Source organism: Spermophilus citellus, assembly GCF_964194105.1.
Source record: "Spermophilus citellus genome assembly, chromosome: 2".
NCBI classification, from domain to species: domain Eukaryota; kingdom Metazoa; phylum Chordata; class Mammalia; order Rodentia; family Sciuridae; genus Spermophilus; species Spermophilus citellus.
The window spans coordinates 216,978,899-217,050,987 of NC_138183.1; positions in this window are offsets into that span (position 1 = coordinate 216,978,899).

Sequence of the window (72,089 nt, forward strand, 5' to 3'; positions counted from 1 at the left end):
ATTTTATGACCTTGATCAAGTTGTGTAACTTCTCTGAGTTTCTGATTTCCCACCTGCAGGATAATAATACTTGACACCTGCTCATGGTGCTGTGAAGATGCATGTAGCAACATTCCCAAGCAGGCTGTACTGTGAAGGAAGACAAGTGCCACTTGCAATAAAAGTAACAGCAAGGATAACCTTCAAACATATCCATGTCTCATGTACTCCCTATCGTGACTTATGCATCTGCTGTCCAGGATTTATTGGCCTTTAATGAAAAAAAAAATTCTTCCCATATTCATTAAATTTTATTTTAGCAAATTGTTATTATCCTGTAATATTCCTATTGAGTCCCTTGCAGATTAACAAAGATATCTTGGAAAAAAAAATACTGAGCCATGCTGGCACATTTTGTCTATAGTTATCAATCAGCTGACAGCATTCCTCGCATATTTTAGCCGTTTTCATTGGAAGAGTTTGACAGGAAATGAGATTGCACTCTGACAGCAATATGTACCAAATATTTGTGGTTCCATAAATCTCTTAGTGTTACATTTGAACAGAATAACTATTGTCTTGTCTCTTAATAATATCTGTGAGATCTATTTATATTTGAGATTTTGATTTTTTTTTCTCATTCCTGTAGGAAGAGTACTGTTAACATTAAAATTCTTTAAATGTGATTTAAGATCGAGGAACAAATGTGCACAAAAGCACATTATGTGCTATTAAAGCAGTCAGCATGTTTTATATGTCTTGAGCAATTAAATGTCTCAGTTACCATTGTCTAGAGGTGACTTTCTGTCCATGGTTGCCAAATTATACCTGGAAGTCTTTCCCAAGGCCAGATTTGATGCCTGAACTTGTTCTACTGAATGATAAATGATTCAATAAGACCCATTTAAAGCACAGTCTGTGTATTCAGATAGTCTACTAGGAATAAACTGAGTGTCATTCTTTGCATCAAAAAAAGAAAGCATAATATAAGTCACCTTCCAAATATGTTGGTGGTCAAGTTATTATATAGTATATAAGAGAGAAATATTTCTTTTAAAAGTCAGAAACAAATAATAACAGGAGTAAAATAGAAAATCAGAGAAAAGTCTTTCAGAAAAATTCTTTTTGCTTTTAAGAATAGAATGCATTGAAGATATGTATCAGTAACACATAAAATCTGAACAATGCCAGTTCTTCAGTGTCTGGTGATTCAAATAGACTTTTAACATTATTTCCCCTAAAAAAAAATGAATGTGATTTTAAAATGGAATGACTCACCAATGAGTCTGCTTTTCTTTAGTAAGAAAACTAAAGAAAGAGATATCAGAATATAGATGCTTCTGTTTATAGTGCTGAGCATGTTCAGAATTTTAAAGGGTAGTTTGTACTCAGTCTCAGGAAGAGTCTCTGAGTGAGAATATTTTATTCAATTATGACTCCCATCTGTACTTCACAGAAATATTAGACTAGTCTTTATGAAAGCATACTAACTCCTACTTAATTTCCAAATAAATGAATTCATGACTTTGCATGATCTCATCCCCAAATTATCGTATAACCTCTTCTCATGGTTCCTTTCCATTTGGTCAGCTTTCTAGCTTAAATAACCTATTGTTTGAAATGATCCTGTAGTCTCTCACTTCCACTCTTTAAATCATGTTTCACATGCTATCTGTAATGTGACTTTGCTAATCCCTTTCTGACCTCTGTGTAAAAGTGTGTTATTTTTCCTTTAAATATTATTTTCTTCCTTCTGCCCTTTATCCATAATTAGTTTTGCTCTCCTCAGATTTTTATGTGTTATTTTCTCAAATTATCTGCTGCAGATTATATCATCTATGTGATCACTTATATCCACCATTGGTCCTGTTATTTTTCTCCATAATTTACATCATCTCCCTGAGAACATCATTCAGTCTGTCCATCTACCTCTGAGAGTACACTGACTTTAAAGACTACTATATGACTCATTGAATACTTATATTAGAATAACTATCTCAGGTTCATTAGTTCTCCCATTGACTCAATTGCATATTTTCTTTTGCTTCCATTTTCTCTACTTTTTTTGGCTGAAATTAACAAAGTTGATTCAGGGTCTAGAAAAAGGAGGTAAAATAGAAGGTATAGTAGAGAAATCATGGGTGTCTAGAAAGGCGAACTTCAGAACCATCAGGATCCAAATATTAGCAGATAGGGATCAAAACAATGGTTTTAGAACAGAAACACTCCTATTAAGATACCTCTGTACAGAAGAAATGAAAAACCAAACCATTTTCAATTGATCTTTGAAATATAGAGAAAGGAACATATAATTATATTATTTGTTCATGCCAGTCTTCTATTTGGGAAGTTGTGTTTACTTAAGAATTATCCACATGATTTCCACAGAGTGACCTTATTCAAAATATTCCTAGTTATGGGATAACATCATTTATTTTTCTATAATCAGATTTCTAGACCCATGTGTACACAAAGGTACCAGATTTTCATATTATGGGTATAATTTGAGGTGGTGTGGGTTCAAATATATTTGAACATAGACAGTTTTAAATAGGAAAGCAGTAACAGACTCAAAAAGAGGATGAGATATAATGTACCTCTGAAGAGGAGATGTTGCATCTATTGACGGAAAGTACATATAATCAGAACAACAGCCTCTGCATGAGCTCTAGGACTAGTTCAGTTTTATGGCAAGGAAATCCTGTGTGTCATAAAGCAAAATGAGAGAATTTTTATTGTTGTATCCCTTGGAATAGCTGTCCCCACTGCCTTCACATTAAGGAGAAGTTTAGGCTGTAAAAAAACAATATCGAACCATCCATTATTTGGCTAGTAAACATTCACCAAGTGCCTATTCTTTGTCTTGTAGGCACAGCAGTATTGGGCCAGATTATGAAAACATAATGAGAAAGACACAATTTCTGGTCTCCCAGCAGAATTCTTGTTTTCTTATAGGAGATAAACTCATTTCAATGATTATAGAATGAACCTATTATTTCCATTTTTGATTTTGAGAAGTCAGATGAAGCCTCCCAGAGAGTCAAGCAGGAGGTGAAGTGGACATATGAGTAATATATGTAAGCCCATTTTGGAATAATCCAAAAGAAAAGATATGTCAGCAACTAAAATTAGTAATGGGAAAGACTGAATAGACAGTATAGATATACATTCCCTATGTGTTGATATAATGAAAAATATACTCTATATTTCCCATGAAAAAGAACTAAATTAGTTTTTTGATTGAAGATAGTGGTGGGAAGGGAGTGAGCAGCTCCGTGCTGCGTGCCACCGCGCCCGCCGTGTGTGTTGCTGAGTCTTAAAAGAAAAAGTAAAGATCATTAAAGGAGATCTGTCCACAAAGACTAAGTACCCTGTCAAGAAAGGGGCCTAGGTAGAGTGAATCCGTCACGACTCCAGCCAAGGTGGAGTGAGTCCGTCACAACTCCAGCGTGAGCAGTAAGGCTGCAGCCCCTGAGCTGCCCGGCTCTCTCGGCCCCTTTCCCTTTTCCTCTCCGCCTTTCCGCTTTGCTTCTCCCCCGCCGTCTATCCTCCCACGCTCACTCCCTAAATCTGGACCTCAATTTCTTTCCCCCGCCCTGCCCACTCTCTCGTGTGCCCAGTCAACTGGCCCGCACGGGCCTGCGGCGCTGCCTTCCCTCCCCCAGGCTGCACCCCCTCCCCGGGCGTCCCAACTGCCGCAGCTGGGCCGCTGCCGCAGCTGCCGCTTCCTGCAGAGCACCTTAGAGCAGACTCTTCACCGCGCGAGTGAGACGCCGACCCACTGAGTAAAATGGAACAGCTGATAAGATGAGTGACAATTTAAAACCTAAGTGATCCAACATGGCGGCGGACACGGAGAGATCAAGTCTCTAACCCCTTCAGCTGCACGGGCATAGGGAGAAGTAAACTATCAAAATGCTGTTTGCTCAGGACCACTAGGCAATGTTGAGCTGAAGTAGATCCGGGGCAAATAGTCTGGCCTTCTCAGAACACACAGAGCCCGGATCGGCTACATTCTAGCTCCAGTTCGCATGCTTCTCGGGACTCAGCACTGACGATCCCGCTGAAATAACTAGTCAGCCCGCCTGAACTCACAGAGGTAAAAGCCAACCGAGCACGGTAGCCAGACCGAGGGAATCAGGTGTGACGCGGGACTAGCGGTGCAGAACTCCCGGCTACCGCTCCCACCAGTGCTGACAACTGAGGTCCCTTGCACCAGCTACCAGGGGAGTTGCTACCGGAGGGCAAACAAATTCGCTGGGGGTTCTCAGCCCCAAGCTCTACAAACTTAGGGTATGAGGGAGGCAAACAGGGAGAGTGTGCCCAGGCATCCATGAAAACAGGGCTCCCAGGAGCAGCAGACCTGGCGTGTAGCCAGTATTGTGGTGACTGTCACAGGTAAGCGGGGCCTGGCTTGAGGAAACACAAGAGAAGGCACTAGGCACTCAGGATTGGAGACCCGCACAGTCTGGGAGGAAGAGAGGCTACACAGTGATTGGATCCCACCTATAGAGAAGAGAAGCTTGGCCCAGTGGGCACAGCTCCACCTACTGGAAGAGAAGTTAATCGAGCTCTATGACTGCATTTATTACTATTTTTTATGATTATTACCATTTTTTTATTTTGTTTTTTTTTGTTGTTGATGTTGTTGTTGTTATTTAACTTTTTTATTAATGGTTTCAATGTTTTTAATTCTTTTTATTTTATTATTATTACTATTATTTTTTAAACTTTAATTTCCATTTTTTTAATATCATTATAATTTTTTTTTTGTTTTCAATTTTTGTTTCTTTGTTTTCTCTTTCTTTCTTTATTTTCACTTTTTTCTTTTGTCTTTTCATTTCTTTTCAATTTTCTTATTCCCCCTTCCTTGAATTCTACATGCCTACACTCATTCCCTTTAGTGACTTCTTCCCTTCCCTTCTAATATCTTTCCTCCCAAGCATCAAATGAATTTATAAGAGTAAACAGTAACTCAGCAGTCAAATAGAAAAAGAAGTATCATGAGCACAAAAAAGCAAGGAAGAAAAGGAGTACAAACAATGAAGGACAGCCTACATATTCAGGAGGACCTGGAGTCATCAGAAAAATGGCCATATAAAGAACTCAAGGAACACCTTAGACAGATGGAAAGGAATCTTAAGGATCACATTGAAAATGAATTACATAAACAGATAAAAGAAGAAGTTAAGCATCTTTGTCAGGAGATAGAGATTATAAAAAAAATTAAACAATAATTCTAGAAATGAAGTAAACGATAAACCAAATTAAAAACTCAATCGAGAGTATCACTAACAGAGTGGAGCAAGTAGAAGCCAGAACGTCAGATAATGAAGACAAAATTTATCATCTTGAAAAGAGTCTAGCCAACTCAGATAGGCTGGTAAAAAAAATCACGAGAAAAACATCCAAGAGATTTGGGATAACATAAAAAAACCAAACTTCCGAGTCATTGGGATAGAGGAAGGTACAGAGCTTCATACCAAGGGAATGAGTAACCTGCTGAATAAAATAATTACAGAAAACTTTCCAGAAATAAAAAAGGAAACAGATATACAAATTGAAGATGCATACAGGACACCGAGCACACAAAATCACAGTAGACCAACGCCAAGACATATTGTTATGAAGATATCCAATATACAAAACAAAGAGAAAATATAAAAAGCTACAAGAGAAAAGAGGCAGATTACATTTAGGGGTAAACCAATAAGGTTAACAACGGATTTTTCATCACAGACGCTGAAAGAGAGAAGATCCTGGAACAATGTATTTCAAACACTGAAAGACAATGGATGCCAACCAAGAATTCTGTATCCAGCAAAAGTAAGCTTCAGGTACGACAATGAAATAAAAATCTTTCATGACAAACAAAAGCTAAAAGAATTTGTAGCCAGAAAACCCGCATTGCAAAGCATCTTGAGCAAAACACTACACGAGCAAGAAATGAAAAACAATAACCAAAACCATCAGCGGGAAGTGCCTCGGTAGACAGAGGACGGGGGGAAATCTAATCATGGAGAAACAAACTAAATTAGGAAAAAAAAAGATAAATAATCAAACATGGCAGGAAGTACAAACCATATATCAATAGTAACTCTAAAAGTTAATGGCTTAAACTCTCCAATAAAGCGACATAGGCTGGTAACATGGATTAAAAAAACAAATCCAACAATATGCTGCCTCCAGGAGACACATCTGATTGGAAAAGACATACACAGGCTCAAGGTAAAAGGTTGGGAAAAAATATACCATGCACATGGTCCTCGTAAGCAAGCAGGGGTGGCCATTCTCATATCGAATAAAATCGACTTCAAGACTAAGTTAATCAAAAGGAATAAGGAAGGATATTATATACTGTTAAAAGGAACCATTCACCAACAAGACATAACAATTATCAATATTTATGCACCAAATAATGGCGCTGCGACGTTCATAAAACAAACTCTCCTCAAGTTCAAGAATCAAATAGACCACAACACAATAATCATGGGTGACTTCAACACACCTCTCTCACCATTGGACAGATCCTCCAAACAAAAGTTAAATAAAGAAACTATTGACCTCAATATCACAATCAGTAACCTAGACTTAACTGACATATATAGAATATATCAACCATCATCAAGTGGATATACTTTTTTTCTCCGCAGGACATGGATCCTTCTCAAAAATAGACCATATATTATGCCATAGGGCAACCCTCAGTAAATATAAAGGGGTGGAGATAATACCATGCATTTTATCTGATCATAATGGAATGAAACTGGAAATCAATGATAAAAGAAGGAAGGAAAAATCCTACATCACATGGAAAATGAACAATATGTTACTGAATGATCAATGGGTTACAGAAGACATAAAGGAGGAAAACAAAAAATTCTTGGAGATAAATGAAAATACAGACACAACATATCGGAATCTCTGGGACACAATGAAAGCAGTTTTAAGAGGGAACTTCATCGCCTGGAGGTCATTCCTCAAAAAAGGGAAAAACCAACAAATAAATGAGCTCACACTCCATCTCAAAGGCCTAGAAAAGGAAGAGCAAAACAACAACAAATGTAGCAGAAGGCAAGAAATAATTAAAATCAGAGCAGAAATCAACGAAATTGAAACAAAAGAAACTATTGAAAAAATTAACAAAACTAAAAGTTGGTTCTTTGAAAAAATAAATAAGATCGACAGACCCTTAGCCATGCAAGTTGGTTCTTTGAAAAAATAAATAAGATCGACAGACCCTTAGCCATGCTTAACGAAGAGAAGAAGAGAGAGAACTCAAATTACTAACATACGGGATGAAAAAGGAAATATCACAACAGATGCTACAGAAATACAGAAGAAAATTAGAAATTATTTTGAAAACCTATATTCCAATAAAATAGAAGATAGTGAAGACATTGATAAATTTCTTAGGTCATATGATTTGCCCAGACTAACTCAGGAGGATTCACACAATTTAAACAGACCAATATCAATGGATGAAATAGAAGAAGCAATCAAAAGACTACCAACCAAGAAAAGCCCAGGACCGGATGGGAATACAGCGGAGTTTTACAAAACCTTCAAAGAAGAATTAATACCAATACTTTTCAAGTTATTTCAGGAAATAGAAAAAGAGGGAGCTCTGCCAAATTCATTCTATGAGGCCAACATCACCCTGATTCCGAAACCAGAAAAAGAAACCTCAAAGAAAGAAAACTACAGACCAATATCTCTGATGAACCTAGATGCAAAAATCCTCAATAAAATTCTGGCGAATCGGATACAAAGGCACATCAAAAAAATTCTGCACCATGGTCAAGTAGGATTCATCCCTGGTATGCAAGGATGGTTCAATATACAAAAATCAATAAATGTTATTCACCACATCAATAGACTTAAAGATAAGAACCATATGATCATCTTGATAGACGCAGAAAAAGCATTTGACAAAGTACAGCATCCCTTTATGTTCAAAACATTAGAAAAACTAGGGATAACAGGAACTTACCTCAACATTGTAAAAGCTATCTATGCTAAGCCTCAGGCTAGCATCATTATGAATGGAGAAAAACTGAAGGCATTCCCTCTAAAATCTGGAACAAGACAGGGATGCCCCCTATCACCATTTCTATTCAATATAGTTCTCGAAACACTGGCCAGAGCAATTAGACAGATGAAAGAAATTAAAGGCATAAAAATACGAAAAGAAGAACTTAAATTATCACTATTTGTAGCTGACATGATTCTATACCTAGAAGTCCCAAAAGGGTCTACAAATAAAACTACTAGAAATAATAAATGAATTCAGCAAAGTGGCAGGATATAAAATCAACACGCATAAACCAAAGGCATTTCTGTATATTAGCGACAAAACTTCTGAAACGGAAATGAGGAAAAACGCTCCATTCACAATATCCTCAAAAAAAAAAAATACTTGGGAATCAACCTAACAAAAGAGGTGAAAGACTTATACAATGAAAACTACAGAACCCTAAAGAGTGGAATAGGAGAAGATCTTAGAAGATGGAAAAATATACCCTGTTCATGGATAGGCAGAACTAACATTATCAAAATGGCGATATTACCAAAAGTTCTCTATAGGTTTAATGCAATGCCAATCAAAATCCCAATGGCATTTCTTGTAGAAATAGTTAAAGCAATCATGAAATTCATATGGAAAAATAAAAGACCCAGAATAGCAAAAACAATTCTAAGCAGGAAGTGTGAATCAGGTGGTATAGCAATACCAGATTTCCAACTATATTACAGAGCAATAGTAACAAAAACAGCATGGTACTGGTACCAAAACAGGTGGGTGGACCAATGGTACAGAATAGAGGACACAGAGACTAATCCACAAAGCTACAACTATCTTATATTTGATAAAGGAGCTAAAAGCATGCAATGGAGGAATGATAGCATCTTCAACAAATGGTGTTGGGAAAACTGGAAATCCATATGCAACAAAATGAAACTGAATCCCCTCCTCTCGCCATGCACAAAAGTCAACTCAAATTGGATCAAGGAGCTAGATATCAAATCAGAGACTCTGCGTCTGATAGAAGAAAAAGTTGGCTCCGATCTATATATTGTGGGGTCGGGCTCCAAATTCCTTAATACGACACCCATAGCACAAGAGTTAATAAGAAGAATCAACAAATGGGACTTCCTTAAACTGAAAAGATTTTTCTCAGCAAGAGAAACAATAAGAGAGGTAAATAGGGAGCCTACATCCTGGGAACAAATTTTTACTCCTCACACTTCAGATAGAGCCCTAATATCCAGAGTATACAAAGAACTCAAAAAATTAGACAATAAGATAACAAATAACCCAATCAACAAATGGGCCAAGGACATGAACAAACACTTCACAGAGGAGGACATACAAACAATTAACTAGTACATGAAAAAATGCTCACCATCTCTAGCAGTCAAGGAAATGCAAATCAAAACCACCCTAAGATACCATCTCACCCCAGTAAGATTGGCAGCCATTATGAAGTCAAATAACAACGAGTGCTGGCGAGGATGTGGGGAAAAGGGTACTCTTGTACATTGCTGGTGGGACTGCAAATTGGTGCAGCCAATTTGGAAAGCAGTATGGAGATTCCTGGGAAAGCTGGGAATGGAACCACCAATTGACCCTGCTATTGCCCTTCTCGGACTATTCCCTGAAGACCTTAAAAGAGCGCACTACAGGGATACTGCCACATCGATGTTCATAGCAGCACAATTCACAATTGCTAGACTGTGGAATCAACTCAGATGCCCTTCAATAAATGAATGGATAAAAAAATGTGGCATTTATACACCATGGAGTATTACGCAGCACTAAAAAATGACAAAATCATGGAATTTGCAGGGAAATGGATGGCATTAGAGCAGATTATGCTTGGTGAAGCTAGTCAATCCCTAAAAAACAAATACCAAATGTCTTCTTTGATATAATGATAGAAACTAAGAACAGAGCAGGGAGGAAGAGCAGGAAGAAAAGATTAACTTTAAACAGAGACATGAGGTGGGAGGGAAAGGGAGAAAAAAGGGAAATAGCATGGAAATGGAGGGAGACCCTCATTGTTATACAAAATTACATATAAGAGGTTGTGAGGGGAATGGGATAATAAACAAGGAGGGAAATGAATTACAGTAGATGGGGTAGAGAGAGATGATGGGAGGGGAGAGGAGGGGGGATAGTAGGGGATAGGAAAGGTAGCAGAATACAACAGTCACTAATATGGCAGTATGTAAAAATGTGGATGTGTAACCGACGTGATTCTGCAATCTGTATTTGAGGTAAAAATGGGAGTTCATAACCCACTTGATTCTAATGTATGAAATATGATATGTCAAGAGCTTTGTAGTGTTGTGAACAACCAATAAAAAAAATTTTAAAAAAAGAACTAAATTAGATACAACTAAAGAGAATATCTTTTAGAAAGGTAACTCTCAGGTAGATTATATGATCTTTAGAAAACAAGCTTTGCAAAATGAAATAAGGAATCTGGTTTGTGCGTTACTAAAATAGTTTTATGGGGTATTAAAAATTACAGCTGTTGAAAGCACACTGGGATATATCAGCTTCTAGAGAACAATCTCAAAACACAGACATGTTGCCAATATAAGAAATCCCTGTGTATTTCAATGGCCAAATTGTTGTTTTCTATTCTTTCAATTCATACAGTGCTCTTTAGATATTTCTTTTCAATTAGTTATGTAGGTGGATAGCCTATTGCAAGATTTTTTTTTTTTTGGTGTAGTTTATCAACTAAGAATTCTCATCTCCCATGTCAGATTTTTTTTTTCTCCACCAGTGAAAAAATAAGAAAAAAAATGAGAATAAGAGAGTCACTTCATTGGCTTTGATATAATTACAAAGAAAAGTGCTCACACAGACAGCAAAGGAGTTGGAAGAAATATTAGTATTATTAATCCACATTTGATATCAATATCATAACCTCAACTCTAAATTATCAGTGGATTCATTACAGACTTTCACTACCAAGCAGTCGGACCTCTCTTTGATTGGCAGTTTTCCTCATAGAAAATAGCCCATTTCATCTTTGGGCCACTTTTATTGCTAGGAAATCCTTTCATATTTTGCTTCAAATTATCCTTTATTAAGCTTACCTTGTAATATTCTGTCCATTGTCTAAATTATCGTTTTGTTTTCAGACTTTTCCAAAGCTTGCAAGAAGCAAATATGTTCCATAATTTTTTTCCCATGCAGTTTAAACAACTCCCAATCCCTTCCAATGTTTGTCATGTGTCTTCATGTATGAAATCCTCATCTTCCTCAAAATATGCTTGTATTTCCTCTAACTTGTTAAAATGGAAACAAAATCTGAGAATCTTACTCATTGATGTAGATATCGATAACCTGTTTAGTAATTTAGAGAACATCTTAAATTTGGTAAGTGATGAAGGTTTGATGGTGTTTTAAAATTTGTTTTGCTTTCTGGTTTACTTGTAATATGCATATATTTAGTCAGATTTTCATTGCTGTTATAATATACCTGAGAAAAACATGTTAAAGGAGTAAAAATTATTTTGGCTCACTTTTTAAGGTCATGTTCTACAGGCACCATTGCTTAGGGCCTGAGATGAGGCAGAACATGATGATGAAAGAGTGTGACATAGCAAAGCTGTTCAGTTTATGGCAGTGAGGAAGCAGAGAGAAAGAGAGAGTTATGGTGTAGGGATGAGAAATATTTTCACAGGGCATACTCCCAGTGACCTACTTCCTCCAACCATGCCTCTCTGCCAATATTTTCCATCACCACCCAGTTACCCTGTCAGCTATTAATGGATTAATCCACTGATGATGTCAGTGCCCTGATGATTCAATCCCTGTCCAAAAGCCCCACCTCTAAATATTGCTTCATTTGGAACCAAGCCTCCAACACATGAGACTTTCGGGAACGTTCCAGATCCCAACCCAGGCATGACAACAATCTAAATCTTTTCCCAGTCATTTGCACAAACATGGGTTGCATTTGCTGATGGGGAGGGGATTCTCAATTTTATTGTTCTAATTTCCTTGTATTAAAATATAATGAAAATTCATATTCATGTTTGGGAGTTGGTATAATGTAGTAGAAACCTCAGTTCTTAGATCTAAGTGAAAACCCTATTGTGCCATATTGTACTTCTGTGACCTTCAGCTGAATATTAATTTGGTTATATTTATGGAATAAAATCTACTTTTAAGGATTTATGCTAAGATTAAATAAAATTGTGCATGTAAAATATTGAGAATAGATATAGTTGCTTGTTCACAGGAATTTTGAATATAAGCAATGTTGCAAGGACAACTTATTTGCATATAACTAAACGATAAAGACACATTTTCAAGATATAATAAGCAATATAATCTTCAAAACCAATATGTCTTACCCAAAGTAACTCAACTACTTAAAATAAGAAACAAACTGGTAACTTTAATCTTCTTTGTTACCACTATAGATTAAATCCATGTCATTACTGTTAAAAACACATTTATATCTAAGAAAGTAATTATTGAAAAGAAGGACATATGTGCTATCTTGCCAAATATTCTATTTGACTTGTTTCAAAATATCTCTGCATAATAAAAAGCTAAGATCCTCATATCTTATAAGTGTAAATAGGATTTAAAGGATTAATATTAGTAGAATGCTAAAATAGAGCTAAATTTTCTGTTAATAAATAGAGTTAAAGAGAGTCATAGAAATCATAATGCTTTCCCTACATCTTTGTCATTCATGCCAGTTTCAATTATGATGGTAATGCTAGCACATGAATATAAATACATAAAAACCCAGATAAATATGTGACTATACCCTACAAAAAAAGGAAATGTAGGTGCTATGAGCCATTCCATATTCGAACATTCAGAAATTATGGTGTTTATATTTTTCAGATAATTTTTATTTATTATTGGAGTTTGAGAGTGAAAATTAGATCCTATAAATCCTCTACAAGTTTCCAAATTGAAATCATTAATATGGAGTCAGGGAATAAACATTTTCTTTCAGCTTATGTTTAAGACTCCCTCCTGCTTACTCTGCTTATGATATTTTCTGGTATGTTTTAGTTTGTCAGTTTCTAATACTATGTGCCACTAATTAGCCATATGACAATAACATTAGAACCTACAAAGATGGAACTGTATTCTCATTCTAAGTATGCTTCCTCATATGCTAAATTTTGGTAATATCTTTCCTGAACATCATAAGAGATGTATTAAGTAGCTCAAATATAATTGAAAGGCAGAGCTGTAGAGACCTGCCTTAAGGTACCACTTATGCTTCTTAGTAGAATAAAATATAAATTATTTAAACCCATTCTTATAGTTTAGATATGAGGTATGCCCCCATAGTTCATGTGCAAACCAATGTAAGAAACTTTAGAGATGAAATGATAAGGTTATGAGACCCTTAACATAATCAGTGCATTTATTTCCTGATAGAGATTAACTAGGTTGTAAATGCAGGCAGGTGGGATGTGGCTGAAGGAAGAAAAATGAAGAGAAAAAGAAGGAAGAAAGGGAAGAGAAGGGAATGGGGATAAGAAAGAAGAAAAGAGGTATCAAGAAAAAAATCCGGATAAATTAATGAATACATAAACTTAAGTAGAACCATGAATAAACAATTACTGAGGAAAGAAACAACAAATCATTTCCCACAAAACAAGTAATGCAACAACAGTCATTTAAAAAAAACAGTATGTTTTTTGCTGAGTTATTTAAAACCGTGACAATTTTTTCACATGCTCTCCTAGTTATAAAAAAAAGGTATGATGAGCGCTCACCATTGTGGTTTTGGTATGTGGGCTACTGTGGCCCATAGCAGAGGTGTGAGGCATCCTGGAAGCTAGAGCAGAGTGGCAGCTGGAGGCTGAGATACAGGGTGGCAGTAGGACACTGGACATGGCACAGCAGCTGCTGCACATAACAGTGGCCCATGATCAGGACACAGGGTTGCCATTTTGGCACAGAGCCAAGGCCAGCAGCTGGAGACAGGGTGGCAACTAGTGGCAGAAGTTTGTACTCCTTCCCATGTGCCACAATTTCTAGTAGAAATTCTGGGCAAAGGCCTGCTGCAGAGGCATGCATTCTCTTCCCTGGCTGCCACCATCCCGGGCAGTGCAGTGCCTATGACTCCACTCCACCCCACTCTTTGCAGATGCTGGGGGGTAGGGAGAGAAGGCCCTGCATACTTCAGTTCTCATTGATTCCACTACAAAGATTATTTAGCTCAACTGTTTCAGAGGCATCCCCCATGCTAATATTGGCTGATATATCTAGATGGGATGAAACTGTAGAGTGAGTTTTAACTGCTTGCTGAGTGGTAAGCTTAGACATGTTCTCTACAAATCAGCTGTTTGCCACAGTTTTCTGCCAGCAGATTGAGAAAAATGGGACCCTTCTCATTCACCAAGTGGCTTGGCAGCTCCTGTCACAGCTGAACTCTGTCTGACTTTCTTTTCTGCTCTTTCTGAAGTAAGCTTCTTAGCCTTGCCTCTTTCTCATTATCCCTTTGTTTACCCTTCCCTGATGCTGCAGGTACTAATTCTGGGTAAATAAAATCTTCCCAGTTTTCTGCTCTGGTAATCAGAATTTATGAGTCCCTCCAATTCTCTGGTCTTCTGGTATTGTGAATCAGTGTGTTCCCTCTTTCATACACCTCTCTGAGCAGTTTGCTCTCTCTGTTTTGATTCTAAACTGGAGAGGAGTTGAGGTCTGCAGCCTACCTGATCTCTACCATCATGGATCCCTTCTGTCCCTAACTTAATGAGGTTGACCTTTTTAACCTTTATAGTAGCCAAAGATGTAGTGACCATATTTTCTACGATTTTATGTGTAAAAAAAAACCACATCACAGTAAAAAGAGAATTTGTGGTAAAACAGAATGTGAACTTTAGCAGCTTAAGAGCTGACAGGCTCTGGTTTTGCATGCTGATGCACAGCAGCTTTGCTTACTGACATTTAACCATAGAGACTTGTAGAGGCTAAAGGTAGCTGTAAAAGATAACTGCAGTAGCAGAAGCAGGAAACAATGTAGTGAGGACAAAACAACCCCCATTTAGGCTTAGTGCAACAAAAGTCCCTAAGCTGTATAAGCTAAGAGTCCCTAGATTGTTGATAAGTTTGTATCATATAAGAAATGTAGGATAGAGTGCCAGGGATCTCAATAGGCAATTGTGCGACCCCGGAGATCCGGGCTGACTGATCCCCGTGGCCTGCCCCGCGGCTACAGAGGGCGGGACGCCGCAGAGAAGTGATTAATTAGCAAGCAAGGAGGAAAGTGACTGCCATTCGGTGGAACCCCGCCAACCAAGCCCACACTGACCCCCGGGCTGAGTACGGGATTTCAGACGGGGAAGGAAGCGATACAGTCCCATCTCCCACAACGGAAACTCCACCAAGGCAATCAGCGGCCACCATCTTGGAGAGCTGAAGTATCCACCGCCACTCTCTGACAGACTGCAACAATAAAACAGGTCTGTGTCACTCAGTCCATCCCCCATACATCGGGGAATCTGCATAAAACCTCTCCTAGGCTTTCCGGGGGAGGGAGTATCAGAGTGAGCCCGCATAAAGACTAGGGGAAAACTAGAGACACCTGACCTTCAACTCCCCCTCCCATCAGCAGCCAAAACGAAACCTGTCTAGCCAGCGCTGGGGGAGGGGCAAGCAGAAAAAATCAAAACGATAGAGTGCCAGGGATCCCAATAGCCAATTGTGCGACCCCAGGGATCCAGGCTGACTGATTCTCCCGGCCTTCCCCACAGCTACAGAAGGCGGGGCGCCGCAGAGAAGTGATTAATTAGCAAGCAGGGAGAAAAGTGGCTGCAATTCTGTGGAATCCTGCCGGATGAGCCCGCACTGACCCCTGGGCTGAGTGCGGGATTTCAGAGGGGGAAGTAAGTGGTACAGTTCTATCCCCCACAACGGAAACAAAACAATAGAGTGCCAGGGTCCCCAATAGACACCCTCCACACCCAACAAACGGCAGGTCCAGAGTACAGTTTGAACTGCCGAGAACCATCACTCAGGGGAAATCTGGTCTAGCAGGAGAAACCAAGACTAGCAGGAGAAACTAGGGGACTAGAGGCCAGGCCCTCGCGACTGGGTGGCTGGAAACCGCAGGCCTGCCGGCGACAGTTCGCCCACTACCCATGTAACTGGGCGGTAGGAGAACGCCCGCCCGCCGACTACTGACCGCTGGACTGGGTGCCTAGAGATCGCCCGCCCACCGGCGAGAGCCGGCCCGCTGCCCGCGTGACTGGGCGGCCGGAGTCCACTCTCCCGCCGCAACCAATCACCCGCCCACTGCCTGAGATACTGGGCGGCTGGAGACTGCCCACCTGCCACGACCGGGAGCTGAAACCAAACAGAGACAGTCCAGTCACACAGCCCCATTAGGACACCCCAGCAAGGAGCCTGGGGCCCGTCATAGCAGAGTAGTGACGTCACTGGAGCTCAGCCATCAGAATTCCTTCCCAGCAGAATCCACGTTAGCAGGCACAGTTTAACAACACAAAGAAGAAACAACAGAGTAATACAGAACCAAAACAAATCTATAGAAGAGAGCAGAAACACGGCAATCAAATAGAGCTAGAAAGTAACGTGGACAACATGAGAAAACAAGGGAAAAAAGGAGTACAAACAATGCAGGACAACTTAATTCTACAGGAGGACATAGAAACATCAGAAGCAGGGATAGGGAAAGAACTCAAGGCATACCTAACTCGAATGGAAAGGAATATTAGGGAAGACATGAGACAGCAAGTCCAAGCAATAAAAGTATATTTTGAAAATGAATTAAACAAACAAATTCAAATGGCAAAGAACGAGCTCTACCAGGAGATAGAGATCTTAAAAAAAATCAAACAATAATCCTAGAATTGCAGGAAAATATAAACCAAATTAAAAACTTAAACGAGAATATTACAAACAGACTTGATCAAGTAGAAGTCAGAACATCAGATAATGAAGACAAGGTTTATCAACTTGAAAAGAATATAGTCAACAAAGAAAAGATGCTTAAATCCCATGAGCAATCTATTCAAGAGATATGGGATGTCATAAAAAAAAAACAAATTTGAGGGTCATCAGGATAGAAGAAGGCACAGAGACTCAAACCAAAGGAATGGACAGCATACTAAATGAAATAATTCTAGAAAACTTCCCAGAGATGAAAGATGAAATGGATTGCCAAATCCTGGAAGCCTACAGGACCCCAAACATTCAAAACCATAATAGACCAACTCCAAGACATATAATTATGAAGATAGCCAACGTACAGAACAAGGAGAGAATATTAAAAGCTATGAGAGAAAGGAGGCAGATTACATTCAGGGGTAAACCAATTAGGTTAACGACTCATTTCTTATCATAGACTTTGAAAGCGAGAAGATCCTGGAACAATGTATTTCAAACGCTGAAAAATAATGGATTCCAACCAAGAATACTGTATCCAGCAAAATTAAGCTTCAGATTTGACAATGAAATTAAAATCTTTCACAATAAACAAAAGCTAAAAGAATTCGCAGCAAGAAAACCAGCACTGCAAAGCATTTTGAGCAAAATACTACAAGAAGAGGAATTGAAAAATAGTGCCCAAAACTAACAGCAGGAGGTACCTCAGTAAAGGGGGAGGAAAATAACCAAAAAGTAAAACCAGCCAAACTAAAATAAATAAAGAAAGAAGCATGACTGGAAGTACAAATCATATCTCAATTGTAACCTTAAATGTTAATGGCCTAAACTCACCAATCAAGAGACATAGGCTAGTAACCTGGATCAAAAAATAAATCCAACAATATGCTGCCTTCAAGAGACTCATATGATAGGAAAAGACATACACAGGCTGAAGGTAAAAGGTTGGGAAAAATCATACCACTCACATGGCCCTCGAAAGCAAGCAGGAGTGGCCATACTCATATCGAATAAAATCACCTTTAAACCTAAGTTAATCAAGAAGGATAAAGAAGGACACTATATACTGTTAAAAGGAACCATCCACCAACAAGACATAACTATTATCAATTTGTATGCACCAAACAATGGTGCTGCGACATTCATAAAACAAACTCTCCTCAAGTTCAAGAGTCAAATAGACCACAACACAATAATTATGGGTGACATCAACACACCGCTCTCACCATTAGACAGATCCTCTAGACAAAAACTGAATAAAGAGACTATACAACTCAACAGCACAATCAATAACCTAGACTTAACCGACATATATAGAATATATCAACCATCATCAAGTGGATACACATTCGTCTCAGCAGCACATGGATCCTACTCAAAGACAGACCATATATTATGCCACAAGGCAACTCTTAGTAAGTATAAAGGCTTGGAGATAATACCATGCACCATATCTGATCACAATGGAATGAAATTGGAAATCAATGATAAAAGAAGGAAGGAAAAATCCTACATCACATGGAAAATGAACAATATGTTACTGAATGATCAATGGGTTACAGAAGACATAAAGGAGGAGATGAAAAAATTCTTAGAGACAAATGATAATACAGACACAACATACCAGAATCTATGGGACACAATGAAAGCAGTTTTAAGAGGGAAATTCATTTCTTGGAGTTCTTTCCTCAAAAAAAGAAAAAACCAACAAATAAATGAACTCACACTACACCTCAAAAACCTAGAAAAGGAAGAGCAAAACAACAGCAAATGTAGTAGAAGACAAGAAATAATTAAAATTAGAGCAGAAATCAACGAAATTGAAACGCAAAAAACATTGAAAAAATTGATAAAACTAAAAGTTGGTTCTTTGAAAAAATAAATAAGATAGACAGGCCCTTAGCCATGCTAACAAAGAGAAGAAGAGAGAGAACTCAAATTACCAACATACGGGATGAAAAAGGCAATATCACAACAGATACTACAGAAATACAGAAGATAATTAGAAAGTATTTTGAAACCCTATATTCCAATAAAATAGAAGATAGTAAAGATATCGATTAATTTCTTAAGGCATATGATCTGCCCAGATTGAGAAAGGAAGACACACACAATTTAAACACACCAATAACAAAGGAAGAAATAGAAGAAGCTATCAAAAGACTACCAACCAAGAAAAGCCTTGGACTGGATGGGTATACAGCGGAGTTCTACAAAACCTTTAAAGAAGAATTAATACCAATACTTTTCAAGCTATTTCAAGAAATAGAAAAAGAAGGAGCTCTTCCAAATTCATTCTATGAGGCCAATATCACTCTGATCCCAAAACCAGACAAAGACACTTCAAAGAAAAAAAACTACAGACCAATATCTCTAATGAACTTGGATGCAAAAATTCTCAATAAAATTCTGGCGAATCGGATACAAAAACATATCAAAAAACTTGTGCACCATGATCAAGTAGGATTCATCCCTGGGATGCAAGGCTGGCTCAATATACGGAAATCAATAAATGCTATTCACCACATCAATAGACTTAAAGACAAGAACCATATGATCATCTTGATAGATGCAGAAAAAGCATTTGACAAAGTACAGCATCCCTTTATGTTCAAAACACTAGAAAACTAGGGATAACAGGAACTTACCTCAACATTGTAAAAGCTATATATGCTAAACCTCAGGCTAGCATCATCCTAAATAGAGAAAAACTGAAGGCATTCCCTCTAAAATCTGGAACAAGACAGGGATGCCCTCTATCACCACTTCTATTCAATTTAGTTCTCGAAGTACTAGCCAGAGCAATTAGACAGACAAAAGAAATTAAAGGCATAAAAATAGGAAAAGAAGAAATTAAATTATCGCTATTTGTGGATGACATGATAATATACTTAACAGACCCAAAAGGGTCTACAAAGAAGCTGCTAGAGTTGATAAATGAATTCAGCAAAGTGGCAGGTTATAAAATCAACATGCATAAATCAAAGGCATTCCTGTATATCAGCAACAAAACCTCTGAAATGGAAATAAGGAAAACCACTCCATTCACAATATCCTCAAAGAAAATAAGATACTTGGGAATCAACCTAACAAAAGAGGTGAAAGATTTATACAATGAAAACTACAGAACCCTAAAGAGAGAGATAGAAGAAGATCTCAGAAGATGGAAAAATGTACCCTGTTCATGGATAGGCAGAACTAACATCATCAAAATGGCGATATTACCCAAAGTTCTCTACAGGTTTAATGCGATGGCAATCAAAATCCCAATGGCATTTCTTGTAGAAATAGATAAAGCAATCATGAAATTCATATGGAAAAACAAAAGACCCAGAATAGCAAAAGCAATTCTAAGAAGGAAATGTGAATCTGGAGGTATATCGATACCAAAGTTCAAACTGTACTACAAAGCAATAGTAACAAAAACAGTATGGTACTGGTACCAAAACAGGCAGGTGGACCAATGGTACAGAATAGAAGACACAGAGATTAATCCACAAAGTTACAACTATCTTATATTTGATAAAGGGGCTAAAAACATGCAATGGAGGAAGGATAGCATCTTCAACAAATGGTGCTGGGAAAATTGGAAATCCATATGCAACAAAATGAAATTGAATCCCTTTATCTCACCATCCACAAAAGTTAAGTCAAAATGGATCAAGGAGTTAGATATCAAATCAGAGACTCTGTGTCTGATAGAAGAAAAATTTGGCTCCGATCTACATATTGTGGTGTCGGGCTCCGAATTCCTTAATAGGACACCCATAGCACAAGAGTTAATAAGAAGAATCAACAAATGGGACTTACTTAAACTAAAAAGTTTTTTCTCAGCAAGAGAAACAATAAGAGAGGTAAATAGGGAGCCTACATCCTGGGAACAAATTTTTACTCCTCACACTTCAGATAGAGCCCTAATATCCAGAGTATACAAAGAACTCAAAAAATTAGACAATAAGATAACAAATAACCCAATAAACAAATGGGCCAAGGACATGAACAAACACTTCACAGAGGAGGACATACAAACAATCAACAAGTACATGAAAAAATGCTCACCATCTCTAGCAGTCAAGGAAATGCAAATCAAAACCACCCTAAGATACCATCTCACCCCAGTAAGATTGGCAGCCATTATGAAGTCAAACAACAACAAGTGCTGGCGAGGATGTGGGGAAAAGGGTACTCTTGTACATTGCTGGTGGGACTGCAAATTGGTGCAGCCAATTTGGAAAGCAGTATGGAGATTCCTGGGAAAGCTGGGAATGGAACCACCATTTGACCCAACTATTGATATACACAAAAGTTGCTTATATATAAAAGTAAAAGCTCTGCTGTGCTTGGAGTTCAGACTTTGGGATTTATCCTTCTGTGCTGTGGTGCAGCTAATAAAGTATTACTTCTAGATCTCAGTGTCCTGACCCTCATTTCCTTCTACAAATTTTGTCACTCAGTTTGTCTGTAGCAAAGCAGAATTTAAACCAGAATGTGTAATACTAGAGTGCCCACTCCATTAAATATACTTTCTTTTTCTAAGAGAACAATATATTTGGGAAATGGCAACCAATTAGAAGTGATTGTAATATTTAGGTAATCATAGAGTACAAAGGTTATAAAATCTTGGAACTTTCTATGTGTATGATTCCAGTATGGTTAGATTTGTAAAACTATCAAACCATTGATAATTGCATGAAAAGCATATGTTTTCAAAAGATTATCTGTTGAGAGCTGAATCAAGCAGTGAATGTATCTGAGGAGGAGAGATAAAGTAGAAGAAAAGCATGATAGTCTAGGGAAAAGATGATGAGAATTTGAACACAGATAATGGTCATACAGTAAGAGAAAAGGAGAAAAAAATCACAACTGAATAAATGACAGACATAATCCAACTGATGTGACAATCAGTTATATGTCAAGGAGTTATGGCAAAAGAAAGGAGGATTTTTTTTATTTGAACATATTGTGGAGGTGGAGGCCATTATCAAAGACAAAGTATACAAGAAGTGAATAACATTTTGATGGAAGATAACAACTTCTGGTTTTAAGCTTCTCAAAAACAAATATATTCATGGTTTCACTTATTTGGGAAATGACATCAAGTTTCTGATCTGAAAATTCACTGTTGTCAGTGTGGAATCTGTTTTTGTTGCTGTTGTGTTATTTTTTGTTAAATAAATATTACTTTAGTTTCCAATGTAACCATGTTTTGATTAAAGTACTGGTCTTTCCATTTGGAAAAATAATTGATTATGCACAGCTAAATTTAACTTGAAAACACTGCATTTTTGTAGATGGGACATTACTATTCTTCTGTCAAAAGGAATCAATGGTCAGCAAAACATTTATAGTTAGGTAAATATTGGAGTTCTATATTTTGTCCTGGATACAAAGATTCCAGTGAGATAAGCATATCCCTTATCAACTGACACACTTTCTTTCAAGAGTATAATGTAATGTTTAATTTTCTGTGTGTAAATAGCTTATCACTGACATTTTAAGTCTGGTACAGGAAAGTAAGGTTTAATTTAATGCACATAATATAGCTGACACATTCTTTTTAGGATGAAAAATTGATTTATTAGCTTCAGTTGCCTTTATTTTTTTCACCAAAGTACATCTTTCCCTTTCTGTTGGATTCTCATGTGTGGTTGGTGTTTGGTTGGTTTAGTTTGCCTAGATGCTATACCAAATACACCACTATAAAATTGTCCTTTTTCAGTGTGCCCATCTGTAATGGCAATTACATCATTCTTCTTCTTCTTCTTTTTTAAATTTTCCTTTGCTTGGTAAATCTAAAAGATACTTCTCTTTCTTTGTGAAATTATTCTGCATCTTTCCTTTCTTTTCAAATAGTACAGAAGGTCCAAAGGAAATGAGGTTTATCTGCCATGTGTCTGTCTCTACTCCCAGAGCAATATTCACCACATACTCTACTAAGCCTTAATAATTGTCTGTTGAATTAACAAAATAATGAAGGAATAGATGAATCCTTAAGTCCTCTTCCAGGTTTTTTTTTTCTTTCAACTTAGTATTTTAAATAATTTCAGACTTGATATATGATTTTGAAATTGCTTATTACCTATGATTCTAATTACAAATATGTTTCCCAACTGCAACCTTATCATTTCCCCCTTTATATTCAACAAGTGTATTGGGGGAATACTTTGATATTATAACACTTTTCTTTTTTTTATCGCATTTTTGCTCACTGATTTATGCATTCTTGTTTAGTCTTTCCTATAGGAAGAACTCCTTTGTGGTTTGCCAAGTGTCAGTTTCTGCTATCCTTTCTGCATTTACTAGTTCAATTCTAATGTGAGTAGGGCTGTACCTTTATTTTGTTTCTTCAATGATTTGTATCAGTACAGACTTACTAATTCTTGCTTTATTCATAATGATTTTTAATCTATCTCTATAGTTCCTTACTTAGCTTAGTGGTCCCAAATTTGACCACTGGCTTCCATATGATTTCAACATGACCCCATCATAACAAAGCCCTTTATTATCACAACAAAGCACTCCTTACCACAAAATATTTATAACTTTTACTGTACTTTCTCTACTCTAACCCTAGAACCTGCCCATTTCTCAATGGAGTTTTGACTTCTTTTATATAACAGTGATATTAAGAAGTGAAGATTCTATACTTAACTCATTGTTACACAGATGTTAGTTTTTTCTAGACCCTCTCAAGAGACATAGCTAAAAAATTACTATTTATATACACAATTTTTACTATTGCTTCATCTGATATATATATATATATATATATATATATATATATATATATATATATTACTTTCTTAAAATTATGATTCTAGTACAACACTAAAAGTTCATGCAGTCTTCCCTTTTATTTATTTGCTAATTTTTTCTTGATGAATGAATTATAAGAAACACATTCATGCTTTTTTTTAAGTCTATAATATACACAGTTTCACAATTGTTAACTTTTGCTTCTGTTAAAAATAAATTTACTAACTATAGGACAATAACTGTGCACAGTTAGTCTATATTTCTATCAAAATTTTGTTTCTAGAATTAACCTTTTATCTCATAGGTACTAGTGATATTAAATTAGGAAGGTAAGTAAATATATGTATTTGTGATGAATTTAGGGTCATTTGTAACCACATGTATGCCAATCTGCCCTCTGTCTCCTTCCTGGTTGATTTGAAATAATTCATTTTGGCAGAATGTGAAATTTTTACTATGGCTTGAAGAATAAGATATTAAAAGTGAATAATCCAGTAAGCATCACTTCATTCCTATCTTCTAAACTGTTTTCCCTTCCTTATTATTTTTTCTAAGTTCTAATCTATGCTTTCTGTCACATTTGTTTCCATTATTTGTTTAGTTTTTTTTTTTTTTTTCTTTCAGTCCTGGGGAGGATACCAGTGTCACTCTACCAGTGAACTCCTTAGACCTTTTTGCTAAGTTGTCCAGGATGGCCTCAAATGTGTGATTTCCTTGCCCTCAGCTTTCTGAGTAACTGGAGTAACTGTCATTGCAGGAATGTGCCACTGAGCCCATCTCTCATCTCTGGAGTTTTAATTGCTGGATTTCTTTTTTATTTTCCTTATTTTTCATTTTTTTGGCATATATGTATAATATGACATTTGTACTGCATGAAATGGAAAAAGAGATAGTTTTTTCACTTTGAATATTTTACTTGACAAATATGCTAAAATCCACACATCTAAATTCACTGAAATTGTCCTTTTTTTTTTTAGTTTTATGGCTGTATGACACTCTATTTTGTTGATTTGTCATGATTTATTCAAAAAAATTCCTCTGTAAGGCATTTAGTCTTTTCTTGCTGCTTTGATGTTACAAATAGCTCTTCCGTGAAAGATACATACAAGCTTGTATTGTTACATCTTTATAGTGAACTACAAGAAGGAGATTTTCTAGGTTAAAAGGCCAGTGCATGTTGTTTCAAAATTTTTCACCAGTTTCATCATAGTGTATTTCCATCAGCAGAGGGTGAGAATGATGGTTTAATCACATATTTCAACAAAATATGCTGTCACTCTAATTTTGACAAATCTGATATATAATAAATAGTTTTCTGATTTGCATTCATTCAATTGTGCATTTGAGTTTATTTTCATGAATTTCATAACCATTTTCCCATTTTAATTAAATATGTGTTCATGACCCATCCATTTTCTGTGACAGTTTTGTCTCCATTTCTCAATTCTGTAACACACTTGAAAGTTTTTCACCATTTACCAATTCCCTCTTAAGTTTTTAAAGTTTTCTTTTAACCATGTAACTTAAAAATATATATAATCATAATTCTCAAATTTTTATTGCCTCTGGATGCAATAAAAGTCATGTTTATATTGCCTTTTTCAACACACATTTCTTTCTAGTGTTTTTATGATTTCAATTTTTACATTTATATCTATGATACATTTTGAATATATTGTTTTATACGATATACTAAAGATGGTATTTCAGACCATGGAAGGAAAGATGAATTTTAAAAAATAAATGATGCCTTGAAAATTGAATAGCTATATAAAAGCTATAGTACACCCATATCTAATCTGTTCTGCTCATGTTCCAGCACCACAGTCTTAATCATAGTCTTTTCAGTATGTTATAGTATCTCATTTATCGGTTTTAAAATTCTAATATGTTGTATATCTTTGTCAGTGTTTTACCAGCTATTCTTACCCATTTCTTGGCTGAACCAACTTATATTAACTATTGAACTAATTTCTCTAACTGTAAACACAATTTTATTTTTTGGAAAATTTTTGGAATTGTATTTTTATAAATCAACACAGGGAGAACTGACATCTTCTTAATGTGATACATTCAAACAAGAAAAGGGGATATTTTATTATCTTTTAAAATTCACTTTTGAAACTTTCTGGAGTACTTTGAAGTTTTTCACAAGTTTTTAGATTTGGATTGCAATTCATCTGCTTCATGGATTGCAAAATTATTTACCTTCAGTGACTGTTGTGAACATTTTTTGTGTGGTGCGGATACACAAAACAACACTTATTCTTTATTAAAGTATAATATACTAAATGTCCATAAGAACTACCCACCTGATTGTATTATTTGAACTAGATTTCTACTTTACCCACTGTCTGGATCACTGCTACTGTATTTCTATTTTTCCCACCCTCCTTGTCCATCTTTTTACTTACATATAACCTTTTATCTCACTTTACTTTTTTGTCTCTTGTGTATAGTTCATAGTTGGAATTTGCTTTGTAGGTCAAATACAAAAATTTGTTCTTTTAATGGGTAGATTGTGTCCTTTAAACTCAATCTGTGTGACTGATATGCTTAAACACAATCCCATCATAATATTTTATACTTTCTATGTTCCCTTAAGAAGATGTATATCTTTGATCTTTCATTAACACTTTTTTAGAATATTGAAGGAGTTTCATGATTTTATTCCAATGTTACCCTTTGTATTTATATATTCTTTTAGTGTCTGTGGGTTTTTTTCTTATGCAATTCAATGTTAAACTAGTTTCTTATCCAGGTTTTTAATATCATCATTTAACTTCCTTTTATTGAAAAATAAATTATTTTATTTTTTCCATATCTGCTACTCATATATGTGTGGGTATAAGTGTATATGCATTCAAACCAGAAGGACCAGACAGACAGCTCTTTGTGGATCCTGTTGCAGTGGTGTAGCTGTTACTGTTCTCATTCATTGACTCCTTAACTATACTAATTTCTTAACTATACTAGCTCCTTAACTATATATACTATATTAAGATATAAACATATTATTTATATGAGATATAAATATATAAATATATTTATATAATATATTAAAATATAAATACATAAATATATATTTATATAAGATAAAAATATATATGTTTATATAAGATATAAATATATATAAATATATAATTATATAAATATCTATACAGATCTATAATTATATAAATATCTATAAGTATATATTTATATAATTTATAAATATGTAATATTTATAAATTATATAAATATATGAATATATATTATATATTTATATAATATATGAATAAATATGTATATATATTTATACACACATGTGTATTTACATGTGCACATATAGATATTTGCTAATATTATTCTATTTTGTAATAATATATTTTTACTTAGAATCCATTGTGGATAAAAGTCTTCCAAAGAAATTTGTCAAAGATACCGACTAGAAAGTTTACTCTGATATTTCTTATTTTGCTTTTAAGGTATTTTTTTTTGGGGGGGGTACTACTGGGGATTGAAACTAGGGGCTCTTAACCACTGATCGCATGCCCACATCCCCATCCCTGCCCTCCTTTAATTTTTTTTTTTTTAATTTTGAGACAGGGTCTCATTAGGTTGCTTATAGCCTTGCTAAATTGCTGAAGCTGGCTTTGAATCTCCTGCCCCAGCCTCCTGACTTCTGGGATTATAGGGTTGGGCTACCATGCTTAGCTAAAGTATTGTTTAACCTCAATATTTTCTACAATGTTTTCTTATCGGTAATACCAAATCAGATGGATCACTCTCTGAGTGTAAAAATCATATCTTCTGTATCTGCAGAGTACCTTGTGAGTGCAATCAATTTCATTAGTAACTATTACAAAGACTACCCAGAATATTTAAAAAAAAAAGTTACTAAAATTGGTCATTTTTTTAACCCATATTCTCTGTTGGTCTCATTTGGAATCCTTGTTTTTCTTTCTCTCTAACTGAAAGTACTTTCTGAGTTTTGGTTTCAAAATTTCACTAAATAGGCAGATTTAGTTACTATTTTTAAAACTAAACTCTAACTTTGTTTAACTCCATATTAAAGTGACATATTGAGAAGAAACTTTTGAGATGAGAATCTAGTTCTAATACTTGTGGGCTTAGAGACCTGGGGGTAAAGTAATTTCCTGGCTTTTAAAAAATTATTAAGAATGAAATGAGAACATTTATGACAGTTCTTTAATTTTTAAATGATTATGTCCATATATATATTTCTTTTAATTTTTCAGTCCAGAGATACCAAACTCATTTTAGCTATCAGAATGCATTATATCTCCCAGTTCTCAAGTTCCTCATTCTCAAAGTAGATACAGTGATATATTATTTCCCATTTTGCTCCTGTAATACGACAGCAATGAAAGTTCAGTGGAAGTGTGTTTATAAATTATTGATCACATGCTCATCTACCAGACCATATTAATGTGTCAATTGCATTTTAGAATGTGAACGTGCTTTGAAGAATGGCAAAATTCTACACAAAAGTGATTATCTCTGATTTGTAAGTCAATTTAGATGGATGACATAGTCTACGTGGTGTTAGTATCACAAATTATATTTTGTATCTAATTCCAAATTGTGAATTTAATTAACAATTGAATTCTATAAAGTGAGTGTGTGTGTATGTGTGTGTGTGTGTGTGTGTGTGTGTTAAGTGCCTCAACTGTCAATGGCTGGAAATCCAGGATTCATATTTAGCTGGTGCACAAAAGCATGATTAAAATGGTTGTTAGGAACTGACCTTTTTTAAAAGCAATTTGAAATGGCCACTGTGTTGAGCTTCACAAAAGCTGCATGGAACTGTCCTGGTCCTACACCTCTGTAACTGCCATGGCCAAGCTTCCCAGGTTAACCCTGGACCAGAAGGCTATTTGTTCCTGTTGCAGTAATGTAGCTGCTATTGTTCTCATTCATTGGCTCCTTAACTATATTAACTCCCACCTTTCCCAAACTCTGTTTGAAGCAAAAATTGAGTGATTTTATTGATCCAGTTTCAATATCTATCATCCTTCAGGATCTCACTTTAGAGTGGACTTCAGTCCAGTAGTGGACTCTAGCTGTGTGCTTTGACTTAGGGATAATTTCTATTTCCTCTGGCTTGAGAATAGTTTCCAGTCTTGCTTTGCACTTATTTCTTTTCTCATTCTTAAACCAGCTAAGACGTTGTCTCTTCTTGACAATGTCTGCTGACAATCTGGCCCATCTGGAAGACACTTCTCTATGTCCCAACACCATGCTCTTTTCCATGTATATTTTCACCATCCTGTACTGTAATTGTCTAATTACTTGTATATATTTTTCTGTACATTCATGTTCCTTAGGGAGGGTCTTTGTTGCCCATTGTTTAGTATATGCTATTACAAAAATATATGAACACTGTTAACATGCTAAGTATATATCAGTCCTCCTTTAAAGATTTTATAATTTTCATTGTTAAAATCATATATTTAAAGACAAGAGAAAATTTCAGAGGCAAAAGTTTCTTGAGCATATATTGTCTGGAGTTCAAGTGCAATCTTTCTAACTCTATACCCTAATTCTTCTAGTAGCATTGAGCTGCCTACTTGGTGACTTGAAAACATGTCATTTCCCACTTAGCCTCAAAAGCTGTTGAGCACAAATTCCATGTTGGATTCAGCAATCAAAATCAAAAACTGACTGGAGTTTCAAAGGCCCTTTTCAATAGTTAAAATTCGAGATTCTCACACTTGAAAGCACCATAGTTCTCTATTTATTCAGCTTTCTGTGTCAATGGAATAATCTCCTGTAAAAAGTACATTTTTAAAGCATTTTACAATTTCTGCCATTGACACAGAGGAGTTACATAATGGGGTGATAAGTTGTTTCTTTCCTCTTTACCTTCGTTGACCATATGTCTCTTCTGATTTTCTTAATCAATCCAAAATCTGTAAAAAACATAGTAATAGTATGAGTATGTAATCTCTTGACTTATGTTATTACTTGTGTTACTTCTAAAGAAAGAGCACTTCAGGAAAGCATTCTGGCCCATAAAGCACCTGTATATGCAGGTTGGGCATCGGTAAGTTGTTTCCAAGAGCTGTTTAATTGCAGGTAATATAGTTATTTAAAATAACTAAGAACTGTTTATTCATTTGTTAAGAAAATATACCACAAAGCACTCTCACCTCCAAAGCCTAATATAAAACCTGAGGCAATGTTTGACATAGTTTATGAGAAAAAATAAGCTATAACCATTTATTCATCTCTTCTCTCTTCTTCACTTTTTTAGAGGGATTTACCCCAAAGCCAAAATAATCATATATGACCATTTTTACTTAATTATTGCCTACCATATGTGTCAGTGTTCCAATATAACATAAAGTATAGAAAAATAAATAATTTTTTCAATAAATCTGTTTTCTTGGAATATACACTGTCATCAATTAATTTCCCAAATATATGAATAGAGAAAGAGTGCTGAATCTCCTAATGATTGAATTTCAAAAGGAATAAGAAGCAAAATCTCAATATGAGCATAGAGTACAAATATAAAAATTCAGGGTGAAAAATATTAACAACTCAAAGACTTAGAAAATTAAAATCAAAATATTTGTGACTTGAACTTAATAACCAGAGTTTAGGTACAAATGTTTTGCCAGTTTAATGCCAACTAGAATGAAAAGGTTTGATTATTGTTGTTCCATTCATTCTATTTGGTTTGGAATATCATGGACTGATATAAATACACAGTATGTCATGTGTCTTTAGTAAAGTGAGTTAAGACACCAGTGTATCTTCCACCCCTCAGGAGGTGATAGACTATTAATGCCTTGTGGCCCAGGGTTGGTTAGTGTAATCCCCATTGTATCTCCAGCACCACAAACAGTGGTATCACAGAGTGGGTGTCAGATAATACTCACTGAAAAGGACAACATTTGTCATGTAATGGCTTCTATTATGTTATAATCATTTAATTTATATAAGCATGTTTGTATAGTATGCATTGCACAATCTATTGTTAAGAATGTCATTTAAGATAATAGAAAAAAGAATAAATGTATTAAGGAGAAAACTGGTGGTGAGACTTGCCCTGCATTTTCATAGATTATAATGGTTAAAACAGAAATCCTTTCTTCCTTTCTCCTTTCCCACTTCCTTTCCTCCTTCATTTCTTCTTCTCTTTCCTTTTCTTATTTTTCCTCTTAATCTCTTTTGTTTGCTTCCTTTTCTGTCTCACATCCTATGATAACTGGGTTCTATGTAAAAATCAGTATAAATTCTGAATATTAAACAATAACAAAACATCGATTGATTATCTTTACCTCGAGCATGCACAATCTTCTGGTCTACTGGTCTACGCAGATGAATGAACTAATAATGACACTGTGTGTCTGTAAAATTTCAGTTAGAGATGGTCAATTGAATAGAGCTTTATTTTTTCATCAAAAATGAATCAAAATATTAACAAAGAAATAAAAATATGTAGACATTCATAACTGCAAAGGAAACAAAAATAATTTAGCACATGAAACAGCTTATTTTCATAAAGCAGGAAGATAAATGGACATATTCTATGTCAGGGTAGAAGAAGTCACAGTTCAGAATATTTAGAGGGAAGAATCTTGCAAACAGTGAAGAGACTAACTTAGACTCTACTAACTTAGACTCTTTGTCTCTACTCTTGTAGAGACAAGGACTTGAGTGACAAAATATCATGCAGGGAAGAGAAAGAAACAAGTTGAACACACAGGAACAACTTGGCATTCTGTACCTGGCACAGTTGTCTTTTATGTAACCCTTTTTATTTAAAGACAGATGACACTAAAGCACAAATACATGCTGTGTTAGATACTGTTGATTGTGTTCTTTACTTTTTAAGCTCCCTGGCTCTACTACTGAAACTTGCAAGACTAGATACTTACCCTCCTCACCTCTAAAACAGATTCAGTAGACACATGAAACAAATTTGGCCAATATGAACAAAGTAGATGTCCCGTCCATGGGAGGTTTTAAAAAGGTGTATGCTGTGGCATCAGATTGACCTCATAAGTTAAAGCTCAAAATATTTAAGGATAAGCTGCTGTTGATATTGCTATGCTACTAAGCTAATAACTGCAACTGCTTACTTCCAAATTTCTGTTGCACAAAAAAAACTAATAATGATAATGATGATAATAGGAAACTCTATGTTTGAGACATAGCTAATGTTTGCATTTTCTGTTGCTTACAGGCAAAACATGGCTCACAATGACACATGCCTCACAATGACACTGAAGCAGTATGTTTTGTCCATTTGGAGTGAACAGTGATTCAAAAAATGAGATCTACAGGGCAGGTGAAAACAGTTTTGACCAAAAAAAAAAAAAAAAGAAGATGAAAGAGAATTAAGGAATTGTAGCTCTGATGTGGTGGCAACATGTGTAGTCAAAGAACATGACAGAAATTGTAGAGGCAGATGTGTTTCCTTGTCCTAATTAGTCATTTACTCTCTGTGTGAATTTGGGCACTTTGTCACACCTCTATGATCTTCATTTGTGATAACATCTAACACATAGTGGTTAAAAAACAGTGAAAGGGTCTGTGTCCCACTGCACTCCACAGGGCACCACCTGTGGGAAGAGGGAGTTAGGTTTATACCCAAAGGACTTAAAAACAGCATACTAAGTGACACAGCCACATCCATGCTTACAGCAGCTCAACTCACAATAACCAAACCATGGAAACAACCTAGGTATCCTTCAATGGAAGGATGGATAAAGAAATTGCACACATATATACACACACACAGGGATATTGCTCAGCCTTAGAGAAGAATGAAATGATGGCATTTGCCAGTAAAAGGATGAAACTGGAGACTATCATACTAAGTGAAGTAAGCCAATCCCCCCAAACCAAAGGCCCAATGATTTGCTGATGCTAATCACAACAAGGTAAGTTGGGGATAGAAATAATAGAAATCCATTGGATTAGATATGGGAAATGAAGAGGAGGAAGTGAGTGGCAGAATAGGAAAGGCAGTAGAATTAATTAGTCATAACTTTCTTTTTCTTTTTTTAAAGAATTTTTAATATTTATTTTTCAGTTTTTGGAGGACACAACATCTTTGTTTGTATGTGGTGCTGAGGATCGAACCCGGGCAGCGCGCATGGCAGGCGAGCACGCTACCGCTTGAGCCACATCCCTAGCCCAGTCATAACTTTCTTAGCCTCTTATTTATATATATGACCAGGGTAAGTTCACATCATGTACAACCACAATAGTGGGATCCTAAATCGTGTAAGTTACACTCTATGTATGTATAATCTGCCAAAATACATTATGCTTTCATATATAACTAAAAGAATAAATCAAACAAAACAGTGTAAAGCAGGTTTTGTTTTTAATTTTATAACTTTGCTGTACTGAGACAATCATTTACGAACCAGGAAATTTATAGATTGAGATAAAAATGAAGACTTCAAGACATGACAGATAATGGTGAAGGAAAGAAATGGAATAAACAATGGAGATGGAAAAATAACTGATGTATTAAGAGTGAGAGCTTGGAGTTGAGCATTTCATTATGTGAAACATTTGGAGTAATAATAAAGTCAAGGTAAGGGTAGAATTCATTGAGGGTTGATTTGCAGGATCTTGGAGAAACGATGAAGAGATGTTATTCTCAGGGTAAAAAATATGTTGTCAACATGAATACTAAAATCATTCAACACCACAGACAAAGGCTCACTATTGAGAATGACCAGGAGATTAGCAGAGGACATCGATACACTGAAAGAAGTTCAGTGATTTAGAAAAACAAAACATTATTATATGCATGGGTGAAAGAGGAATAAACAAGAAGTAGTATGAATGTCCTGGAGAATACTGAGGTTTCTTCCATTTTATGACCTTATAATATTCGGGAAGAGGGCAAATCAATGGTTAACAGAAAGTTGTACAACTCAAATGCTAGCTACCATCAATGTACTAGGTTTGTAACCCTGTGCTAAGGTCTTCTGAGTGTAAGGGTCTATAAAATGATTAATAATGCCAAACCCAGAAGGTTATTATCCTCGTAAATTCTAGAGAGGACTGGACACAAGTAATATAAAAAGATGTCAACTGTTTCCATTCTTAACTGGTGCTGAGTTTGAGAAACTCTGATTGGGAAAAGATGGACATGCATGAGGGCCTGGGGAAAAGTCAGGTTTCAGATAAGTTAAAGTGTATTAGGAAAGAAGCTATATTTCCTCAATCATGTCTGTAGGAAAGAAATTTGGCAACTGTCATTTCAGCATCCTACAGCAATCAACTCCAGTATAAAGCACTGGTTTATGGCAGGAGAAAACAAATAAAACTACTTGTCAACTGTGAAGTCTAAAAAAAGACTCCCAGGTGGAATATCATGGTAAATTTCAGGTGCATTTTCCCCCTTTAGTCATTTCATCCATAGCTCTTTGTGGACTTTCAGCAAGGAGCAGTAACCTTTTAGCCAGCTCTAGAATGAAGCAGGAGAAAAGTAATCAATGAAACTTAAAGGTTTTGTAAATGACACGGCCAGTTTCATAATTCAAACCTGCTTCACTATGCCCAATTATTTTAAAGGAAAAAAAAATCAGAAAATAACTACCCTTAATATAATGATAGCAAGGAAAATCATCAGAGAAATAGAAGATGGTTTTTATTATTGGATTTAATGATCATTAAGTGAAATAGAAGCTGTTGTATTGAATAGTTCTTCAATTTTTCATGGCTAACAATGCAAGTTTTGATTCAAATTATAAGATGGTTTTTGCCAAAAGACCATGGGAAATACTTACATGTCATTTAATACACTATATAAAATTTTGTTTCAGGACCTCAATTTTTATGTTTTCCTAAGACAGAAGTTACTTTTTTGTATCCAAACTGAAACAGCACATTTTTCTATTCTATTAATATTATAACACATTATACATACTATCTTATAAATACAAGTTTATTTTACCTCAGAGCCACATAATCATTTTTTAGAAGAAAGCCAAATATGTACTTTTTAGTTTACATGCAGTTGATCAATTTTACTATTACATTTCGGTACTAATATTTCCCAAAGCAATCTATTCTTTGAGAATGCCAGAAGCACAGAACCTCATAGATCTGAGTTACACACTGGTTAGGGACATTGGGACTTTTGTGTTTTTTAATAAACATAAAGGAAGAAACATGAAAAATCAACTCTTTGATAAATAAAAATGACAAAATAAGTCAGTTATTTTGAAGCATTTTTATTGTACATTTTTAGTTTATACATACTACAGACAGGTGCTCCAAAGTACAAGAAATGTGATATTTTAAGTATTTTTTCTCAAAAAATATTCTCTAGATCATAAAGAAACAAAAAATATTTAGTTACAAAACTTGCAAGATGTCACTATGAAATCTCACTGGTTAACGGAAGAAAGAGTCTATAAAATAAACAAAATTTTTAAGACATGCAGAAGAAGAGAGTTGGCAGTGTTAATTAAGGCATGCTCAAATTGTGAAAGACCTCTTTTCCTTTTCTATTAAGAGATATGTTTTGCTCCAGAAATAACATGAGTGGAGGCATGGAGTTATTATTCTATTTCTGTTAATGCAATTAGGTCAGAGTTTCTCAACTCAGCACCAGTGACAACACTTTTTTGTTGGGATGACCCATGAATTGCTGGATGTTTAACAGCATTCCTGGACATTATTCAGTAATGACTGCTGAAATGTGTCTCCAGATAATTCCAAAATCATCTTTGGTTTAAATCAATGAATCATGTATTCTATTCTTAATACTTATTCAGATTATATGATGATTTTAAGATCAGCTTGCCAATTGCTATAAAATATCTTTCTGGAGTTTGCCTAAGAATTGCATTGATTTATATATCATCTTGGAAGAAGTGCTATCTGATAAAAAGTCTTGTATGAATATAGTATATCTCTTAATTTAATTAAATCTTGTTTTATTTTATTATTTTCTATAATATTTTATTATTATTATTTCTATAATATTTATTTTATTTTATATTATTTTTTCTATAATATTTCAAGTACTAATATTGTACATTATTTGGTGAATTTATCTGTAATCCTTATATTAATTTTGATGCAATTACAAATGGAGTTATATTCTTAATTTTAGTTTTGGAATGTATTCTTCTAATTTAGTAATATAATAATTTTTACATATTGATATCATGGACTGCTAAATTACTAAATTTACATGTTAATATTTTTGTAAATTTTATTGTATTTTATGAGATCTTGTTTTATTGAGTAAAGATCATTTTACCTCTTTCTAATTGTTATGATCTTACAAAATTTATAATATTCCATAACTTTTTAATCTTTAGTTATGTCTTGTCTTTACTGCTTATTTTTATAATATGCATTCTCACTTTTTATTGTAGTCAGTCTAGTTAAAGATTTGTCAATTTTATTTTTTTGATGAGTTGCTTTTGATTTCAATGATTATCTATAGTATTTCTATTTTGATTTCTACTATAAACTTTATTATTTCCTTTTCTTACATAGCCAGTTTCAAGTTAAATAGGGCAGGCATCTTGAGTCAGTATTCCAGAGAGTCACCAAACAGACCAGATCAAATAATTATAATTCTTTGCAAATTAGGTTCACATTGAACTCTATGCTACAGAAAATTAGCACTGTTATTTTTGTGGCTTCCAATAAACTGGACAGTGGAAGATGAGAATTGGATAACTTAGAATAGTATATTTGCTGTTTTTCATCAGCTGTTTTTCTTGAATATGTGCTCTTGGAATCATTGCAAGACTTTGCCTACCTTCTGGAGTTCCAAAAGAGTACAGTCCACCAGTTTTTGCCAGTTCTTTGTTGCTTTCATTAAGGAAAGTGATTTGTAATTTCTTACTGTCTCATTATTTGCTGACATTACCTAATATTAAAATACTAGATACTAAGCCTCAAATGAGTATATGCAAGTCTTAAACATTTTGACATCTCTATTGTTAAATAGGGTGGCATACACTCAATTAGCTTACCCACCTGTTAATTATCTCCCATTCTCTTGTGAACAAAAGTCTCTTTCCTTTCCTCCCCCCTTCCTTTCTTCCTTTCTTCCTTTTTTCCTTCCAACCCTTTTTTTTCCTTTTCTTCTTTCTTGGAGGTAGTGATTTCCCCCACTACAACCTGCTGTCCTGTTCAGCTGGAAGTAATAGTTTCACCCACATCTGACCAATGAGAAATAAGCAAAATTCTTTTGTGTAGTTGTGAGAAGTCATTTACTTACAGAAGAAAGAAAACAAAATTAGTGTTTCCCCATAAATGAAAGCCTCCCACACATGTCTTTTGATATGGAACATGAATATGATATTTCAGTAAATATAATCATATTACAAGCATAAAATTAAATGCAGGAGAACAAAAGTGAAAACCCCTAAATAGTGAAGCTTTAAGTTAGAAACATTTGAGTCTCTAACAGACTCACCAGACAAATGATGCTTGTACCCTCACACCTCATTACTTCCTACTGTATGAGAAAAAACTATACCCTTATGTGTAAAGAAAGATGATGGTTGGCCTCTTGGTCACTAAAAAATAAACACTTTCCTAATTTCTATCACCATGTAATCCTTGGAAAATCTGATACATTTAGTTTTTGATCCTTTTCTTTGTTTTCCTGTGTTGTTGCTATACTACACTTGTGCTCAATCTGGTTACTTTGAGCTTAATGAAGAGAAACAGCAGAGACTGTTACTGGATCACCAAATCAGATTCATGTGCCAGAGGCACAGCACACACCAAACAGTAAGTATTGATATTTGGAGAACAGACAGTTTAATCAGGGTGGTACCAATCAAGAAAGAAGAGGGCATGCTTCAAATCTACTTTACCTTACCAAAAATGATTATGAATTATATAAAGAAAAAGGACCCATAAGAGGAAGTCCTAGGGGAAACTGGCATTTTCAAAGCCTGGATAAAAATCAAGGATTTCAGATTTCTTGATGCTGGGAGACATCTGGTAGACCATATTACAATGTCCCTTTCTGCAAATCAGTCTTTTTGTGATACTATTAGTTCATTTTTCTGTTAACAAAGATAGCAAAGTTGAACTGATAATTTCAGGAAATACAGAAAGCCTAGTCAGTTTGATGAGAGGAGAGAATGTGTATTTTTAGACTTTAACTAGTAGAGGAGAATGCTTCACACATCTTGTAAGAGGGAAAAAAAAAACCAAAACTTCTACTTATTTTGTCTTGGGGACTCGTTATTGCCATGAATGAACTAGTGCTGGGCTTTCTGTCATTTATGCACAAAAATTCTGAGTCTTAAAGTTGACAATTTGTTTAACGGGGGAGCTGGGGAACCTGCAATGCTGCAGCCTGCTTTGTTCTTGCACAGCACAACTTTTATAGGGCACTGTGAGGTTAAATGTTGCCGCAGTCCGGCTGCAGCAAAATAACCGGGGGTGACAAACAACTTGTGTACATTGATACAGCAGGAGTGAGAGCCGTTTATTGTAGGACAGGAGTGGTATATATACATTCCACACAGCTTATCTTAATTAACATAAACTAGATACAGCAGTCAACCAATAAGAAATCTCCACACTTAATGGCTCGCTGGCGCCACCTCACAAGCCACTCCCCCTGGCAAAATGCCAGGCGCCATCCTGACTTGTTTACAGACTCTAACAAAATGTTAACTATGGCATAATATACTGAAAACAACTAACTTGTTTGCTAGTACCAAGAAAACATTTTTCCCAGTGACAAAACAGGATATGTTCTCAGAAAGTGCCAGGTAGTACCGTTGGGGCCTTATTTTTCTTCCTTAAACAGGGTCATTGTGCCACAGAAGAATTAGCCTACCATGAGGAATTATTGCTGTCCTGCCACATTTAGCATTCCAGCCTCCTTAACTTTGGCTAATAAATAGGATTTCCTCATTCAGATTTTCCTGGTGTATTTTCCATGACTTCAGGAGATTGGACCCCAACAAGTTATAATCCTACATTTTTTGTACTCTTCCTAAGTGCCTGGCAGGCCTTTAAGTCAAGTTGCATTCTTGTATTCTAACAACCTTCAGAATATAGTGATATTATAGTTCATAGTTCATGCATTTCTATGGTGTGAGTGTTTGTTTTGATTCCAATACTTACTTTTTTGAAATGCCCTCACCAATGTGATGGCTTTATTTTGTGGAATATTAGATGGAGTAATGTGGAATACTAGAGGGTATGTGACAGTGGAAGATGATGAATGTCAACTAAAGAGAGGCCTCACATGTGTTTTTCCCTTTTCCTTTCTGTCCTGGCCATCACAGCTGTTCCAGGACCAGCTTTCAAAATGCAATCTTGGAAGCAGAGACCAGGCCTTTACTGGACCTTCGCCCTGCCACTGCTAGCACTGGGAGACATTGTGTCACCCACAGGCCAGCTGCTCCAGGGAGTGGAGATCAGATATTGTTCCAAGAAGAGTTCAGTGGCCACAGGTGACAGACAGCATTTCTGCTCCTTGTAGTGTTTTGATGAGCAGCCAGAGCTTACTCTCCCTCCGTGTTCTGTCCAGTGGTAGCTGGCTGGACAAGTGACACAAATCCTTTTCACAGTATCCTCAGTTCCAGACCTGTCCCCATGCAGAGAAGGGTTGCAGAAGCATGTCCCCATGTCAGATTGTAGAAGCAGTGACATTATCAGCATGAGCTTGCTTACTTTGCTTGTATGACCAGCATCCCTAAGAGCAACTGTCCTGGTAGTTTTCTGGAGATAATGCAAGAAAGTAGCTTTCTAGAGATAACACAAATTGCCCTATTTTCCCTTGTGTTCTTCAATATGTATAGTGACCAGGTGCTATGGCACAGGCCTATAATCACAGTGGCTGGGGATACTGAGGTAGGAGGATTACAAGTTCAAAGCTAGTCCCAGCAATTGAGCAAGGCCCTAAGTATTCTAGTGAGACACTTTCTCAAAATAAAAAATAAAAACAGATTGGGATGTGGTTCAGTGGTTAAGCACCCCCTGACTTCAATCCCTGGCATTAAATTAAAAAAAAAAAAGTATCTGGACTTTCTGACCCAGGCTTGCTCTAATTGTTCCTATATTTGCCTATGTATTTGGGGTTGGGCGAATATAGGAGGTATTCAGGGAATGGTGTTTTACTTCCTCTTTTCTTTAAAAGCAATACAGAAATACATTTCTATTATACATTAATTATGCAGTCTACTGTATGTTGTTATAGCAGCATAGAGTAAAATATAGATAGAATCTGAGGTTCAAAATTATGAAATGAACTAGTCCAGGGTTACTCATTTAATCAGAGCAGAATGTAGATGTAAGCTTAGCCATGTTTTGCTCCTACTTTTAATCACTCCCCAATGTCACTGGCTATAATTAAGGTCCATTTATTATACAAGGTTTAAAGGACCAAAATATACAGACTTCATGTGCAAGTTCTGGTTTGTTAAGGATTCATGGTGTAAGATGGTGAGCTAAAAAGGGCCTAGATAACATATATGGTAATTGTACACATTTTTCATAGTTAATTGTATTTAAAGATTACTTAGTACTCTGTCTCTGAAATAAATATGAGCCAAATGCCAAAATTCAGCCCTAATGGAATTGAAAATGACCAGGTAATGAGTGTCTTAATTTTTTTTTTTTTTTGGAAAAATACTTCAAGAAAAATAATAACAAGTTGTTAAGAGACAAATTACTGGGCCCTTTGCTAATTAGATTTACTGAACAAAGTGTGTTTCAGTTTGTTTGAAAACAGTTATTTGTGGAAACACTTGAACACAGATGCTGTGCACAGATGTTGAAGAAGTAAAATACTCGTGAGTGAGAGCTCCCACTTCCTTGGGTCTCCCTCTCCAGGTACTGTGGCCTAATTTCAGGGTCTTGTGTGCTGAAGAATCAAGGACCGATTTGCATTTCAAAGAAATGTCAGTGGCTGCAGCCCTCTCAGTTCAACTCTTTTCCATTATGCAAATAACAATTTGATAAGAGGCTTTTAAATAAATGAGTTAATTAGCTTTTAAAATATTCAATAGAACTCATGTTTTTCATCTTTACTGCAAAGCTAAGAGGGAAAGCTTGATGACCTAGCAGTATTATTGCCTGTGTGTTTCTTACCCCCCCACCCATGGCTGCTCTGTTTCACTTTCTCTTTGCTTTGAAAACATGTTTTCTTTTTTCATTAGGAAACTGGCAATATTTAGGTGAATAGTATGTGAGAATACAAATCATTGCACCTAAACCAGCTGGCTTTATTTTAGCTAGCATTATACCTAAGAAGGGAAGAAACTTAAAAATACTTAAGTAAAAAGACAAGAGGGACTCATGAAAGGAAATAAGAAAGATTACTAGAATAAGGTGCATGGAAACTGAACCTCTTCCAAATCTTCAGCCTAATAATAGATAAATGCTGAAATTTCTTTGTTTGCTTGTTTTTTCAGAGACTTATTTTCTTTCTGTCTAGAAAGGCTTTAATTACTCCTTAATTTTTAATTACTCCTTAATTTTGGCAAGAATGACCAAATAAGAGAAAATAGTAGCAGTGTATTGTGAGCCATAACTTTTATCTTCAACTCAACTTCATGATGAAAAGATACTCTGCAGAAGATAAAATATAAGTACTATATATGCTTAAATGTTTTCTCAAAGTCATGCAAACAGAAAATTATAAAGTCAGATTTCAGCTTGGGACTTTTTGATATCATTGTTGGTTTTCTTTCAAATCAGGGATCATAGAAATCTAGTTTAGCTATTGTAAGGTACAATTTTATGAACACTAAGGAATAATTAAGCTACAGGAATTTGGATTTTTTTATCATATACAAGCAGATGAACATCCAATACATTTGATAGGATAGTCAATAGAAAAAGGTGCTTCCTTAAAGTAGTTTTGATATGCATTTCTCTAATTGCTAGAGATGTTAAACATTTTTTCTTTTTTTTTCTTTTTTTTCTTGTAGGCTGTTCAAAACATTACATAGTTCTTGACATATCATATTTCACACTTTGATTCAAGTGGGTTATGAACTCCCATTTTTACCCCATATACAGATTGCAGAATCACATCAGTTAAACTTCCATTGATTTACATATTGCCATACTAGTGTCTGTTGTATTCTGCTGCCTTTCCTATCCTCTACTATCCCCCCTCCCCTCCCCTCCCCTCCCCTCTTCTCTCTCTACCCCCTCTACTGTAATTCATTTCTCCCCCTTGTATTATTTTTCCCTTTCCCCTCACTTCCTCTTGTATGCAATTTTGTATAACCCTGAGGGTCTCCTTCCATTTCCATGAAATTTCCCTTCTCTCTCACTTTCCCTCCCACCTCTCATCCCTTTTTAATGTTAATCTTCTTCTCATGCTCTTCGTCCCTACTCTGTTCTTAGTTACTCTCCTTATATCAAAGAAGACATTTGGCATTTGTTTTTTAGGGATTGGCTGGCTTCACTTAGCATAATCTGCTCTAATGCCATCCATTTCCCTCCAAAATCTATGATTTTGTCATTTTTTAATGCAGAGTAATACTCCATTGTGTATAAATGCCACATTTGTTTTATCCATTCATCTATTGAAGGGCATCTAGGTTGGTCTAGCTATTGGGAATTGTGCCGCTATAATCATTGATGTGGCCGTATCCCTATAGTGCGCTATTTTAAGGTCCTCAGGGAATAGTCCGAGAAGGGCTATAGCTGGGTCAAATGATGGATCCATTCCCAGCTTTCCCAGGAATCTCCATACTGCTTTCCAAATTGGCCTCACCATTTTGCAATCCCACCAGCAATGTACAAGTGTACCCTTTTCCCCACATCCCCGCCAACACTTATTGTTGTTTGACTTCATAATGGCTACCAATCTTACTGGAGTGAGATGGTATCTTAGGGTAGTTTTGATTTGCATTTCTCTGATTGCTAGAGATGGTGAGCACTTTTTCATGTACTAGTTAATTGATTGTATGTCCTCCTCTGAGAAGTGTCTGTTCAGGTCCTTGGCCCATTTGTTGATTGGGTTATTTGTTATCTTATTGTCTAATTTTTTGAGTTCTTTGTATACTCTGAATATTAGGGCTCTATCTGAAGTGTGAGGAGTAAGATTTGTTCCCAGGATGTAGGTTCCCTATTTACCTCTCTTATTGTTTCTTTTGCTGAGAAAAAACTTTTTAGTTTGAGTAAGTCCCATTTGTTGATTCTAGTTATTAACTCTTGTGCTATTGTTGTCCTATTGAGGAATTTGGAGCCCGACCCCACAGTATGTAGATCATAGCCAACGTTTTCTTCTATCAGATGCTGTGTCTCTGATTTGATATCAAGCTCCTTGATCCATTTTGACTTAACTTTTGTGCATAGCTAGATAAAGGGATTCAATTTCATTTTGATGCATATGGATTTCCAGTTTTCCCAGCACCATTTGTTGAAGATGCTATCCTTCCCCCATTGCATGCTTTTAGCCACCTTATCAAATATAAGATAGTTGTAGTTTTGTGGATTGGTTTCTGTGTCCTCTATTCTGTACCATTGGTCCACCCGCCTGTTTTGGTACCAGTACCATGCTGTTTTTGTTACTATTGCTCTGTAGTATAGTTTGAAGTCTGGTATCGGTATACCGCCTGATTCACACATCCTGCTTAGCATTGTTTTTGCTATTCTGGGTCTTTTATTTTTCCATATGAATTTCATGATTGCTTTCTCTATTTCTACAAGAAATGCCATTGGGATTTTGATTGGCATTGCATTAAACCTATAGAAAACTTTTGGTAATATCACCATTTTGATGATGTTAGTTCTGCCTATCCATGAACAGGGTACATTTTTCCATCTTCTAAGATCTTCTTCTATTTCTCTCTTTAGGGTTCTGTAGTTTTCACTGTATAAGTCTTTCACCTCTTTTGTTAGGTTGATTCCCAAGTATTTTATTTTTTTTTTTGAGGATATTGTGAATGGAGTGTTTTTCCTCATTTCCATTTCAGAGGATTTGTCGCTGATATACAGGAATGCCTTTGATTTATGCGTGTTGATTTTATATCCTGCCACTTTGCTAAATTCATTTACTAGCTCTAATAGTTTCTTTGTAGACCCTTCTGGGTCTGCTAGGTATAGAATCATGTCATCTGCAAATAGTGATAATTTAAGTTCTTCTTTTCCTATTTTTATGCCTTTAATTTCTTTCGTCTGTCTAATTGCTCTGGCCAGTGTTTTGAGAACTATGTTGAACAGAAGTGGTGAGAGAGGGCATCCCTGTCTTGTTCCAAATTTTAGAGGGAATGCCTTCAATTTTCCTCCATTCAGAATGATGCTAGCCTGAGGCTTAGCATAGATTGCTTTTACAATGTTGAGGTATGTTCCTGTTATCCCTAGTTTTTCTAGAGTTTTGAACATAAAGGGATGCTGTACTTTGTTGAATGCTTTTTCTGCATCTATCGAGATGATCATATGGTTCTTATTTTTAAGTCTATTGATGTGGTGAATAACATTTATTGATGTCTGTATATTGAACCAGCCTTGCATCCCAGGGATGAATCCTACTTGATCATGGTGCACAATTTTTTTGAGATGTTTTTGAATCCGATTCGCCAGAATTTTATTGAGGATTTTTGGATCTAGGTTCATTAGAGATATTGGTCTGTAGTTTTCTTTCTTTGAAGTGTCTTTGTCTGGTTTAGGAATCAGGGTGATGTTGGCCTCGTAGAATGAATTTGGAAGTTCTCCCTCTTTTTCTATTTCCTGAAATAGCTTGAAAAGTATTGGTATTAGTTCCTCTGTAAAGGTTTTGTAAAACTCTGCTGTATACCCATCCGGTCCTGGGCTTTTCTTAGTTGGTAGTCTTTTGATGTTTTCTTCTATTTCCTCAATTGATATTGGTCTGTTTAGGTTGTCTATATCCTCCTGACTCAGTCTGGGCTAATCATATGACTTAAGAAATTTATCGATGCCTTCACTATCTTCTATTTATTGGAGTATAAGGATTCAAAATAATTTCTGATTATCTTCTGTATTTCTGAAGTGTCTGTTGTGATGTTGCCTTTTTCATCCCGTATGCTAGTAATTTGAGTTCTCTCTCTTCTTCTCTTTGTTAGCATGGCTAAGGGTCTGTCGATTTTATTTATTTTTTCAAAGAACCAACTTTTAGTTTTGTCAATTTTTTCAATTGTTTCTTTTGTTTTGATTTCATTAATTTCAGCTCTGATTTTAATTATTTCTTGCCTTCTACTTCTTTTGCTGTTGTTTTGCTCTTCTTTTTCTAGGATTTTGAGATGAAGTATGAGATCATTTATTTGTTGGTTTTTTCTTTTTTTAAGGAATGAACTCCAAGCAATGAATTTTCCTCTTAGAACTGCTTTCAATGTGTCCCATAGATTCCGATATGTTGTGTCTGTGTTTTCATTTATCTCTAAGAATTTTTTAATTTCCTCCTTGATGTCTTCTATAACCCATTGATCATTCAGTAACCTATTGTTCATTCTCCAGTGATGCATAATTTTTCCTTTTTTCTTTTATCTTTGGTTTTCAGTTTCATTCCATTATGATCAGATAAGATGCATGGTATTATCTCTACTCCTTTATATTGTCTAAGAGTTGCCCTGTGACATAATATATGATCTATTTTTGAGAAGGATCCATGTGCTGCTGAGAAAAAAGTGTAACTGCTTGATGTTGGGTGGTATATTCTATATATGTTAATTAAGTCTAGGTTATTAATTGTGTTATTGAGTTCTATAGTTTCCTTATTCAACTTTTGTTTGGAAGATCTGTCCAGTGGTGAGAGAGGTGTGTTGAAGTCTCCCATGATTATTGTATGGTGGTCTATTAGACTCTTGAACTTGAGAAGAGTTTGCTTGATGAACATAGCTGCACCATTTTGGGGGGCATATATATTTATGATTGCTATGTCTTGTTGGTGTATGGTTCCCTTGAGCAGTATGTAGTGTCCCTCTTTATCCCTTTTGATTAACTTTGGCTTGAAATCTATTTTATTTGATATGAGTATGGACACTACTGCTTGTTTCCGAAGTCCATATGAGTGATATGATTTTTCCCAACCTTTCACCTTCAGTCTATGTATATCTTTTCTTATCAAATGCGTCTCCTGTAGGCAGCATATTGTTGGGTCTTGTTTTGTGATCCATTCTACTAGCCTGTGTCTCTTAATTGGTGAGTTTAAGCCATTAACATTTAGGGTTATTATTGAGATATGGTTTGTTCTTCCAGCCATATTTGTGTATTTATGTTACTAAACATGGTTTATTTTCCTCTTTGATTATTTCCCCCCCTTTACTGTCCTACCTCCCACTGTTGGTTTTCATTGTTATTTTCCATTTCCTCTTCCTGTAATGTTTTGCCAAGGATGTTTTGAAGAGATGGTTTTCTAGCTGCGAATTCTTTTAACTTTTGTTTATCGTGGAAGGTTTTAATTTCATCTTCCATCCTGAAGCTTAATTTTGCTGGATACACGATTCTTGGTTGGAACCCATTTTCTTTCAGTGTTTGAAATATGTTATTCCAGGATCTTCTAGCTTTCAAAGTCTGTGTTGAGAGATCAGCTGTTATCCTGATTTGTTTACCCCTAAATGTAATCTGCTTCCTTTCTCTTGTAGCTTTTAAAATTCTCTTCTTATTCTGTATGTTGGGCATCTTCATTATAATGTGTCTAGGTGTGGATCTCTTATGATTTTGCACATTCAGCGTCCTGTAGGCTTCTAGGATATGGGATTCTGTCTCATTCTTCAAGTCTGGGAAGTTTTCTCGTATTATTTCATTGAATAGATTGATCATTCCTTTGGTTTGGAGCTTTATACCTCCTGTATCCCAATGACTCTTAAGTTTGGTCTCTTTATGTTATCCCATATTTCTTGGATGTTCTGCTCATGGTTCCTTAACAGTCTTGCTGAGCTGTCTATGTTCTTTTCAAGTTGAAATACTTTGTCTTCATTGTCTGATGTTCTATCTTCTAAGTGTTCTACTCTGCTGGTAGTATTCTCAATTGAGTTTTTAAGTTGGTTTATTGCTTCCTGCATTTCTAGGATTTCTGTTTGTTTGTTTTTTATTACCTCTATCTCCCTGTATAGTTGATCTTTTGCTTCTTGGATTTGTTTATGTAATTCATTGTCGAAGTGATCTTTTATTGTCTGATTTTGCTGTCTAATGTCTTCCTTGAGACTCCAGATCATCTGAAGCATGTATATCCTGAATTCTTTATCTGACATTTTATCTGCTGCAGCTATTACCTCTTCTAAAGTTGAGTTGACCTGCATTGCTTGTGGTCCTTTCTTTCCTTGTCGTTTCAAACTGCTCGCGTTTCTTTCTGCTTGATGAAATGGTTGTGTTTTTGAAATTTTCCCCCTATATATTTATATTGCTCTTGTATAGTTGAAAAGTCTCCCTTGCAGGGCGGGCAGCGGCTGTGCTCCTCCTCCAATTGGGGTGATCTCTCTACCACGCTGGCGGGCCGCTGGGTTTGTTCTGCCGATCGGTCGCAGGTCTGCCTACCTTGTAGGCGCGGGTGGCGGCTCTGCTCTGCACCTCCTCCAGTTGGTGTGACGTGTCTTCCATGCCCGCGGACCCCTGGACCTGTTCTGCTGGTCGGTCACAAGTCTGCCTACCTTGCAGGTGCGGGCGGCGGCTCTGCTCTGCCCCTACTCCAATTGGGTTGACGTGACTTCCACGCCGGCCGGTCGCTGGGCCTGTTCAGGGTGCGGGCAGCGGCTCTGCTCTGCCCCTACTCCAATTGGGGTGACGTGACTACCATGCCGGCGGGCCTCTGGGCCTGTTTCAGGTACGGGCGGTGGCTACTCTGCTCTGCCCCTACTCCAATTGGGGTGACGTGTCTACCATGCCGGCAGGCCGCTGGGCCTGTTCCTCCGGTTGGTCGCAGGTCTGCCTACCTTGTGGGCACGGGCGGTAGCTCTGCTCTGCCCCTAGTCCAAATGGGGTGATGTGTCTGCCATGCCGGCAGGCCACTGGGCCTGTTCCACCGGTCTGTCACAGGCTTGCCTACCTTGCAGGCTTGGGCGGCGGCTCTGCTCGGCCCCTCCTGCAGTTGGGCTGAAGTGATACCACGCCGGCGGGCCGCTGGGCCTGTTCCGGGCATGGGCGGCGGCTCTGCTCTGCCCCTACTCCAATTGGTGTGATGTGTCTACCACGCCGGCAGGCCGCTGGGCCTGTTCTGCCAGTCGCTCGCAGGTCTGCCTACCTTGCGGGCTTGGGCGGCGGCTCTGCTCGGGCCCTACTGCAGTTGGGGTGAAGTGATACCACGCCGGCAGGTCGCTAGGCCTGTTCCAGGCACGGGCGGCAGCTCTGCTCTGCCCCTACTCCAATTGGTGTGACTTGTCTACCAGGCTGGCAGGCCGGTGTGCCTGTTCCGCCAGTCGGTCACAGGTCTGCCTACCTTGCGGGCTCGGGCAGCGGCTCTGCTCGGCCCCTAACATTTTTTCTTATATTTTTTGATTGATAGTATATCCTCTTCTAAGAAGTGTCTATTCGGTTTCTTGGCCTTTTTATTTATTGGGTTATTTGCTTTTTTGGTATTAAGGTTTTTGAGTACTTTATATAATCTAGAGATTAGTGCTCTATCTGATCTGCATGTTGTAAAAGTTTGCTCCCATTCCTTAGGCTCTCTATTCACATCATTGATTCTTTCTTTTGCTGAGAAGAAGCTTTTTAGTTTGAATTCATCCTGTTTATTGATTCTTGGTTTTAATTCTTGTGCTATAGGAGTCTTATTAAGGAAGTAAGGGCCTAATCCTAAAAGATGGAGATTTGGGCCCACTTTTTCTTCAAATAGGTGCAGCGTCGCTAGTTTAATTCCTAGGTCCTTGATCCACAAACAACAATAAGTGTTGGTGAGGATGCAGGGGAAAAGGCACACTCATATATTGCTGGTGGGACTGTAAATTGGTGCAGCCAATCTGGAAAGCAGTATGGAGATTCCTTGGAAAGCTGGGAATGAAACCACCATTTGACCCAGCTATCCCACTGCTTGATTCATACCCAAAGGAGTTAAAAACAGCATACTACAGGGATGCAGCCAATGTTTATAGCAGCACAATTCGCAATAGCTAAATTGTGGAACCAAGCTAGATGCCCTTCAGTAGAAGAATGGATAGGGAAAATGTAGTATACACAGTGAAATTAAAATCAGCATTAAAAGAGAAAAAAAAATCATGACATATGCAGGTAAATGGATGGAATTGGAGAATATTATGCTAAATGAAGTAAGCCAATCCCCCCAAAACAAATGCCAAGTGATTTCTCTGATATGAGGATGCTGACTCATATTGGGGATGGGGGCAGGGAGCATTCAAGGAATGGAGGAACTTTAGATAGGGCAAAGGAGAGGGAGGGAAAGGAAGGGGCATGGGAGTAGGAAAGACAGTGGAATGAGATGGTACATGTATGAAGACATGAATGGTGTGAATCTACTTTGTGTACAGACAGAGACTTGAAAAATCATGCTCTATATGTGTAATATAAACTGAATTGCATTCTGCCATCATATATAACAAATAAGAATAAATAAATAATATTTTTGAAAAAAGAAAGAATAAGCTGCTTCCTATCATTTCTCATAAAGAAACAATAAAATAGGATAAAAACTAAATTAAAAATAAAAACTTAAAATTGATTACTGTTGGCACCATTTTTTTTTGCACTAACCAATGCTAGAGTAGTTATTCATGACCCAGAGTAAACTAAAATTGATTTCATAGTTGTATAGAATTTAATCCAACAAATTATATAAGAGAATCCATTGTAACACAGAAAATTATTCTTTTATTGAAGGGAAAAAATCTTACTTTTGTAAACACAGAATAATTTAGTATTTTTATGTTGAATGCTCATTTTTGAGGGTATGTAGAAATGTGTGGAGAAACATATGTTCCATTAAATCATTTCAGGCTTTCACCTGCAGAGGGAAAATTGGTTTAATGAGATATTATTATGAAATCAAAGTCAAAACACTGTGCGCAAATTATCAAAAATGCAGGTTTGGGGGCTGGAGTTGTGGTTCAGTGGTAGAGTGCTTGTGTGCCATGGGCGAGGCCCTGGGTTTGATCCTCAGCACCACATAAAAATAAATTAATTAATTAAAGATATTCTCACCATGAGCAGATTGTTAAACTTTCTCAGCCTCTGTTTCTACTATTTATGAAACAGGTATCTACAAAATACTATTGAGAAATAGAACACAAACAATAAATATTTGAGATAAATTGGTGTAATTCTTTAATATAGCTGATGTATTAACAGTATTTGCTACTCATGGGTATTCAATAAATGCATGACTTTCCTAGAAAACTAAATCCAAATGTTGAACACTTTTAGTCAATAATATTTAGCACATTTAGACGACCATAGATAGTACTGAAATCATGTAACATAAGAAGTCAGTGCAGGGGGCTGGGGATGTGGCTCAAGCAGTAGCGCGCTCGCCTGGCATGCGTGCGGCCCGGGTTCGATCCTCAGCACCACATACCAACAAAGATGTTGTGTCCGCCGAGAACTAAAAAATAAATATTAAAAATTCTCTCTCTCTCTCTCTCTCCTCTCTCTCTCTCTCTCCTCTCTCACTCTCTCTTTAAAAAAAAAAAAAGAAGTCAGTGCAGGGACTTGGGAGCTGGAGTCTTTCACGTATAGAAGTATAGAAGTCTTTACTAATCAGAGAGTAAATGTGAAAAGTGCCTGCATCTTTGAGAACAGTATTGAACTGAAGGTAAATTAGTTATTGCGTTGTGTAGCGCTAGAGTGTAAATAAATCCAGTGTCTCCATGTGAGAGAGAAGGAAATACCAGCTTGGATGAAGAGGGTGCATTTTTTTTTTACATTCAGAATTCTTCCAAGTTAAATTGTGTAGCCATGGAGAAGTGAACACCCTCTATATTGGAGATATTCAAGAAAAGGCATCATTAACAATGAAGTACAGAATATTCAGTCTTATGTGTGTATCTTCCAATAATGAGCATTATTAATGAACAAACAAATGATGACGTTAGAATAGTTTACCTAGTCCACCTTCTTCCATTCACCTTACAATAAATTCTCAGGGTTCAGTATCATTTGACTAAGCTTATTATGATTAGTCTATCCATATTCTGAGATGACTGAGTGGTCTTTATGTATTTGCCATGAGATTGTAAAAAAGGATTTTACAAAAGAGTAAAATCTTCCATGAGTGAGTGGAAGTAATTACCCTGGCAACACTCAAAGACACAGATCTGCACTGCCGGGTTCAATGAGAAGAATATGTTCCTTGTCCTGTTTTTCCTAATGATTCATCATACAATTAGCCTTGGAAATGATAATTCTTATCATTATAGAATAGTATATATTTTTCTTTCCCACTTCCAAACAATAAAACATCTTTATTTAATTGTAGATATAATTGTGAATCCATCTGAGGCCTTTCCTTTCTCTCAATCTTTCTTGTAATCTGCACAAATCAAATTCTCATTACCTATGCTTTGCAATTACTTTTAATATAGTTATTACATTTCCTCTTATATCCTATCATATTTACCTTGATAGACTTTTCACTGCCTAGTATTAAGAACCTAAATTAATTTAAATATGGTCCTTTGAATACCCTTTAATGGTTTCATATGTTCCATAAAATTAATTTCCTCTAGCAGAGGAACAATTTATTTTAAATAAACTCATACATGAAGCCCAAATATTTAATAAATGGTACACATATAATTAAATATTTATAATAGAATGTTAACATTTACATAATGTTTTAAAACTGTTTTCTAGATAAATAATATTTCATATCAATTTATTTTTATACTTAAGTTTGGATATACACTATCAAGAAAATCTGAACTCTTGGCCATTGTGAGTCATATTCTCATTATAAAACATGGTATTGAAACATGCCCAAATTAATAATCATTATGGATTATGACACATGTGATTCTAAACTTGCAATGCTCATTTACATGGCCAGAAGTTTAAAAGCTCACAAAAACGTCATGATTTTTTTAAAGTTCATGTACAAATTATTTACTTTTTTAAAGTAGTAAATTTTCCATTTACTAATGAATACATAGATTCTCAGTGTTTTATTTTTTTATTTTTCAGGTTGTATTTTCCCAAATGTATCATAGAACATTTCTACATGCCCCAAAATGTCCTCTTAAAAATCTCAAAACTTTGTTGGTCACCTTTTAAATAAATTCACTTAAAAATTCAGATGGAAAAATGAGCACCAACTTAATTTGAATTTTGCATTGAGTTCTGAATCCCCAGCAAGACGCTACCTTTACAACACTGAATCATCAAAGGAAGTTTATTTAGCTTGTGTGTGGAAAATGGCAAAGCATGTAAAATTTGGTATAATCGTGTTGTAGCAGGTATTTCAATAGTGATTTCTGTTCTCATTACAAAAGTATGTATTGCATCTTCCCACAGGACAATAAGATTTAATAGAAAAGAGGACATTTTTCAAGTCATGTTGCTTCATTCCAAATAAATTGGAAATGTCACCAATTTTAAAACTTAATGAATTTACATGTATATGTCATTATTTAACTTGTTTTTTTATTAAGGTTGGTATCAACTAAAATACCAGTGCTCACCTGTAATATCGCGTTTGGCTTCACCAGTCTTTTAATAGATTCAATAGGAGCTAATACTCCTATATGCTTCTGTCATTGCTTTTGCATCATCAATACAATTGCCTTATTTTTCACTGTTCTCTTACTGTGCACATAAGAAGCATCCACCTATATAGATACACAGAAGTGTTTTCTCTTTTGTGAGTTCTTGTCCTACAGAGAGATAAGACCTAAATTCTGAAGCAAATGACCTGAAAATATTTACCCAAACTAAATCCTCCAAACTATTTCATCAAATACATTAAATGCACTGTGTGCAGTGGCATACCCCAGTAATTCCAGAGCCTCTAGAGACTGAGGCAGAAAGTATTCAAGTTCAAAGCCAGTCTCAGAAGGTAGCAAAATCCTGTCTCTAAAAAAAGAATGGGGTATAGTTTTCAGTGGTTGAGCGCTTCTAGTTTCCATCCCTGGTTTAAATATATATATATATACACATATATATATACACACATATTATTTAGGTTTCTTTGAAAAAAATTGGTGTCACCAATAGCCATCTATAACTCTTCTTTGTCCTCAGTCTTTTAATAGTTTCTCCCTCCCTTTAAAGTATAAGAGTCTGTGTATCTAATTTTCTGCTGTGTCTTCTAAACCTAGAAAAGTCATGTTTGCAGAGAGGTGTTCAATAGTTGTTTTGAGAATTTAAAGAATGTACATTCTTGACTTCATTTTTTATTAAAATTATAGGAACTAGATTTTTATAGAGTCTTCCTTATTTATAATACTTGTAGCAATATCAGCACCGTAGTCTAATTAACAGTTCTTCTGAAGATATATGTCTTCATTATATATGTGCATTTACATTGTCAGATTAAATTTTCTTTGTACAAGTATTCCGATAACACATAGTAATTGAATTTAGGCTAAAAGGCACAAGAATTATTTTGTACTCATTATGTTTTGTTTCAGTGTAACACAACTTGGCAAGGGCTATAAGATCATCTTATAAAAAAAAGTTGTAAAAGTTCAAACTTTAGATATAGGCAATGTATATTGGAATAACATTCCCAAATTAAAATAATTTTATCTTTTTGGGGTTTTGTATTACAGCAAATATTTGGATACAGGAGCAAAAATGTCTATCCAAGTGTTAACTGCTTTTAGAATAAGTATATATTCTAATCTCTCAATCTGAAACAGGGATCTTGGCAAACTCTAAGAATAACTCAGTATGACAAACCATAGTGGGGTACTCCTATAATATCAGCATCTCAGGAGGAAATCAGAAAGATAGCAAGTTTAAGGCCAGCCTCAGCAGTTTAACAAGACCCTCAGCAACTTAGTGAGACCTTGTCTCAAAATAAAAAGTAAAAATTACTGGGGAAATATTTCAGTGTTGAAGTGCCCCTCGATTCAATCAACAGTATCAAAAAAAAAAAGATAGATAGATAGATAAATAGATAAAAACAGCATGGGAGTTTTCCCTATCCCTGATTACATCCAGGAACACACACACATATGCTCATATAGATTGTGGTTCAGCAAGGAAGACAACAGGATGCAGGTCAGGTGGCACTATACTGATGGAGAATTCCCAAGTAATATAATAAAGAAAATAATTAACATTAAATCTCTTTTCAAAATTGATATTATCCAGGCAAAGAAATTAAAGGTAAGAAATAAAAGAATAGAATTATGTACAAAAGATAGTAAAGAAATACTAAGACACTAAACTATTTTTTAAAAGAAAAGCACAAAATGCAGACACACACAAAATCATTCTTAAAATATAAATCAATATGACAGGATCTCACAGATATGATGACAAAACAGAGAGATTAACGTGGAGTTACAGAAATAAGAAAAAAAAATTCTGACAAAAACATTCATCAAAAAAGCTAAAATTTCCATTAGAATTTAAATAAGTCAAGTTTGAAAGATAAAGCTTTTTCTACTGAAGAACAGATTGGTATTTTATTAAATATAGGAAAGAATTTCACTTGAAATAATGAAATTACTTAAAAGTAAATTTCTTTTACTTAAAGAAAAAGATAAAATGCACCAAAATGATCCAATAAGTTACTAATAATAAAACTTAACACTAAAAATATTTTAAATGGTATTGGCATCAGATTCACCATTTTAGGTCAGGGGCCATTTTATCTAGAGGTTCCAAAGTTTTGATTCTGAGGCAATGCCGCTTAACTTACTCTAAGAACCTGTGCCTGCTATCAACCCTACCCAGCTTAACCTCCTAAGCAGCTTATGAGATTCCTTTTGTGGGCTACAAAGCTGCTCAGTGAGGGCTGACAGGCTGCTGCTCTCCTCGGAGGGACATCCTTGTTACCAACCTCATGTTACTGACAATAAATCTCTTGTGTGAGATTCCGGTGTGTGGTGGAGTCTTTGGACTTTGCGTGGACTCTGCGAGTGTCCTTTCACTGGTGCTGTGACTCTCATGGGCTCTCTCATTGACCTTGCTCTCTCTTTGTGGATCTGAGCTACTTTGGGATCCTATACTTGGTCTTAGGCCACTCTCACCAAGAACCCGCTTTCCATTTCCCCGAGTGCTGGACTTCTCATCCATCACAGACTGATTCAGGTAAGTTCCCCTGCCTTGGGTTGACTCAAACAACCTGCAGCCCCAGGAAGTGACTTTTGAATGTCCAGCACTCACAGGGTTCCTGTTTGGTTGGGGGAACCCGAACCACAGCTTTCAGAGCTATGGTTGGTCTCTATCGTCGACTGAGTCCATAAACTCGAAGGTCTCAGCCCTGGGAAAAAATCTCTCTCTGGGTCTCAGTTACTCTTTGGGCTCGAAAGCCCTGGTGCCAGGCACCAAGAAACCCTATGGGCCTTACTCTCAGCTATTGTCCTGAGGCAGTGACAACTCCCAGAGTGGTTAGCTTTTCCTCCTTTGGTATAAAAGAACACAGAGGAAAATTTCTGCTTCTCCCTACGGACTTTCTCTCTCTCTTGCCATGGGTGCAGCCACCTCTGCCATCTCCTTAGACACCCCCTTGGGTTGCCTTTTAGCAAATTCAGATTCATTCCGCCTTACTCCTGACCTAAAGGTGCAGAAACTAATTAGTCTCTGCAACCAAATTTGGCCCCTTTATACCTAAGACAATGATTCCAAATTGTCATTTAATGGCACTCTAGAGTCCAAAATTTTGAGGGACCTTTGTAACTTTTGTGAGTGTTCAGGGATATGGAAAGAGATCCCCTATCTTCAGGACTTCTCTTTCCATTGTTCCAAACCATTCCTCTGCTCTTCCTGCTCTCGGGCCCAGATTGTGCTGGCTCTTGAAACTCTCTGTTCTTGACCTCGGGACCCTCCCCAAACCCCAGACTTTGATCCTGATGATGAACCCCTTCCTCACCATTCTCTACCTTCTGCTCTGAGTCCTCCGGGACCTCCCTCACCTACTTTCAGTCCACCTGTTACTTGCTCTCGCTCTCGAATGGACCCTTCTACCCAGCCTGCGCCCTTGCTTCCACTTGGGGAAGTAACAGGGTCAGAAGGAATTGTTCAGGTACATTCCTCTTTCTCCCTTAGTGACCTCTCCCAAATCAAAAGAAGGCTAGGGTCCTTCACCTCCAATCCTTCAGGGTACATTAAGAAATTCCAATACCTAACCCAATCATATGATCTAACTTTCCATGATGTCCATACGATCCTATCCAATACTCTCCAACCTGAAGAGTACAGGCAAGTTTGGGAGCTGGCCAGAAACTATGCCTATAAGGTCCACCAAACCTCCCCTGCTCACCCAGTTGGCACTGAGGCAGTCCCTGATACTGACCCCAGCTGGGATTACAATTTGGATGGAGGGATCATTAGCAGGAACCAATTTATTACCTGCCTCATGGAGGGACTAAAAAAAATGGGCCCGTAGACTATTAACTGTATTAACTATGAGAAATTCCAAGAAGTTATTCAGAACAAAAATGAAAACCCCGCAATGTTCTTGGACAACCTTGCAAAGGCCCTTTAATAGAACCAGCAATCTAGATCCTGAAACCCCAGATGAGAAACAATTACTAATAGCCTACTTTTTCTCTCAGAGTTTCACCGACTTTAATTAAGGCTAAATTCAAATGCTTAGAGAAGGGACCCCTAACTCCTCAAGCAGAGGTTCTGGCAGTGGCTTTTAAGATGTATAATGGGAGAGGTAAGAAGGTCCATAAACAGAAATACTAGACACTGGTCAAGGCCTTACAACCTGCCTCTACCACTGGCACTCGGGAATCCCCACTCCCTAGGAAGCAGCCAGGGGATTCCCTGGCTCCTACTTTAAATGTAGTCAAATGGGTCTTTGAGCCAGAGTGTGCCCAAATCCCTGGAAGCCTCCTGGTGCATGTCCCAAATGCCATCAGGAAGGATACTGGGCCATCATCTGTCCTCAGAAACCAAGAGGTGCAAGGCCATCCAGTTCTGATACCTTTCAAGTGGATCTTCTAGGTCTGGCAACAGATGATTGGGGAGGCCCAGGACCCCCTTACCCAACCACTACCACCACTTCTCAGAAGCCTAGCGTAACCATTGTGGTAGCAGGTAGGCTCATCTCTTTCCTCTTGGACACTGAACCACATACTTGGTCCTATAGGAATTTGGGGGGACCTACTTCTCTTATTCCTCTGTTGTCATGGTAGAAGGAACACCTTATCAGCATCTACAAACCCCTTTGCTTCACTGAATATTCCAGGTCATTACCCTTTTCCATTCCTTCCTGGTAATTCCCTTCTGCCCACTTCCTCTCTTAGGCAGGGCTCTCATAGCCAAAGTTGGAGCTTCCATTACCTTCACTCCTGAGACTCGCCTCAACTACAGCTTGCCTTTGGTCCCCCTCCTGCTAGTATTCCAGACAAATTCTGCAAACCCCCTTTACCCCTTACCTTCCTCAGAGGTTGATACCTAGATCTGAGACCTCCAAAACCCCTCCATAGCTACCCACTACCATCCCTTGGTAATACATATCAAGGACCCCACCTATTTCTCAGCATGACCCCAATACCCACTTTACCTCCATAGCCTCAGGGGTCTTAAACCTTTAATCTCTGATTTTCTCTGAAAAGACCTTCTAAGTAAACAAACTCCTCTTTTTAACACACCCATTCTAGTAGTCAAGAAACCAAACGGATTCTAAAGACTCATACAGGACCTTCGACTCATCAATACAGCTGTAATCCAGTAGTCACCCAGTAGTTCCCAGCCCATATATCCTCCTCTACATCATTCCCTCACACACCACCCATTTCTTCTCCAATCCCTTACACCTCCAATCCCAGTACACTTTCGCCTTTACCTGGGTAGACCCAGACACTCATATCTCCACCCCATTAACTTGGACTGTCGTACCCCAAGGATTTAGAGATAGCCCCCATCTATTCGGCCAACCCTTTCTAAACAACTATCTTCCCTCTCACTCCCCCAATCTAAACTTATTCAAAATGTAGATGACCTTCTCCTTTATAGCTCCTCTTTATAGATCAGTCTCACTAACACCAACATCTTCCTCAACTTCCTAGCTCACAATGAATATCAGGTCTCACCCTAAAAGATTTAGCTATCTATCCCCCAAGTCACTCATCTGGGTCTTCTCATTATACAAACCTACAAGGCAATTACCACTGATAGAAAGAATTTATTTTTTTCCCTACCACCTCCCACTATGAAAGAGGAAGTCCTCTCCTTTTGGGGGATGGCAGGATTCCTCCAGTCTTGGATTCCCAGCTATTCCCTTTAGGCTCTCCCTCTCTATGAAAATGCATGTGGCCCCCTCTCTGAACCACTTCTGAATCCTATCACACCACATTTCCACAGGCTTCAACAAGCCCTCCTTTGAGCCCCTGCCCTCCATCTTCCTGACCTTACTCACTCCTTCTCTTTGTGTGTCACTGAAAAGAATGGATATGCTCTGGGAGCCTTGGGACACCAACTGGTCACATACCTCTGGTCGCATACCTCTCAAATAACTAGATATAACCATCCAAGATTGAGCCTCCTGCTTGAGAACTTTCACCTTGGCCCTCCTTGTACAGGAATCAAAAACCTAACCTTTGGGTCCCCTATCACTGTCCTCTCTCCACATCACCTCTCTGAACTTCTTACCTACAAAGACCTTCAAACTTTTCCTCCCTCCAGGATTATTTCTCTTCAAGTTGCCCTTATAGAGGATTCTACACTGTCTTTTCAACCCTATTCACCAATTAATCTGGGCATTCTTCTCCTTTCTCCCTTAAAACACTTCTATGCTCCACTACACTCCTGTATAAAGACCCTAGAAGAACTTCTACCTCACCCTACTGACATTTAAGAGGGTCCCTTGCCACATGCCACCTACACATGGTTTACTGATAGAAGGTATTTTCTTCATGAGTGCACCTTCAGGGCTGGTTACTTTGTAATATCCCTTAATGAAATCATCAAAGTCAGGCCAACACCTCCAACAAAAAGGCAGAACTTCTTGCTCTCATGAGGGCCTTTACCCTAGCTCAGGGCTACACCCTTAACATTTACACCAACTGTAAATATGCTTTCCACATTCTCTTGTCACACTCAGCTATATGGGAGGAGAAGGGAATCCTCACCACAAAGGAGACCTCAGTGGTTAATACTTCCTAGATTGTGCTCCTGCTTGAGGCCTCCCACCTCCCCACTGCAATTAGAATGACTCATTGCAGATCCCATCAAACCAAAACTTCTACCATTTCCAAGGAAAATAACAAAGCTGATAAGGCAGCAAGACAGGTAGCCTTGGGTCTCCCCATGGAGGCCCCCATCATGACACTCTTCCTCGCCTACGACTGAGGGTCAACTCCTTCAACCCCAGAGACGTTGCCCCCACATAAAACTCCCCTTGGCCCTCTTTACAAGAATGATATTTTTCACCCCTAATCAGCAGGAAGAAGCTACAGAAGAAAGACCATGTTCCTCACCCTCGGTAGCTATAAAAACAAAAAGGGAGGAATATTGGCATCAGATTTGCCACTTTATGTTGGGGGCAATTTTATCTAGAGGTTCCAAAGTTTTGATTCTAAGGCAAAGCTGCTTAACTTCTCATAAGAATAGGTGCCTGCTATAAACCCCACCCCAGCTTAAACAGTTTACAATCAACCCTACCCCAGGTAAAACTCCTAAGCAGTTTATGAGGCCTATAAAGGTGCTCTGTGAGTGCCAACAGGCTGCTGCTCTCCACAGAGGGACATCCTTGTCAGTATACTTCATGTTACCAACAATAAATCTCTTGTGTGGGATTCTGGTATGTGATATGGTCATTGTGTGGACTTGTAAATGTCCTTTCAAATGGTATAAAAAATATTCAAAACTCAAACCACCCAATTTAATCACATTTAATAATGGAAACCACATGGTTTGTGTCTCTTTTCCAGCACAGCAAGTGCAATGTCTACAGATAGTGAAAATGTCTATAGTGTTCTGCTGGGCAAAAAAAAAAAAAAAAAAAAGCAAAGCACACTGATTGCATCAATTTGGGATCAGCTGCCCTTTTTTTAATATTTATTATTTAGTGGTAGTTGGACACAATAACTTTTTTATTTATTTATTTTTATGTGGTGCTGAGGATCGAACCCAGGGCCTCTCACGTACCAGGCGAGCACTGTACTGCTGAGCCACAACCTCAGCCCTCAGTTGCCATTTTGTACTGTATAAAGACAGAAGACAGACATTTATAAATTTGTAAACAAATCCAGAATTGACTCAGCAACAACAAGAAAAAGCCATAATCCCTGAGCTATTATCACTATATGACAGAAGTTAAATGATCAATAGCTACACTTGAGAGATATCCCCTGAGTCTTTACCTATTTAATCATTCAAGGGGAAGTAACATGGAAACTCAGAGACCACAGTATCAACAAGCCCCTTCTGGATGCAGAAGGATATAGTTAAGTCCAGAGAATGAAGCAAAGTATTCCTAGTCAGAACTTGGTTTGGAGAAACTGGTTGATAAATACCAGTGTGAACATTTAATCTGTTTGCATGTGAAACTAAGAAAAAAAAAAGTACTGTTACTGACTAGTATTTATTGAATAGAATATGATTAGCCTTAACACTACAAAACAAAAGCATAAATTAATTGGAGAACAGAATAAAAAGAAGAGAATTAAGTCAAAATTCTTTAAGAAGATGAAACATTTTGTTATTTAATCTCATAATTAGTTATGCCTTCTTTTAATGTTATTGAAACTCTAAACTTAGAAAATGGTCACTCTGAAGTAAAATACCCTATAATAAAAAAGAATTATTTAAATATACATTGTCTAGCACTCTATGTGGATATAAAGCAGTTGAAGTATAAATGGTCTGAAATGAGATGTTTTCTAAGTGTAAATACACAGTGAATTTCAAAGATACATCTAAAAAAAACAAAAAAGAGAACACCATATAAAATGTATTTGTACTGATTAAGTATTGAAATGATAGTATTTACTATTTTGAATATATTTGTTTAAGTAAAATATTAACATGTTTCCCTTTTAATTTTTACACTGTTAAAATATGTTCACTAAAAATTTTGTATTGTTTTTATTTAAATTACATGTCTATTATATTTCTATTGTATAGCACTAACTGAAAACATTATTTTATTATTTATATCTGATAGTGCTGTGCTATAACAATTTTATATAACTTGATAATAAATACATAATGATCTAACATAAGGATAATAAAATAATATTATAAAAACAATTATTTTCTCTTTTTTTGAAATAGAAATCTTTTCCAACTTAATAATATTGTAAGCAATACTATGCCAACATTATTCTGCTTGAAGACCACTTCCATAGACATCAGTGATGGGAAATAAAATATATAGCATTTTAAACATAGCTTCTTTCAACTTTTAGAATTTTCTTTTCTAGTATAACACTTACTGATCTCTCTCCTTTTTTTTCCAGTTTTGCCTGTTATCTCAGCACTAAGAGTCCCCACCATCACTGTCTCATTATTTCTGAGAAACTTGCTGAACTGCAATCTCCTTACCATTTACAATACCAGTTTTACCAGTTACAGCTCTTTCTCCCAGCAAAATTCAGGGAGTGGGAAAAAATGTCTAGTTGTATTTTCATACCACTTATTCCCTTCTTAGTTTTCTATAGTTATAGTGCTCTGAATTCCCCTCTTTCCCAAAACTCTCCTAAAGCAAATTCTTTAGGGTTTCTTACCATATCAAACATCCTCATTTTCCTTAATATGCATTCACTTCTTAACTTGTTAACTTGTTTTCCACATTTTCTATCAGGGCTTTCTTCCTCTGGGAATTCATTCTTGAGTGTTCCATTGGCACATGCCCCATAGTTTCATTCACGTCCTCCAAGATAATGAACTCTTATTTCCTGTATCTACCCTGAGATCTCACTTAACTCCAAATCTACATTCACCCCAAAATGGCATGATCTCTCTGTTCAAATATATGGCAACCCCATTCAGTATGCCCAAAGCTGAAAACAACTTGTCTGTAAGCCCACAATCTGTCCCATGTATTAATTTCAGTAGCATCACCACTCTCTTCCAGAAATGAAACATGATAGTTGTACTCTTTTATCATTTTATCTATTCTGAAACCATATAACCTTTTTTATATTTTCTTTTTCCTTTGTATTCTAATTTTAGGAATATTACCATCATTGCTTCCTCATATCTATATAATTGAGATGATAAAAGAAATCAGTCTCATGGCCCTTATTTCCTAATCTTTTTTTAAAGGTTAAATTCTTTTTTTTAAAATTGATTTTATTTTTTCAAATACACAACAGCGGAATGCATTACAATTCTTATTACACATATATACCACAATTTTTCATATCTCTGTAGGTTGACACCCAATTCGTGTCTTCATACATGTACTTTGGATAATGATGTCCATCACATTCCACCATCCTTGCTAATCCCCTGCCTCCTCCCTTTCCCTCCCTCCTCTCTTCCCTATCTAGAATTCATCTATTCCTAATATTTGTAATATATGATACAGGGGTTACTATATGTTATAGCTCTGAAATGTATCTGAATCTCAATAGCACTTTTATTTCTACCTGCTCTTAAAAATATTCATACTTTTTTTTACATAGTCACTTTTCAACATCTTGGTAAACAAACATGAATTATGCAAACACATGACATTATTAATTTCATTAGTTTTTAAAAAATTATTATTATTTTTACCCTACCAAATTACCACAACTTTAATATGAACAAAGCAGTCTGAGCACCCATTCCAGGAAGATTTCTCACCTATCCTTGGAAAACCTAATTTTATTTTGAGGATTATCCTTAATATAAACCTAGGCTAAATTAAAGAACCTGGGAATATTTTGTAATTCTGAATCATTCTCCACAACTGAATCCATAGCAGGAAACGACTTCTATTTAAAGATATGGATGTGAGGATTAAATTCCCAATTTTGCATGGGTTTTGGGCAAATTCCTCTCCTGACTTGCCAATCATACATATTCTCTATCCCTAAATTCCTCATCACTGACACATTATTTGTTATATAAGCATTAAGGTGCTAAAGATTACACTTCCTTAAAAAGTACTTGTGAATATTTTAGCCACAAGTAATTTGACTTTCTACATCATAGGGACAACCCCCTGGCCCCAATATTTGTCAGCGTATCATCAGGACTGTATTCTCCCTGATCAGGAGCATATTTTAAAGAAAACTACTCTCATCATAAGCTAACATCTTTTCCTGCAGGGTTTTTCCAACCTATATCTCAAGTCTCAAGTGACATTTCCTGTGTTTTTGTAGATAAGCCACATGGACAATTGCATGTCCCCCAGAAATAAGATAATTTTTGTTTCATGAATGGAGATGTTAAAGAGATCCTTAGGCTTCACCAGGCTATATCTTTCCTTTTATTTATTTTTCTTTGTTTTTGGTGACTATTTTTTATCTGTACAAGGTTATTTAGGCATTCTAGAAAGCTCTATCCTTTTCATTCTATTTTTTTCATCTTAATTTTAATGAATGTAAAGAATTGTAGTGAAAAACAAAAAGAGAGCCAGAAGCAAGCAAGGTAAGGGAGCGAAGTAAAGGGGGCTGCTTGTCGGAACTGCCAGCTTTACTTATATCCATAGGTTACATTAGGACATTGGCATCATTAGAATATATTGCTCATTGTATAAAGTCGCTTTTATGTAGGTAGGTTGAGGTGCAGTGACACACTGGTTTTGTCTAAGAGACTTCCTTTATTACCAGAAGATGAGTGTCTGAGATTAAGGTTGAGGCTGATAAGAATCTAGCACAGTCTCCTCACAAAAGACATTACCATTGCAGCTAGGCATTGAGCATGCATTAGTTATCTTACTAGTTCCAGGAAGAAACTGTAGAATATTCCAAGTGTGGAAACCAGGGCGCCTGTTACTCTCCGAGAGGTTGCTCACAGGAGAATGCTGCCTTGTACATTTCCACAGCCAGAATCCTTACTAAGAATCTTTTATTTTGTGAATTTAGTGCTTTATTCAAATAATCTTCTGATTTTACCATTTTGAATATTTTCTGGGTTAAACACTTTTATAAAGTTTTACCAAGATAATAGACACTTGATCAAGATAAATTCCTAAAAATCATGGCATAAAAATATGCATTTAGTTTCCCATCTTTTAATATATATGGCTAGCTTGTTTTCTAGAAAACTTAAACTGCCCTTCACTTTCAACAACCAGGTAGGGAAGCTGCATTTTCGATAAATTCTTACCTATGTTATTTATAATGATTTTGTATATTATATTTGTACTCAAATTTTTTACTGTTTTAAATTCAGATATGTCAGTATCAGGGATTTTGTGAAATTACTATTTTTTTTAAATAAAATTATAACCAAAATAGTTTTTTTTTAATTTCAGGAGACTTTTCCACTTTTGCTTTAATATATTCCTTATTTTTGTATATGCTGTATTAAAATAAAACAATAAAAATCCTACACTTTCTAGTTGTATGTAAATGTAAAGCTAACATGGTTCAGAAAATAAGAATATGCTTTTAAGTTTATTTGAACTTGCTTTATTGTTAAGAACAGTAATAATACATCATGAAAAATCTGAGTTTGTGAGTTTCCTGCTTGTGTTAATTTTTTACTTTGTTTTAGTATACAAATTATTATTATTAAATTCTTGTCAATAAGTAAATAAATCATAAAGAATACAGGGGTGTTTGTTTAAACTTATTCAGGAGATTAAAATTCTAATTGCACTTGGTTATAGTTACCTGGAGAACTTGAACGAGGAACTTGGGAAATAACAGATTCTATAGGTTTTTAAATAATGATATCAGCATTATAGCTCTTTTAGAAAAATAGTTTTTGGAATAATGAGAAACATGAAGACTACTTTGAATTACGATGTGGAAATGAATTGAGAGTGATGGATTACAAGTTAGTGTTAAACATTCAGCGCCAGGGGATAATAATCTTCTTAGGTTGGAAGTACTTAAAAAGCCATTATAAAAGGTAATAGCATAAAAATTGGTGAGGTGGAAGATAAAATATTAGATGTTCAAAGGTGGCTTATAAAAAAATGAGTGCAGAGACAAATGATCTCTTGCTTGGTTTGTATGTTGGGGGGATTTACAAGAGTATAAATATGTATATTATGCAATATTAAGATTCAATGTTTGAAATTCAGTGATTAGTGATTAGTGTGGACTCTTTTAAATGATTTTATTTTCCCATGTGACTTCTAAAAATTTTCTTCCATCTGTTTTCTTAGAAGACTCTGAGTTCAACTTTTGAATCTACAATTGCATTTTTCTGAGTTGTCAGGCACCCCTGACGTAATGAGTAATTTGACAAGCTAGTTAGAAAGTATATCCCAATCTGGAATCTAAATGGTTTACCAGATCCATAGTATAGGAGGAACACAGCTGAGATTTTAGCAAATTTGTTGTACACAAAAGTTCAAATTGATCTTTAAAAGTCACATAAACAAGGACACAAAAAATTTTTACAACTGTTTTTAAGTTCCTATTCTGACTTCAAGTCAAAATAGTTCATGTCAAAATGAAAATAAAAACCCTATTAATTCCAGGAACATACTAGGGCTAAAAGGTTCCCTACAATTTATTTGCAGTAATAGGGATAGAACTCAGGGACTCTATCACGGAGTTATATTCCCAGCCCAAATCTCACCCACCTTTACATAAATAATATAATTTTTAAATTTAGATAAATGGTCTTGCTAGGTAGCTGAGGGTGACTTTGAATTTGTGATCCCAAACCTTCAGAGTCACTAGGATTCCATACATGAGCCACTACACCTGGTGGGTGTCCTAGATTTGATGGAAAATTATGTGGTTGTTTTTGATTAATGGTATATACCAAAATTCCTCTGTGGTCATCAAAATAAAATCCACATTTTTTTAAACTTGCTTTTTCCTGGCATTACTTTTATCATACCATAATTCTATGCATGCCAAGTGACTTGTACATGCTGAAACAAGCCATGATCTAACCAACATTTTCTGTCACCCATAGATAAAATCCTGCTCTCCCTGCAAACCCTAAACATGTCCTTCTGCACACTATTTTCTGGTTAACTTGTGTTACAACCCTCATGTTATTTACTCAGTTTCCCTGAGCTAGGGTACTAAATCAGATTAGCAATCTTAAGGGTATGAGAAATTCAAAAATAAAGAGAAAATATGGAAATAAGTGAAATGGTGGGATCCTGGGGGAACCAGCTCTGGTGGATATTGGCTTTAACAACAAAATGGATCCCACAGGCTTTATTTATATGATAGGAACATCAATGGGATTCAGTGTGAAGAACTACCTGATGGACAAAACAACTTGGTTGGGGCTTAGCAGGTTACGCCTACCTTCTTCTACTTCCTGGCTGCTGCGTTTGAATCTAGGGCTGTCTGAGCCTCTGACCAGGCATCAGAATAATCTGAATGGTCTTGAACCTGTCGGATTTCACAGAGAGTTCTCAGAAGAGCAAATTCCCTGCCTTGAGATGGCTCAAACAAACCCATAATTTATTCACGCCACAAACATGTATTCATCTTTCAGTATATTAACTCATTTCAAAGTTATGGCAAAAAAAGACATTTTGTAGGTGCCGCAGTCCGGCTGCAGCAAAGTAAGGGTGGGGGGAGGTGGTGATGAGCAACTTGTGTACATTGATACAGCAGGAGTGGGAGCCCTTTATTGTAGGACAGGAGGGGTATATATACATTCCACACAGTTTATCTTAATTAACATAAACTAGATACAGCAGTCAACCAATAAGGAATCTCCACACTTAATGGCTCGCTGGCGCCACCTCATAAACCACTCCCTCTGGAAAAATGCCAGGCGCCATCCTGACTTGTTTACAGACCCTAACATGTAGGATCTGTATCAAGCATCACATTTTATGTTAAAATTTCTCTGTTGTATGTTGAGGACAGAATCACCATTGCTAATACAATATTTTGCTGAAATAATTAGTTGTCTTTTTCTATTACATTCCCATACTCATCCATATCATGCCATTTCATATGCTAACTTTTAATTTTATGTTGACTCTCTGTCTTCTCTACAGCATTTGTATATTTGAAGGGGAAAAACTTCCCTTAATCTTGATGGTATTCTATACTTAATAAGACCTGGGATATAACAGATATTAACACCCCCCCCCCCACACACACACATACACACAAGCATATGGACTGAGTAAATAATTAAATGAATAGTTCAAACCAGGTAACTTAAAAAATACCCTCTCAATGATTGTTTCCACCATATTGTATTCTAGGTTTTTTAAATCTAATCACATGCAGTGACCTTTAATGAATCGCTTTTGTTTACATATAGCCAATGTTCTGCTCAAAATATTTTTGCTCATTCTTATTATCATTATCACTATTCCTATCTAGTTTTATCAAGGAATATTTAAGTTATCAGCTTCATATCTGGTTTCCCTCCTGCTGTTCTCCATATCAGACTTTTCTCTTTATTTTTAATCCTGAAAAGTTCATCAGAGTATAATTTCTCTTGATATATTAAGGTAGAGAGAGAATAGCTGAGAGAGGCTGAAAAGATTGAGCTGGACCTTTTACAACTATGTCAGGCCATGTCATCCTGGTAGGGAAGGTAAGGTTGTGGCTTGATCATACAAATACAGTGGAGATGACCAAAAGGATTTGATATCTATTCTAAAGAAGACGGGAACAGGTCAAATTAGTGTTAAATGTGATATGTGAAAGAAAAGGAACAGTTTTAGGGTAGACCTAGAAATCTCAAAATTGTATTGTGCAGTGGATCACTATTTTCAGTTTGAGGAGCATGGAGATGCTTTTAAGAATATTATCAAATAAATACAATAAACAATCTAGAAGAAAATGAAATGTAGAAAATGAAGTTATTAAAACATTGTAAATAAAAATATCCAGCAACAGATATATTAACTCATTTCAAAGTTATGGCAACAAAAGACATTTTGTAGGATTTGTATTCAAGCATCACATTTTATATCAAAATTTCTCTGTTCATGTTGAGGACAGAATCACTATTGCTAATACAATTGTAGGATTTGCTAAATATCAGAGGTTAGTGAAATAAAGATCAAATATTTTCATCCAAACTCACAATCTCCTGATTTTTATCCAAGGACCCTGGATTAAGGACTCCTGATTTGGAGTATCCTGTTTAATATAGAATATTCACTACTATTCTGTGAAAACTTTCTAAATTTTGGCTAAACTAGTTTTTGCTATAATCATCACTTATCAAGAAATCATTGATTAAATAAGACTCTGATTTCCATTGGTAGATGTTTTGCTATACACTTTGAAGCAACTAGAGCTTCCAAGTTAGGTCTCCACACTTCACTACTTTCACTCAATTTCCAAAAAAGATTTAAGTTTACAAGTAGAAACAAGAACTTTAAGTTTACAAGTAGAGCCAAAAAAAGTATTGTTTAAAAGGAGTTATGAATTGAAATTAATATGCCAATGAAAAAACTGTATAACATTTTATCAAAAATATAAATGTATTCTATACTTGTTAACATTATGGAAACATGACCTATACTCCTCTATATTATAATCAAAAAAGAATTTTATCATAGATTACACTCATATTATTTTTTGTACACATGCTTCATTTTCCCCCTGATCTACTATAAGACATGGAATTCATAACCCCCTAAGAGGGAAAAAGTGAATCTCTGGGACAGCACAGATTTCAATAATTAAGTCATATTGGAATATATTATAAAATAAAAAAATTACTTCATTCCTTTTAGAACTTTGGAATACCAGGAAGAACTTGAAGCTGTCATATATTTTTAAAAAGTGCTTTTCTTTTGTTACTTTATTCCTTCAGGAATTGCCCACAATCTGGAAGCAATATTGAACATTTAGTCCCAGAAAAATTTCAGTTTGAACTACTCTGCCCCACTGTCAAGGCATTGCCAATTAGGAGAAAACGCTTATAAATGTTGACACGTGAAGTTAAATGAAACTTCATGAGGTCTGTTGCAAGTTAGGAACACACTCAACACCTGCTGCCTTTTTGAAATAATTTGCATACATTCTCGGATTTCTTTGGGTTCTGCTCAGTGAGCTGCAGACAGATGTTTGGATCAGATGTCACAGGCACAGCTGGGGCTGCAGAGTCAGCAGGTAACTTTCAGCTCCAGTCCTATGTCCTTGTCAGCACAGCTTGCTTCTCAGTACATTAGGCTTGAGGATATGGCTCAGTTATCTTTTTCATTGAAGTTTCCTCATCCTCTGTTGTTGGGCTGATGAGACTTTGGTTTACCCTTCCCTAAGAGTCTATACTTATATAGCTTAATATTGAAACTCATGATAAAATGATGCTTTCCCAGAGTAGGTAAAGTATTCAAAATTAGAGATAATAGGTGATGAACTTTTGTTGTTTATTTTACACATATTTAAACTTTTTTTGTTGTTTTGAAACATTTCAAAATGAGAAGATTGGGAAACATTTCAAAAAAAAAAGCATTAGTAGTTTCTTAGTAAGTTTATTTTTCTTTTGTATTGCTTAAATAAAGAGCTATTTTTTTAATTTAAAGGAAGTATAGTCATATTTTAAATAGTCATCAATCAATCAATCAATCAATAAAGAGAGTAAATCACAAATACCCAGTAAATAAATTCAAACAGTGGATCCGCCTTTTGCATCTTCCACACCAAAGTCATAATTTTAGAACTATTTTATAATTGCAAAATAGAGTGCATGGTAAATTGAAAAAAATGTTCACAGATAAACACAGAGCCATCCTCAAAAGAAATGATAGGAACAAAATTAATAATCACCCAGACCTTGAGTAAAATATATAATGAGAAGCACCCATGTAAACAGCATAAAGAAAATCCAAAACACAAGTATATAAAATTAAGTGCTCAAAAGGCAAATATGAAACTTAAAGTATGACTATTACTAGCCTTGAAGCAAGGAGAAGTTATCCCATCTATAAAAACAAAATTTTCATTTAAACTGGCAAATGGAGACGATAAGAATTACTAATATGGTTTCTATTAAAAATACGTGAATTAAGCTAAATTACAAAAGGAGCTCAACTACAGAATAATAGATTTTACCCCAGAAGAAAATCATCATAGAAGAAAAAATGTCATTATTATTTTTTTTCCACAGGTGCCGCAGTCCGGCTGCAGCAAAATAACGAGGGGGGGGGGCGGTGACGAGAAACTTGTGTAGATTGATACAGCAGGAGTAGGAGCCGTTTATTGTAGGACAAAAGCGGTATTTATCCATTCCACACAGCTTATCTAATTAACATAAACTAGACACAGCAGTCAACCAATAAGGCATCTCCACACTTAATGGCTCGCTGGCATTACTTCACAAACCACTCCCTCTGGCATTTTGCCAGGCGCCATCCTGATTTGTTTATAGACTCTAACATTCACAGGTGTTATGGTTTGAATGTGAGATGTCCCCCAAACTCATGTGTGAGATAATGCTGAAAAGGGTCAGGGGAAAAACGTTTGGGTTGTAAGAGTCTGTACCCAGTCAGTGATTGGGGTATATATTTGAATATGGAGAGTAGAGTCTCTCTCTCTCTCTCTCTCTCTCTCTCTCTCTCTCTCTCTCTCTCTCTCTCTCTCTCTCTCTCTCCCTCCCTCCCTCTGATCAGCATGGGAGCTGCTTCCCTCTGTCACACTCTTCTGCCCCACCTCAAGCCTCCTGGGAATGCAGCTGGCCTTGTATGGACTAAGACCTCTGAAACTGTGAGTCCTCAAACTTTTCTTTCTCCATAATTGTTCTGATGGGGTTGTTTATTCACAGCACAGAGAAAAGTTGGATAAAACAAAAGAAGAATTGAGGAAATAATAGAAACAAATAAATAAAATATTTTTTAAAAGTTTGTAAAGGAGTAAAAAGACACTACAGTTTTAAAGGGTTGTTTGGCTAATATATCAGGTATAATATTCAAAACTTATCTGTAGTCCTAAGATTTAGAACTTATCAAATTAAATTAAAATTAACTAAAATAAAATTTAAAGTAAAATTCCTCAGGAGACAAAAAAATAAAGTTTATCAACAAAAACATTAGGTTGAATTCATTCATGAACTCAATGGCAATACTGTATACTAGAAAAGGATACAATACATTCAGAGTTCTACAGGAAATTTATTTGGGACTAAAAATTGTATAAAAGGTAAACTATCACATAAAAAGGAAAGTAGAAAAAGTATGTTTTTGTATAAATGACTAAACACACACACATATACATGTGCAAACACGTAGTGACTTATTTAATGGTATAGCAAAACCAGGAAAGAGTAAAATGAGGGGCTGGGGATGTGGCTCAAGCGGTAGCGCGCTCGCCTGGCATGCGTGCGGCCCGGGTTCGATCCTCAGCACCACATACCAACAAAGATGTTGTGTCCACCAAGAACTGAAAAATAAATATTAAAAATTCTCTCTCTCTCTCTCTCTCTCTCTCTCTCTCTCTCTCTCTCTCTCTCCCCCCCCCTCACTCTCTTAAAAAAAAAAAAAAAAAAGAGTAAAATGATTAAAACAACAACAACAAAAAAATTACTGATGCCAAAAAGCAGTCCTAATTTTACTGTACAATGATAAATGCTTGCTAATTATCTTATGCAAAGGAAAAATAAATATGATGGAGGCAGTTTTACATCTTGGAAAATACTCCCATCAAAATTAGGCAACTATCCTCCTATGGAAGTCTGATTAGCGGTGCTCAGTTCCTTGATGGTTGTATGTCATATAAATAGCACCAGGGTACTTGAGAAAGGTAACCTTGCTTTACAAACTGAGAAGAAGTTTTTAAAAAGATCTACATATCAGCTGTGGTGATCCAGGCCTGTCATCCCAGCAACTCCTGAGGCTGAGGAAGGACGATGGCAAATTCTAGGTCTGCCTGGGAAACTTAGACCTTGTCTCAACATAGAAAAGGATTGGGATGTAGCTCAGTCATAGAGCACCCCTTAATGGGTTCATGTCTCAGTACCATACATAAAACATGTTTGTAGGGGCAGAGAAATTTCTAAAATGGAAAAGGAAATTGGTGTCTAGAGTCAACAAGATTCTTTAAAGTCTTGTCAAAATCATTAAAACTCTTCTTTTTTGTCAGTTTATTTTTTTTTAAATTTTTATATGACAGTATAGTTTGAAACATTATATGTACATAGAATAAGTATGATTTTTTTCTAATTAGGATTCCATTATTGTGGCTATACAGGATGTGGAGATACATTGGTCATATATTTATATATGAGGATGGGAAAGATGTATCTGATTCATTCTACTGTCTTTCATTGGTTTTTAGCCTTATATGTGTTTGCAGTTTTGACCCTAATTTTTATGCTGTTTTAATCTTGATGATCCCTTTGGTTTTATGTCTTCCCACATTAAGAAATATTTAAAGGACTTTTGATTGACACATCATAGTTTTATCATGATATATATAAAACTATTTCAAGG